We start from the raw sequence: 72,089 nt of genomic DNA, 5'->3' as shown, positions 1-72,089 counted from the left end.
TTTTGGTGTGTTTTGGGCCTTAGGCGCACAGAAACCAGCCTTGCACAATCGCTCGCCCTCAGGAACACGTCTACATCGTATGTAGAATTCAGCACGTCAGAAGATGAAAGCAACTAGGGTCAGGAAACATTATATATTTGCTGTTTAAATGGGTTGGAGGTGGGGGTGGGGTGAGGGTGGCATGCCTAGCCTTCCTCCTTTCCTATCGAAACACTGGTTTTAATAAAACTTTTGGCTACAAGCTGTATTATTTTCCTTGACCTCGTGACCTTGACATGCGGTATAAATATGACATCCTCGCTGAGAAATGTTCTGCAATATCTTGGACAAAAAGGTTGGTTATCACTATTAGTGTTTTTAGTTTTAATTGGTAATTAATATAGTTGTTAGAACCTGTTGTTGTTGCACTGAGAGCTTTTGAAAAGAATAAACAGACTGATCGATTATTTTTTTCACGACACATGAACGGAGTAGCAGTGTTCATGAGACTGAGCGTTCGCGAACAATTTGACTGGTACCATCGTCTTCTATCATATCACATTCATCTAACATTAGGCGCGAAAACCAGTCTAACGAGTGACAAGTTTGTTTTGTTTAACGACACCACTATAGCACATTGATTAATTAATCATCAGCTACTGGATGTCAAACGTGGTAATTATGACTAGTAGTCATCGGAGGAAACCCGCTACATTTTTCCTAATGCAGCAAGGGATCTTTTATATGCACTTTCCCACAGACAGGAAAGCACCCACGGCCTTTGTTCAGTTGTGGTGCACTGGTTGGAACGAGAAAACCCCCCAATCAGCTGAATTTATCCACAGAAGTGGATTGATCCTACGACGCAAGCACCTCAAGCGAGCGCTCTACCGCCTGAGCTAAATCTCCATTTTATTCCCCTTGACTGGTATATCATAGGCTTTGGTATGTGCTGTCATGTCTGTGGTAAAATAACCCTAGCTGCTAATGGCGAGTTTACTCTAATAATATTATACATGTCAGAATTATCAAATGTTTGACAACCAATAGCCCATGATCAAAATAATTCAGGGTGCTTTTGTTGTGTTATTAAACAAAACAAGTTATTAAACAAAACAAAACTTTAATTTAAACTTTAGGTTTAGCAATGAGTTTAAATAAAGTTATCATGTCTCCAACACTGTCCAATGTATTTTACTGAAGAAAAAAAAAGAGAAAGACAAAAAAATAAATAAAGAAAGAAATGTTTGCTTAATAATTTAATGACTCATCACCATATTATCAACTCCGAAAATCTGCAGGTGTACCATGATTATTTAATTAATATCTTGTATTCATTACAAATTATGAAACTAAGAGTGTATGCAGGTATGTGTGTGTGTGTGTGTTTGGGGATTAAAACCCCTCTGCTCAAGCAAATGTTATTTTTTTAAAGGGACATTCCCGAGTTTGCTCCATTATAAGATGTTTCCGACTAATAAAATATTCCTACATTTAAACTTACATATTAAATATGTTTTTCTTTTTAGAATATCAGTGTCTGCATATTCAATGTGTTTCTATTCGTCTTAATATTTGTAAGAAGCCCAAACTGGATTTTGTCTTCAAATAATTTCGTACGTATGACAAAAACAATATTTTAGGAAATAAAATGAAATTTAACCTAGTACGAATATTAGAATGATCAGAAACACGTTTAATATATAGCCACTAATATTTTGTGCAGAAATTGTTAAAAAGTCTCTGTTAGTCGATAACATCTTAAAAACGGCAACAAACTCAGGAATGTCCCTTTAATGTTTTCTGGGGCAGCATTTGTGTACTCCCCACCCCGAAACGTCGCTTGCCACAGTCAAGACCCCTCGGCATACATCGCTGCAAGGGTGTCTGTAATTGTAACTAGTCCGGAAAGTAACTGTTCTCAGTTTGCTGCCATTGTTAAAGGTTTATTGCGGCGGGACGTAGCCCAGTGGTAAAGTGATCGCCTGATGCACGGTCAGTCTGGGATTGATCTCCATTGGTGGGCCCATTCGGCTATTTCTTGTTCCACGACTGGTATATCAAAGGCTGTGGTATGTGCTATTCTGTCTATGGGATAGCGCATATAAATAATCCCTTGCTTCTAATGGAAAAATGAACCAGGTTTCTTCTCTAAGACTATGTCAAAATTACCATATGTTTGACATCCAATAGCCGATGATTAATAGGGGCGGGGTGTAGCCCAGTGGTAAAGTACTTGCTTGATGCACGGTTGGTTTGGGATCGATCCTCGTCAGTGAGCTCATTGTGCTATTTCTCGCTCCAGTCAGTGCACCACGACTGATACATCAAAGGCCGTGGTATGTGCTATACTGTCTATGGGATGGTGCATATAAAAGATCCTTTGCTGCTAATCGAAAAGAATAGCCCACAAAGTGGTGACAGTGGGTTTCCTCCCTCAATATCTGTGTGGTCCTTAACCATATGTCTGAGGTCATATATCTGTAAATAAAATATGGTTGAGTGCATTGTTAAATAAAACATTTCCTTCCTTCCGATGATTAATAAACCAATGTTCTCTATTGGTGTCGTTAAAACAAAACAAACTTTTATTTTTCATTATAATAAACTTGCTAACTACCATATATACTATATTATACTTTATATTCTCAATAATGGGGAAAAAATGTTCTTCCTTATTTTGCTTTGTACCGTAAGTAAAACATGCTAAATGTTCCAAACTTTGTTCTAAAACATGGATAACATCGTTATTCATATGTGACATCATTCATCATCATTTTCAGTATATATCACTACACAACTGCAGTCGGGGAAAAATCGCACCAATTACACCATTCTTTAAGGACGTTAAAAGTTTGTTTTGTTTAACAACACCACTAGAGCACATTGATTTATCAATCATCGGCTATTGGATGTCAAACGTGGTTATTTTGATTTTATTTCTAAGAGAGGAAACCTGCTACATTTTTCTATTAATAGCAAAGGATATCATATATATATGCACCATCCCACAAACTGGATAGTATATACCACAGCCTTTGATATACCAGTCGTGGTGCACTGGTTAGAATGAAAAATAGTTCTATGAGTCCACCAACGGGGATCGATCCTAGACCGACTGCATATCAAATGAGCGCTTTACCACTGGGCTACATCCCAACCTTTCAGTGAAGTAAGCTCAATAATACTTATCCTTTTAGCCAGATAGTAATTTAATACTGGATTTTCAATCATTATTGCTTTAATATAAATTGCTTTTTGTTAAGGGTTTTATTGTTTGCAGTTCTTTGCCACTAGATACTTTTTTTTTTGAAGAGATGATTTTTAGTTTTTAATTTTGTGTTTATATGTTGCAAAATTACTTGTTTATAACTGCTGTGGGCAAGCTCAAAATTATCAGATGAGGGACGGTAGTACATTTTGACCTTTGAACCCTGGAACATGGGGGGAAAAAATGCATAAAAAAAAAAAATCAATAAAAAAATCAATCGTGTGGTTATTAATAGCAATGATTTCATATGAACTCGCCTTGTGATGTTTATATTACCACAGTTGCATGAGTAATAACTAAATATGGACACAGCATTTTGAAAATACATACCATGGGCTCAGTCTTTCTAGAATATTTTGCCTAGGGTGAGCCACTGGGTCTAGTATATTTTGTGACCTTTTATTTTGTAACCTTTTCTGCTTGTTGGCACACTAAAATAAGTGTACACTTTCTAATTATCTAAGTTTCCTATGAAATACTGATAAAAATTAGGAAAATTAAGTCAACTGGGCCCCATATTTTCAAACTATCTTATCGCTACAATATTGTAAAACTGTTGTAAGCTATAAAAAAAGTAAAGTTTGTTTTATTTAATGATGCGACTAGAGCACATTGATTTTTTATCTTATCATTGGCTATTGGACGTCAAACATATGGTCATTCTGACACTGTTTTTTTTTAGAGGAAACCCGCTGTCGCCACATAGGCTACTCTTTTATGACAGGCAGCAAGGGATCTTTTATTTGTGCTTCCCACAGGCAGGATAGCACAAACCATGGCCTTTGTTGAACCAGTTATGGATCACTGGTCAGTGCAAGTGGTTTACACCTACCCATTGAGCCTTGCTGAGCACTCTCTCAGGGTTTGGAGTCGGTATCTGGATTAAAAATCCCAGGCCTCGACTGGGATCCGAACCCAGTATCTACCAGCCTGTAGACCAATGGCCTAACCACGACACCACCAAGGCTGGCTGTAAGCTATGATGTCACTATGGCAGTTTTACAATATCATAGCTCTAAGCCTGGAAGAAATTTGTCCCATCCGACTAGTTCTTAGTGTGAAAATATTAATTAATATTCATATCAATTAGCTTCTTATGATAAAATATGATATAATATACTGTACTTGATTTAAAATTTTATTTTGTGGCTAGTGGGAATGGCCGCTCCAAAACCAAATGATACATTGTGATATAGCTCTTAATAATTACTACTTTTTTTTCAGGTTTCAGACAAAGAATTAGTTGGACATCAAACCCACATGTACCTGGATCTGTTGGCCTATTCCGTCATTACTCGAAGGACACTAAGAAAGTAAAACGGAAGAAAGGAAGAACCCCATCAGGAAAACTGGATGCTCCCTGGGAGACGCCAGTGGAAGAAGTCAACCCAGCAGTGGAGAAAGAACCCCTGGAACGATTTCCAAATAACAAAAACCCCATCACGGGGGAGATAGGAGGGCCGCGGGGACCAGAACCCACTCGATACGGAGACTGGGAACGAAAGGGAAGAGTGACCGATTTCTGATGGTTGTGTTTAACCAGTGGATACGACAGACCATAAAATAAAGTTTTACAGTAAAGGAAGTAAATTTCATTAAGGAATCTCAGTACTTATAATAAATTATGGGATCTAAACTGAAAGAAAGGTTCATGGCAGTGAAAATATATTTTATCCCGCAACCACTGTTTCTACTGACAGATAAAGCAAAGTCATATACCTATAGTAGCAGGATACAAGTTTTGACATCACGCATGCGATGTCACACGCATAGCTAATTACAAAATCGCTTATTTGACCTCTAGGTTATCATACAATGTGGCTGAAATAACAGAAATAATAACTTTTTCCCTTAATGCTATGGTCTGCAGGATAAAGATAATAACTAGTTAATGATGTAGGATATCGGCGTTATCCTGTTCAGGCTGAATGAGAAATTCCGCTCGGCAAGCCTTGCGGAATATTCCATTCTTACCTTCACAGGATAAAGCCAATATCCTACATCATTAACTAGTTATTATCTTTATATACTGATGGAAAGAAATTAGGGAACACAACATTGATTTTAGATCATATTTAATTCATTACTAGCATAGTTATGTCTGTATAAAATACAAAGATATGATGTTGGATTAAAATATCACTGATACAGGTTTGAATGTCAGTAACATGGTTAACTTCCCAACTCTATGAATGAGACGGGGCAGGATGTAGCCCAGTGGTAAAGCACACACACGATGTGCGGTCGGTCTGGGATCGATCTCCGTTGGTGGGCCCATTGGGATATTTCTTGTTCCAGCCAGTGTACAATGACTAGCATATCAAAGGCTGTGGTATGTACTACCCTGTCTGTGGGAGGGTGCATGTAAAAGATCCCTTGCTGCTAATCGAAAAAAAAAGAAGACGAGTAGCCCATGAAGTGGTGACAGTAGGTTTCCTCTCAATATCTGACATCCAGTAGCCGATGATTAATAAATCAATGTGCTCTAGTGGTGTAGTTAAACAAAACAATGGTTGCTACTACTGCTTGTGTGTTGCCTTATTTTTTGCCATCAGTATAATTAATTTTTCAACAATTTCCATGCCCATCGGAATGAATGTTTTTGTAGCCACATCCACAATTTTGGCAACTTAAGTGGAAATATTATACCACTTTTAAATTAGTATGGTCTGTTAAATTGGTGCATCTTTGCCTCTGTCAAATGTTTGTGGTGTTGACAAAAAACGAATAAATAAAACACAAAAATGGTATGTCAGTGTAATACATGTATGAACATGTTTCTAGTTTTGTTTATAAAATGTTTCTTAAAACATGTTTTTATCTTTATTTTTTTAGCTTTAAGTGGGTGGGTGCACACAAGAAAATTAATTTTTTTTAAAGATACAGTGAAACCCCTCTTAACCGGACACCCTAGGGACCAAGTAAAATGTCCGTTTTTGAGAGGTATCCTGTTTAGAGAGGTTAAGTTCTTTAGCGATTTTTTAAAAAAGGACAGTGAAAAATGTCCGGTTTTAAGGGAATTCCGGTTAACAGAGGGTCTGGTTTTGAGAGGTTTCACTGTATAATTAAAAAAAAGAGAAAAAAAAGTAACTACATGAGCCTCAAAGTTGGGTGGAGAATGCAGCCCCCACACCCACATTCCTTAAAAATCCTGTGGTTTTAGTGTCCTAGGAGTAGGTTCTGGCCTGATGCTTATAACGCTCAGATTCGAGACTATAACGCCATACAAACCGTATGCATGTGGCGTCATCCGAGGTAGAGTCTGGACTAAGTTTTATAAAACTCAGACTCGAGACTATAACGCCATACAAACAGTATGCATGTGGCGTCATCCGAGGTAGAGTAGAGTCTGGACTAAGTTTTATAAAACTCACTCTCGAGACTATAACGCCATACAAATAGTATGCATGTGGCGTCATCCGAGGTAGAGTCTGGACTAAGTTTTATAAGCACGGGCCCATCTTGGTGACCTCCTTTAAGCAGTCACCTGCTTATAGAGACCACCTGGCTCATCTTCCAATTCAAGTACAAACATCTATTTCAAAAACATTGTTTGGTAATGACATGCAGTCTGCAGAGGAAACTGTAAAAATGTAAAAGGATCTTTTATACTAATTTTTCCAGACAGGACAGCACATACCACAGCCTTCGATATACCAGTTAAGACCCCCCTCCCACCCATTCATCTTAGTCAAGTTAATGGACAAAAATAAAAACAAAACGCCTTCGATATGTAACATTTAATAAAATGTTATTTAAGCTACAAATTGGAGCATGGACAATACAGGAGCACACATGCACATTTTAGTTTATGGCACAATATGCACACACAATGACTGAATGAAAGAAAAATAAAACAATTTCCTTGTACATGTATATTGGTAAAATAAAATTAAACGGTTACAGATTTCTATTGCCATTCCTGGTACCCAGTAGGGCCTCGATTACTCTAAGGTCAAACTCGACTCGGACCAGAATATCTGACACTTACACTAGATATTAATAAGACTAAGGAATAAAATAAACTAGCATTATGCATCGTAATTCCAACGCTGAATATGGATGCCAAATCATGCCATTGTATTGCACGGTTTCTTAAATTTGATGCCACAGACACTTAATTTTATTATTTCGGAGTTCACTCATAACATTAAACTTGTATTTTCCCCCCAACTAGTATAAATGCAACAAGAAGAAACCCGACACCCCTACCTGAAATACAGAGTGCAGGGCCGTAGCTAGCAGGGGCAAAGAAAAAAATCCGGAACAAATTATAGAAACTTAAAGAAAATTCTCTTCTTAACCGTTTAAGGAGTTTTAGACTATTAACTACTCAGTTGCCCCCCCCCCCCCCAAAAAGAAACAAACAAAACTCCCCTCCCCCTGGAATGAGCCAGTTTCTAGTAGCTTTTGTACTAATCACTGGTATGTTAGTTTAATGTTATGAGGAAACTTGAAAAAGATCAAACTAAAAGTTTCTAGTGTAAGTCTTAAGACGAGAATTCCACAGAATTATATCTCTCTCTTACCATAAACTTGCTAGGTGCGCTGTGATGAACATCTATAGGTGTAACTACAGGGATGTGAGAGGGGCTGGAACAAAAAAGCTGACTGCGGCCGGGGTTCAGGGGCTGCTCAAGGGCCCCTGAAGGAAACTTGATGATTGCAATCCTCTGGAACTGCCAAATATTGCATTCAATGCTAACAGATCTAAACTGGTTATATCTTATAATATAAGGCACACATCATAAACTTGAAACCGTTAAAACATGCAAATGAACTTCGTGTAGTTAACAGTACTAAACATCATGTTTTTTTTTTTTTTAGACAAAATGGAAAAGCGCATTTACGCGTAGCTCTCACATCTCTGCAACTATGAACCAAGTTTTATTGACCTAGGACTTGTATTCAACAAAATTAACAATTACTTGGCGAACTAAGGGAACTCTTCATGATCATTATAACTGCAAATTTGATATAACAGCAAGACCTAAGTAACACCAACATGGCCGTTATAAAGAGGGTTGACTGGACATGTAGTTTGTGAGAAACTAATCAAAATGTGAAACTTTAACTCAAAAGTTAACACCGTCGCTACCAGCAAAGTAATACCTACATTTTGTCATTTTACCTCATAAAGACAATATAAATTGAGTGTATTTAAAACACAGTACTTTGTTGTCTAAAAAAGATCAAACTAGTGTTTTTCCCTAGCTTGTTTTAGCTATGTGCGGCATCATTCCTCAATAGTGTAGCGCCATCTTGCCTTAATCAGCACCATGCTGCCCCGAGATTAAACAAGCCTTTTTCAATAATTAATTCCAAAATTACCTCTATAAAAAATTCAAAAAATTAATTAATTAATTAATAAAATATCCCTGTTATATATTTTGTCATTCATTCATTAAAGCATGCACATTAATTACATTTATTTTTATTTCTATTAACTGTTTGTTTTAATGAAAGAAAAAGTGCCCTGAAAATGGATAAAATGACCCAAAAGTGTTTTGTCTACCATGCCTTGCCAAATTAGTAGGGAAAAACACTACAAACTGTTACAATATACCCATCACTGCACTCAGCAGATATAGTCGCCTGTTTTTATCAAACCACCTCCTACTTTCAAAGATGGTGAACTTCCAGTCGAATTCTTCGATTAAAAGCTGAAACAAAATGCCACTTTATGTAAAATGGTGCTAAATATGGCAAAATCAAGTACCATGCAGGCTTAGCTGTGGGTGAGCAAAACATAGCGCCAAATTATCTATACCAATTATTACATTAAATTGTGGGTTTTTTGCCAAATTAAAAGAAAATTTGCAATGGGTGAATTTGGCAAGTGCCAGAGCTAGCCATGAGCTCCACAGTTGTGAAATAGTATTTCCCATGGAATTAAAGGGACAGTCCCAAGTTTACAACCATTGTAAAATATTTTCCACCAATAGAGCCTTGTTGGCGACTATTTTTGTACTAAATACATTTTCTTATTTAGAATATCAGTGTCTGTATTTACAAGGTGTTTGTTGTTGTCCTAATGCTTGAAGTAGCCCAAACTGGATTTGACCTTTCAATAATTTTGTACGTACGAACAAATATATATCACACATTAAAGCAAAAACTGAGTGCTACAAACATTAGACTGCAAACACATTTGATATACAGACACTGGTATTTTAAGCAAGAAAATGTATTTAGTATGACATAGTAGTTGCCAACAAGGCTCTGTTGTCGTAAACATCTTACAATGGCTGCAAAGTGAGGACAGCCCCTTTAATGAATGTTTAACAACACCCCAGCATCAAAAACACCATCTTCATAAATCAAGGCTAATATTCGTTCCTCGTATTCAGCCTTGATACATGTAGTCAAGATTACTGATATCCACTACTAGCGCCCTCTATTGGAAGAATATTTGTAACACCGATTATGTCCCTTACACAATGACATCGCTGACCAATCACAGCATTGGTAACATGTGACAATCTTAAAAGCAATATCAAAAATTAACCTCCGGACGCTGACGCTGCCATCTTTGTTTACAATAACCAGGGAATCTATAAGGAGCGTTGCGATTCGTTGCAATCAGATCTCATCGCATCCAATGAAATTTAAGCATTTTGTGGCACGATTTCTTGATGACATGTATCAAGGCTGAATACGAGGAACGAATATTAGCCTTGATTTATGAAGATGCAAAAACACATCAAACAAAGGAATTCATTTCCCTGGGTGAACCAATCTAATACAGATGTATTTTTTTTTACGACGCATTCAGAAAATTACATATAATTATTTTTGTTACTAAAAATAACAAAACACTAAAATGAGGTAATGCACACCTGGTCACAAAGAGGATCAAGTGTTTTATGACGTACAACCTTTTAAAACACCCACCTGTATACACAAACCTGTAGCAGTAGGTAAAAAAAAGAAAAGTGGTATGGATATGATACACTACAGAAAGTAGAGTCACCAAATGCACTGCTTTACTCCCTAGATGTACAGTGAAACCTGTGTAAACCAAACCCTGAATAAACCGGAATCATGTCAAAACCGGCCAAATTTCATGGTTCCAAATATTATAAATTCTAAAGCGCGACCCTCTAAATACCAGATCCTGTCTAAATAGAATAAATATTTGGTCCCTCACTGTATTAGTAACTGAGATTGGCTCCAGTAAGTACTATACTTGACTAGGGACCATTTTGTTTTCAAAATTTTGGTTAGCAACATTTGCTTTCTGTTTGAACTGTGCTCCTATAACCCGTTCCAGACACAGGAGCTATTTCCCTTCATATAAATCTTGTATAGCGAGCTTGATGATAAAAAGAAGTTTGTTTTGTTTAACGACACCACTAGAGCACATTGATTTATTAATCATAGGCTATTGGATGTTAAACATTTGGCAATTCTGACATATAGTCTTAGAGAGAAAACAGGTTACATTTTTCCATTAGTAGTAAGGAATCTTTTATATGCACCATCTCACAGACAGGATAGCACATACCATGGCAAGATTAATGAACATCTAGACAATACTTTACATGCTGTGCAACTTGATTTTTATGGTAACTGGAAGCCAGGGTCAAGGTTTTTGATGAAAGCTACTATCAAGGTCGGCTAATTAATGGTGCCTGAAACTGGTTGCACTTTAGTTTGCATAGGTGTGAGCCGTCACCAGTGCAACATGGTTTGACACAGAAGTTACAGTGTATCAAAAAAAGGGCTGCACGCATGGTTACAAGATCGTCTAAAGACGCAAATTCATCATCTCTGTTAAAGACTCTTCACTGGCTACCAATCCCAGCACCAGTGGACTATAAGATTTTGTCCATTGCATACCAGTGTGTCCATGGAACTGCTCCTATTTATCTGTGTGAGCTCCTACATGTCTATCTACCATCTAGGTGTCCTCGTTCTAGCCAGCATTGTAAACTGACTGGAGTGTGTTCTGTATTGTGATTGGTCAATTACATTCTTTTTCCGGGATCAAATAGACAATAACACCCGGAAAGCTTATGACGTCATTAGAAAGTGACGTCATTAGCAATTGGAACAGGCGAAGTTGACGATTCAAGGGTCTACAGTTAGATTGTAGCCAGGTATTTTTTTCAAGAAATACCAAATATACAGTTAGTTCCGTTGAAAAACGATCCAGTTTACAATGGACATAACCATATTGAGTTTTTAGGTTTGCGGGTGTTATTGTCTATTTGATGCCCGCAAATGTTTAATTTTTGACATTTGCGGGATCAAATAGACAATAACACCCGCAAATCTAAAAACTCCATATGGTTATCTCCTAAAAACCTACTGGCTGTCCCAGGATAGAAGCTCAAGTCTTTTGGCTCCCGTTCCTTTAGTGAGAGTGAGTGCTGTGAAGAAATGGAATGAACTGCCAGACATGCTTAAAAATGCCCCAAATCTTATATCGTTTAAAAAAACTTCTTAAAACACATTTGTTTATCCAGTGCTTTTAATTATCCAGTTTGACTTTTTATCTCTCCCCCCCCCCCCCCCCCCCCCCCCCCGTGTTAAGCATTTATAATAACTCATATTTATTTGTTATTTTAGTATTATTCAGCCAATTGTTTTACTATGTTTTAATCATGTCATTTTAATTATGTAATGCACTTTAAGCATACATTAGTGTGGAGTTTAGGAGGTGCTAAAAGCCACGCACCCACCTTCTTTTGTCAGACATCAAAAATAAATAAAAATAAAGTCTGTTCAAACACCTCTTGCCATGACCAGCACCCCACTTTCCAAAAAACCCTGGATCTATTATGATTACAATATGGCAACACCCCTTTTCTGAAACCCTGGGATCTGTGCCTCATTACAATATGGCAACACTACCCCTTACACAAACCCCTGGATCCGTACCTAATTACAATATGGCAACACTTCTCCTTACACAAACCCCATGATCCGTACCTAATTACAATATGGCAACCGCCCCCACCTTACACAAACCCCTGGATCTGTCTTGATTACAATATGGCAACACTCCCCCATACAAAAACCCCTGGATCCGTGTCTGATTACAATATGGCAACACTCCCCCTTACACAAACCCCTGGATCTGTCTGATTACAATATGGCACCCCCCCCCCCATCACAAATCCCTGGATCTGTGTCCGATTATATTTGGCAACACTCCCCATTACACAAATCCCTGGATCCGTGTCTGATTACATATGGCAACACTCGCCCTTACACAAATCCCTGGATCCGTGTTATTACATATGGCAACACTCCCCCATTGCACAAATCCCTGGATCTGTGTCTGATTACATATGGCAATACTCCCCCCGTACACAAATCCCTGGATCTGTGTCTGATTACACATGGCAACACTCCCCCCTTACACAAATCCCTGGATCTGTGTCTGATTACACATGGCAACACTCCCCCCTTACACAAATCCCTGGATCTGTGTCTGATTACACATGGCAACACTCCCCCCTTACACAAATCCCTGGATCTGTGTCTGATTGCAATATGGCAACACCCCTTCCCCTTACACAAACCCCTGGATCTGTGTCCGATTACACATGGCAACACTCCCCCCTTACACAAATCCCTGGATCTGTGTCTGATTACATATGGCAACACTCCCCCCTTATACAAACCCCTGGATCTGTGTCTGATTACACATGGCAACACTCCCCCTTACACAAATCCCTGGATCTGTGTCTGATTACATATGGCAACACTCCCCCCTTACACAAATCCCTGGATCTGTGTCTGATTACATATGGCAACACTCCCCCCTTACACAAATCCCTGGATCTGTGTCTGATTACAATATGGCAACACCCCTTCCCCCTACACAAACCCCTGGATCTGTGTCCGATTACATATGGTAACTCTCCCTCTTACACAAACCCCTGGATCTGTGTCTGATTACATATGGTAACTCTCCCTCTTACACAAACCCCTGGATCTGTGTCTGATTACATATGGTAACTCTCCCTCTTACACAAAGCCCTGGATCCATGTCTGCTTAAATATGGCAACACTCCCACAAAGCCCTGGATCTGTGTCTGATTACAATATGGCAACACTCCCACAAAGCCCTGGATCTGTGTCTGATTACAATATGGCAAACAGCTTTGTAGTTCCAGTTATTATATTAAAGATGACAGAGAAAAGCATGTAGTTTGCAAACATGTTTAACGTGTCAACATTGAAGACTTCTTTTATTTGTGGCAATTTCAGGCCATGCTAATGTATTACTTTTGTATAAAATGGGTGTACTCCGGCCAGGTTTTGTGGGTGTGTTTGTTTAAACCAATATCCTGCGTGAAAAAACTGAACAGGGGTTGTCCATTTTAGGATATGTTGCTCCCAGGTAGGCAAAGGTACATAAACAAATGCACAAGCTTACCGTTTCTTTCCAAATTTCTTGTTAAAAGGGCAAGTAAATCAAAAAGTAAAATCAAGCCTGTTTATTCAGCAGCTTAGTAATGAATTAAATGACAGTAAAAGAAAGGTCTGATAGTAATTCTGAACTCACTACAGATAAATTATACTAATTGTTCTGCAACACTGGTAAAATGACAAATGATTAGAGCTGGGCGGTATTGAAATTTGAGGCTCGATATTGGTATTTTTTGCATGATTTACTTCGGTATCGGTACAATATTCTGTATACTTGGCATGCCCGAGTTAAGGGTCATGTACATAAAATTAAATTCCATACACAAGGCTTCTGTCTGATTTATACCCAACCCATTTTGTGTTCATCAGATATATTGTTAGTGCTTTACTAAATGATGGGAAACATTCTGCAATACCAAAATTTCGGTATATTGAAATTTGCTCAGTATGATAAATCAGTACTGACATGATACCGATACCGAACGGTATATACGGTATACCGCCCAACTCTACAAATGATTGTCGCATGTACTGCTAAAACAGTTTAAAATCCCACGCCAAACATACATTAAGTCAGTCTGGAAAGGGTTAAAGGAGTCAACATCAGTTTGTTGTGGATTTACTCTCCAAGCCTGGCCACTGCTCTCCGTTACAGTACTGTCCTCAAATAAATCAATAAAGACACACTCGGTGACTACTCCCCAAATCCTTTTTCACCATATTTAATAAAACAATAAATGAAACATAAGAATTATGGTACTTTTCAAGACTCATTTTTGAAAAACCTAGATGAGTGAAAAACCACTCTCTTTTAAAATGTTGATGAAGGGGAAAATTGTACTTCTCAACAGACTAACTGGTGTTAGGAAAGGAAGTGTTGTAGTTCAAACAAGGGGCACGTGGTTATGTTGACAGGTGCAAGGGCAGACACAGGAACTCTTTTAGGGAGGGGACCAAGGGCAAAATGGGCACATGGACCAACTGGTGTTAGGAAGGAAGTGTTGTAGTTCAAACACGGGGCACGTGGTTATCTTGACAGGTGCAAGGGCAGACCCAGGAACTCTTTTAGGGAGGGGACCAAGGGCAAAATGGGCACATGGACCAACTGGTGTTAGGAAGGAAGTGTTGTAGTTCAAACAAGGGGCACGTGGTTATCTTGACAGGTGCAAGGGCAGACCCAGGAACTCTTTTAGGGAGGGGACCAAGGGCAAAATGGGCACATGGACCAACTCTCTGAAAAGAGCATTTTAAAGAATATTGTTAAAAAACAATGTTGAAGAAAAGAGTGCTTTAATTTTTTTAAGGGGGGAGACAGGTCCCCCTGGCCCCCTCCCTTGGACACATGACATGATTTGAACAAAACAATACTCTCACACAACTTCTGAATGTGTCTAGATCACCGTCCTTAAGATGTAACAGGCAGCTTAATTTCTACTGCACCGTGTTAAAATGTTAACAGAAACTGCAAAAATAATGTTAAAAAGACATCCGAGAGTTGTATCATGACCTCAGGGCACAGAACTGTTGGAATATTTCCAGAATATGAATGTCGATGTCGCTCGTGAAGAGTAACGTCTCCAGTGTCTGGATGTACCGGTAGACGAGAGAGTGGTGCTGTAAAGAAACAAACAGTTCATATAGCAGTGAGATATACAGATTTATTACATACCTATTCAATCTTACTATAGTGATAAAGACATTTTGAAACCGTGTGATAAAATTTATTTTGTATCGCACATATGTGCGATCTGGACTGGAACTTTTAAATGGGGAATTCCCTTTTTATTATTTTTACTGCAGTTAGCGCCTGTTATTTACTGACATCATATACGATTTACAAATTACGTCACATTGTATTTGAAACAAAACACAAAGCTGCCGCAGAGTATGATTCTTAATGTTAAGTAAACCCATGAAAGTAGCTTTGATCAAAGATTTAACAAAGTGTTGTTATGACGTTAAATTAAAAACCGTTTTTGTAAAACATACAAGAAGGTATGTAATCAATACAGAACTTCACATACTTTGTTTTAGCTTCTTATTTATTGCACTCCTTTATTTTGTGAAAGAAAATACCACTCGACCGCTACGTGGTCTCGTGGTATATATTCTTGCACAAAATAAACTCGTGCAATAAATAGGAAGCAAAACCAACGTATGTGAAATTTTGTATATGTCTTGAACATATGAGTGATACAAAATCTTGCATGCGTAGTACAACGTGTACATGTTCACCCGAATGACGTCATCTTCCTACCCAGGACGCTCACCGTTCCGTTAATTCCACAAAATTACACCAAGTTTCCAGACGAAGTAAGTTGTGTTATTTAATTAAACTTTTGTTAATCATAATATAGAAAGAAAGGTGGTATGTAATTAATACAAAACCACATACCAGTTGTTTTGCCATGTTATTTATTGCATGAGTTATAGTGCACAATAATATTATACCATAGCAGTCGAGTGGTATAAATCTTGCTCACCATAAAGTCATGCAATAAATAACAAGGCAAAACAAGTGATATGTATTTCTGTCTATTAATAAAAAATAAAATTTTGTTTAACGAAAGCACATTGATTAATTAATTAATCATCGGCTATTGGATGTCAAACATTTGGTAATTATAACTCGTAGTCATCAGAGGAAACCTGCTACATAATTCTTAGTGCAGCAAGGGATTGTCTATTTATAGCAGAAACACATGCACTGATGGAAAGAAAATAAGGGATCACTTAAATAACACAAGCAGATATATGCTGAAACCAAAACCCATGTGGCATTCAAGTAACAGGAGAGAAGAAGGAAATGTTTTATTTAATGACACACTCAACACATTTTATTTACGGTTATATGGCGTCAGACATATGGTTAAGGACCACACAGATATTGAGAGAGGAAACTCACTGTTGCCACTTCATGGGCTACTCTTTTCGATTAGCAGCAAGTGATCTTTTATATGCACCATCCCACAGACAGGGTAGTACATACCACAGCCTTTGATATGCCAGTCATGGTGCACTGGTTGGAACGAGAAATAGCCCAATGGGTCCACCGATGGGGATCGATCCCCGACCGACCGCGCATCGAGCGAGTGCTATACCACTGAGCTACGTCCCGCCCCCAACAGCCGATAGATGCTGCAACCAAAACCCTTATGGCGTTCAAGTAATAGGAGAGATGCAAAACTACATCATTTCACTGGTGTAGCCAATCACACCTCTGTCCCTACACCACACCACATTATATTATTTTCCTGTCGCCCAATAACATGACCTATAGACAATGTGCTTGTTCCCCCTATAAAATCCTCATTATTATTAAAACAAATTAATATTAAAGCTAGTTTTTTTTGGGTGAAAACTATAACTTTGAGCATCACTAATCAACTTGGACCAACTCTCTTCAGCAACATTGTTATCATCCTTGCAAGTCTTCTGCCATGCACTGCGAAATCGAAAATTAAAGACTGTTTTATTTTGTTTAATGACACCACTAGAGCACACTGATTTATTAACCATTGGCTATTGGATGTCAGACATTTGGTAATTTTGACATATAGTCTCAGAGAGGAAACCAGCTAAATTTTTTCCATTAACAGTAAGGGATCTTTTGTATGGACTTTCCTACAGACATGACATCACATATCACAACCTTGATATACCAGTCGTAGGGCACTAGTTGGGAAGGGGGAAAAAAAACTATCAGAGAACAGGATAGCCCATAAACCTGCCTTTAGTACACCAGTCGTGGTGCACTGGCTGAAACAAGAAATAGCCCAATAGGCCCACTAATGGGGATCAATCCTTGATCGACCACACACCAGGTGAACGCTTTACCACTGGGCTACATCCCGACCACCTCAAGATATGAAGTATTAAATATACCTGTAGAAAGATCTACTGAAGCCTCTCGATGACCCACTGGTAGGTGATGACGTCACTACCACACTCGCCATAGTGATGTAGCTTAGTTACGATGATTTTATGATGTCATAGTGCTATGATAGCTTTGACAATCTGGCCCCCGATACAGAGTATAAAATCTACCTGTAGGAAGACCTGTTGCAGTCTCTCGATGACGTCACTACAGCACTCGCCATAGTGACGTAGCTTAGTTACGATGATTTTATGATGTCATAGCCCTATGATAGCTTTACAATCTGGCCCCCGATACTGAGTATAAAATCTACCTGTAGGAAGACCTGTTGCAGTCTCTTGAGGATGTCACTACCGCACTCGCCATAGTGACGTAGCTTAGTTACGATGATTTTATGATGTCATAGTGCTATGATAGCTTTGACAATCTGGCCCCCGATACAGAGTATAAAATCTACCTGAAGGAAGACCTGTTGCAGTCTCTCGATGACGTCACTACCACACTCGCCATAGTGACGTAGCTTAGTTACGATGATTTTATGATGTCATAGTGCTATGATAGCTTTGACAATCTGGCCCCCGATACAGAGTATAAAATCTACCTGTAGGAAGACCTGTTGCAGTCTCTTGATGACGTCACTACAGCACTTGCCATAGTGACGTAGCTTAGTTACGATGATTTTATGATGTCATAGTGCTATGGTAGCTTTGACAATCTGGCCCCCGATACTGAGTATAAAATCTACCTGTAGGAAGACCTGTTGCAGTCTCTTGTTGATGTCACTACCACACTCGCCATAGTGACGTAGCTTAGTTACGATGATTTTATGATGTCATAGTGCTATGATAGCTTTGACAATCTGGCCCCCGATACAGAGTATAAAATCTACCTGTAGGAAGACCTGTTGCAGTCTCTCGATGACGTCAATACAGCACTCGCCATAGTGACGTAGCTTACTTACAATGATTTTATGATGTCATAGTGCTATGATAGCTTTGACAATCTGGCCCCCAATACCAAGTATAAACTCTACCTGTAGGAAAACCTGTTGCAGTCTCTCAATGACCCACTTGTACCAGGGCGTGTTGTAGTCGATTCCCTCCGCCTCGCACCGTGCCAGGTGTTCCGTCAGCAGGATGATGAACCGCTGTGGAAACAAGCAATAATCTCTGACGTCAGGTCTAAAGTTGACAAAACGCGATATCAGGGCCTCGTACGAGATAATCACAACTGTGACAACTAATGTCAGGTCGAAAGGAATCGTCACACGATATGAGTGCCTGTTACAAGATAATAGCTGGCTGTGATTAGGAATACCTGTCCAATGATGCCTCTACGCATTTTAAACAAAGGCTGTTTGGTTAATCAATCATTGGCTATTATGTAATTTTGATACATAGTCTTAGACCCATACCTGTTTTTATTACATAATTAAAGAAAAGTCCTACAATTACAAACATATCTGACGAAGTCAATTGATTCACGTAATATAAAAGAAATACGAAAATGAGAATTTGTGCACACAGGCTAAATATTAAGCTGGTAGGTACAAAAATATCGAGAGAACACAAAGAGTATGTACATTATGAGATAGAGGATGAGTTTCATTTTATTCTTCAGTGTCCACGATACGAAACTTTAAGAAATAGATTTATTAAGAAATACTGCTCCAAGAACCCCAGTGCTTTTAAACTAATACAGCTATTGTCAACTTTGTTTTTATCTGTATATGTGTATGTATTTATGAAAGTCATTCTCCACCATTGTTCCGCACTATTGTACATAATATTGTATTGCATTGTTATAATGCTGATAAGTTGCAAAACTTAATGCAATAAAGAACTTGAGAGGAAAAAAAAAAAAAGTTGTTTTGGTTAACGATACCATTTTGATTTATTAATCATCGGCTATTGGATGGCAAACATTAAATTTTTTCATTAGTAGCAAGGTATCTTTTATATGCACCATCAGGAAAGCACATACCATGCCCCTTGATATACCATTCGTGGTGCATTGGCTGGAATGAGAAATAGCCCAATGGGTCCACTGATGGGGATCAATCCTGAACTGACCATGCATCAAGCGAGCGCTTTACCACTAGGCTATGTCCCACCCTCAGTATTTGAAATACCAGTTATTGGGGTGAGGGGGGGGAAACCCAGTGGGTTCTTTGTGGGGGTTCAATCCTACTACCCAAGCACCTCAGACCAATGCTCTACCGACTGAGCTAGATCCCACCCCTGCTCTATAATATTCTATCAGTTGGAAACGTGTTCAACAACAACTGAGGACAGATATTTTAAATGCACGTCACCTAACTGAGCTAGATCCCACCCCTGCTCTATAATATTCTATCAGTTGGAAACGTGTTCAACAACAACTGAGGACAGATATTTTAAATGCACGTCACCTAACTGAGCTAGATCCCACCCCTGCTCTATAATATTCTATCAGTTGGAAACGTGTTCAACAACAACTGAGGACAGATATTTTAAATGCACGTCACCTAACTGAGCTAGATCCCACCCCTGCTCTATAATATTCTATCAGTTGGAAACGTGTTCAACAACAACTGAGGACAGATATTTTAAATGCACGTCACCTGACTGAGCTAGATCCCACCCCTGCTCTATAATATTCTATCAGTTGGAAACATGTTCGAACAACAACTGAGGACAGATATTTTAAATGCACGTCACCTGACTGAGCTAGATCCCAACCCTGCTCTATAATATTCTATCATTTGGAAACATGTTTGAACAACAACTGAGGACAGATATTTTAAATGCACGTCACCTGACTGAGCTAGATGCAAACCCTGCTCTATAATATTTTATCAGTTGGAAACATGTTTGAACAACAACTGAGGACAGATATTTTAAATGCACGTCACCTGACTGAACTAGATCCCAACCCTGCTCTATAATATTCTATCAGTTGGAAACGTGTTAGAACAACAACTGAGGACAGATATTTTAAATGCACGTCACCTGACTGAGCTAGATCCCACCCCTGCTCTATAATATTCTATCAGTTGGAAACGTGTTTGAACAACAACTGAGGACAGATATTTTAAATGCACGTCACCTGACTGAGCTACATCCTACCCCTGCTCTATAATATTCTATCGGTTGGAAACATGTTCAAACGAGAGCAGACTGTGGACAGTCTGTGTCAACGTGCGTCACCTGGAAAATGATGAGGAAGAGACTCTTCTGCTGACTCTGCGTCGTCTCCAGCTTCTCCTCCATGTCGACAATCTGCTCCTCCGTCGGGATGTCGTCATCATCCATTGGGTCAAGGTCAAGGCCATCGGCAACCTGCACAAAAAACATCAATTAATGGATGAATGTTTAACAACACCCCAACACAAGGAATACTTCGGTTTTTGGGTGATACACAAGTAATACATTGGCTATTGGGTGATAGACAAGTAATACATCGACTATTGGGTGACACACAAGTAAGACACCGGCTACAGGGTGACACACAAGTAAGACACCGGCTACATGGTGACACACATGTAAGACACCGGCTACTGGGTGACACACAAGTAAGACACCGGCTACTGGGTGACACACAAGTAAGACACCGCCTACTGGGTGACACACAAGTAAGACATCGGCTACTGGGTGACACACAAGTAAGACATCGGCTACTGGGTGACACACAAGTAAGACATCGGCTATAGGGTAATACGCGAGGAATACATCAGCTACTGGGTGATACACAAGTAAGACATCGGCTACAGGGTGATACACAAGTAAGACATCGGCTACTGGGTGATATACAAGTAAGACATCGGCTACTGGGTGACACACAAGTAAGACATCGGCTACTGGGTGATACACAAGTAAGACATCGGCTACTGGGTGATACACAAGTAAGACATCGGCTACTGGGTGATACACAAGTAAGACATCGACTACTGGGTGATACACAAGTAAGACATCGGCTACTGGGTGATACACAAGTAAGACATCGGCTACTGGGTGATACACAAGTAAGACATCGGCTACTGGGTGATACACAAGTAAGACATCGGCTACTGGGTGATACACAAGTAAGACATCGGCTACTGGGTGATACACAAGTAAGACATCGGCTACTGGGTGATACACAAGTAAGACATCGGCTACTGGGTGATACACAAGTAAGACATCGGCTACTGGGTGATACACAAGTAAGACATCGGCTACTGGGTGATACACAAGTAAGACATCGGCTACTGGGTGATACACAAGTAAGACATCGGCTACTGGGTGATACACAAGTAAGACATCGGCTACTGGGTGATACACAAGTAAGACATCGGCTACTGGGTGATACACAAGTAAGACATCGGCTACTGGGTGATACACAAGTAAGACATCGGCTACTGGGTGATACACAAGTAAGACATCGGCTACTGGGTGATACACAAGTAAGACATCGGCTACTGGGTGATACACAAGTAAGACATCGGCTACTGGGTGATACACAAGTAAGACATCGGCTACTGGGTGATACACAAGTAAGACATCGGCTACTGGGTGATACACAAGTAAGACATCGGCTACTGGGTGATACACAAGTAAGACATCGGCTACTGGGTGATACACAAGTAAGACATCGGCTACTGGGTGATACACAAGTAAGACATCGGCTATACACAAGGTGATGACACAAGTAAGACATCGGCTACTGGGTGATACACAAGTAAGACATCAGCTACTGGGTGATACACAAGTAAGACATCGGCTACTGGGTGATACACAAGTAAGACATCGGCTACTGGGTGATACACAAGTAAGACATCGGCTACTGGGTGATACACAAGTAAGACATCGGCTACTGGGTGATACACAAGTAAGACATCGGCTACTGGGTGATACACAAGTAAGACATCGGCTACTGGGTGATACACAAGTAAGACATCGGCTACTGGGTGATACACAAGTAAGACATCGGCTACTGGGTGATACACAAGTAAGACATCGGCTACTGGGTGATACACAAGTAAGACATCGGCTACTGGGTGATACACAAGTAAGACATCGGCTACTGGGTGATACACAAGTAAGACATCGGCTACTGGGTGATACACAAGTAAGACATCGGCTACTGGGTGATACACAAGTAAGACATCGGCTACTGGGTGATACACAAGTAAGACATCGGCTACTGGGTGATACACAAGTAAGACATCAGCTACTGGGTGATACACAAGTAAGACATCGGCTACTGGGTGATACACAAGTAAGACATCGGCTACTGGGTGATACACAAGTAAGACATCGGCTACTGGGTGATACACAAGTAAGACATCGGCTACTGGGTGATACACAAGTAAGACATCGGCTACTGGGTGATACACAAGTAAGACATCGGCTACTGGGTGATACACAAGTAAGACATCGGCTACTGGGTGATACACAAGTAAGACATCGGCTACTGGGTGATACACAAGTAAGACATCGGCTACTGGGTGATACACAAGTAAGACATCGGCTACTGGGTGATACACAAGTAAGACATCGGCTACTGGGTGATACACAAGTAAGACATCGGCTACTGGGTGATACACAAGTAAGACATCGGCTACTGGGTGATACACAAGTAAGACATCGGCTACTGGGTGATACACAAGTAAGACATCGGCTACTGGGTGATACACAAGTAAGACATCGGCTACTGGGTGATACACAAGTAAGACATCAGCTACTGGGTGATACACAAGTAAGACATCGGCTACTGGGTGATACACAAGTAAGACATCGGCTACTGGGTGATACACAAGTAAGACATCGGCTACTGGGTGATACACAAGTAAGACATCGGCTACTGGGTGATACACAAGTAAGACATCAGCTACTGGGTGATACACAAGTAAGACATCAGCTACTGGGTGATACACAAGTAAGACATCACACAAGTAAGACATCAGCTACTGGGTGATACACAAGTAAGACATCAGCTACTGGGTGATACACAAGTAAGACATCGGCTACTGGGTGATACACAAGTAAGACATCGGCTACTGGGTGATACACAAGTAAGACATCAGCTACTGGGTGATACACAAGTAAGACATCGGCTACTGGGTGATACACAAGTAAGACATCGGCTACTGGGTGATACACAAGTAAGACATCGGCTACTGGGTGATACACAAGTAAGACATCGGCTACTGGGTGATACACAAGTAAGACATCGGCTACTGGGTGATACACAAGTAAGACATCGGCTACTGGGTGATACACAAGTAAGACATCGGCTACTGGGTGATACACAAGTAAGACATCGGCTACTGGGTGATACACAAGTAAGACATCGGCTATTGGTAAGACATCGGCTACTGGGTGATACACAAGTAAGACATCAGCTACTGGGTGATACACAAGTAAGACATCGGCTACTGGGTGATACACAAGTAAGACATCGGCTACTGGGTGATACACAAGTAAGACATCGGCTACTGGGTGATACACAAGTAAGACATCGGCTACAGGGTGATACACAAGTAAGACATCAGCTACTGGGTGATACACAAGTAAGACATCAGCTACTGGGTGATACACAAGTAAGACATCGGCTATAGGGTGATACACAAGTAAGACATCAGCTACTGGGTGATACACAAGTAAGACATCAGCTACTGGGTGATACACAAGTAAGACATCAGCTACTGGGTGATACACAAGTAAGACATCGGCTACTGGGTGATACACAAGTAAGACATCGGCTACTGGGTGATACACAAGTAAGACATCGGCTACTGGGTGATACACAAGTAAGACATCGGCTACTGGGTGATACACAAGTAAGACATCGGCTATAGGGTGATACACAAGTAAGACATCGGCTATAGGGTGATACACAAGTAAGACATCGGCTACTGGGTGATACACAAGTAAGACATCGGCTACTGGGTGATACACAAGTAAGACATCGGCTACTGGGTGATACACAAGTAAGACATCAGCTACTGGGTGATACACAAGTAAGACATCGGCTATAGGGTGATACACAAGTAAGACATCGGCTACTGGGTGATACACAAGTAAGACATCGGCTACTGGGTGATACACAAGTAAGACATCGGCTACTGGGTGATACACAAGTAAGACATCAGCTACTGGGTGATACACAAGTAAGACATCGGCTACTGGCTACTGGGTGATACACAAGTAAGACATCGGCTACTGGGTGATACACAAGTAAGACATCAGCTACTGGGTGATACACAAGTAAGACATCGGCTACTGGGTGATACACAAGTAAGACATCGGCTACTGGGTGATACACAAGTAAGACATCGGCTACTGGGTGATACACAAGTAAGACATCGGCTACTGGGTGATACACAAGTAAGACATCGGCTACTGGGTGATACACAAGTAAGACATCGGCTACTGGGTGATACACAAGTAAGACATCGGCTACTGGGTGATACACAAGTAAGACATCGGCTACTGGGTGATACACAAGTAAGACATCGGCTACTGGGTGATACACAAGTAAGACATCGGCTACTGGGTGATACACAAGTAAGACATCGGCTACTGGGTGATACACAAGTAAGACATCGGCTACTGGGTGATACACAAGTAAGACATCGGCTACTGGGTGATACACAAGTAAGACATCGGCTACTGGGTGATACACAAGTAAGACATCAGCTACTGGGTGATACACAAGTAAGACATCGGCTACTGGGTGATACACAAGTAAGACATCGGCTACTGGGTGATACACAAGTAAGACATCACTGCTACTGGGTGATACACAAGTAAGACATCGGCTACTGGGTGATACACAAGTAAGACATCGGCTACTGGGTGATACACAAGTAAGACATCGGCTACTGGGTGATACACAAGTAAGACATCGGCTACTGGGTGATACACAAGTAAGACATCGGCTACTGGGTGATACACAAGTAAGACATCGGCTACTGGGTGATACACAAGTAAGACATCGGCTACTGGGTGATACACAAGTAAGACATCGGCTACTGGGTGATACACAAGTAAGACATCGGCTACTGGGTGATACACAAGTAAGACATCGGCTACTGGGTGATACACAAGTAAGACATCGGCTACTGGGTGATACACAAGTAAGACATCGGCGGCTACTGGGTGATACACAAGTAAGACATCGGCTACTGGGTGATACACAAGTAAGACATCGGCTACTGGGTGATACACAAGTAAGACATCGGCTACTGGGTGATACACAAGTAAGACATCACTACTGGGTGATACACAAGTAAGACATCAGCTACTGGGTGATACACAAGTAAGACATCGGCTACTGGGTGATACACAAGTAAGACATCGGCTACTGGGTGATACACAAGTAAGACATCAGCTACTGGGTGATACACAAGTAAGACATCAGCTACTGGGTGATACACAAGTAAGACATCAGCTACTGGGTGATACACAAGTAAGACATCGGCTACTGGGTGATACACAAGTAAGACATCGGCTACTGGGTGATACACAAGTAAGACATCAGCTACTGGGTGATACACAAGTAAGACATCGGCTACTGGGTGATACACAAGTAAGACATCGGCTACTGGGTGATACACAAGTAAGACATCAGCTACTGGGTGATACACAAGTAAGACATCGGCTACTGGGTGATACACAAGTAAGACATCGGCTACTGGGTGATACACAAGTAAGACATCGGCTACTGGGTGATACACAAGTAAGACATCGGCTACTGGGTGATACACAAGTAAGACATCGGCTATGGGTGATACACAAGGCTACTGGGTGATACACAAGTAAGACATCATCGGCTACTGGGTGATACACAAGTAAGACATCGGCTATTGCTACTGGGTGATACACACAGTAAGACATCGGCTACTGGGTGATACACAAGTAAGACATCGGCTACTGGGTGATACACAAGTAAGACATCGGCTACTGGGTGATACACAAGTAAGACATCAGCTACTGGGTGATACACAAGTAAGACATCGGCTACTGGGTGATACACAAGTAAGACATCGGCTACTGGGTGATACACAAGTAAGACATCAGCTACTGGGTGATACACAAGTAAGACATCGGCTACTGGGTGATATACAAGTAAGACATCGGCTACTGGGTGATACACAAGTAAGACATCAGCTACTGGGGGTGATACACAAGTAAGACATCGGCTACTGGGTGATACACAAGTAAGACATCGGCTACTGGGTGATACACAAGTAAGACATCGGGGTGATACTACTGGGTGATACACAAGTAAGACATCGGCTACTGGGTGATACACAAGTAAGACATCGGCTACTGGGTGATACACAAGTAAGACATCGGCTATACACAAGTAAGACATCGGCTACTGGGTGATACACAAGTAAGACATCGGCTACTGGGTGATACACAAGTAAGACATCGGCTACTGGGTGATACACAAGTAAGACATCGGCTACTGGGTGATACACAAGTAAGACATCGGCTACTGGGTGATACACAAGTAAGACATCGGCTACTGGGTGATACACAAGTAAGACATCGGCTACTGGGTGATACACAAGTAAGACATCGGCTACTGGGTGATACACAAGTAAGACATCGGCTACTGGGTGATACACAAGTAAGACATCGGCTACTGGGGATGATACACAAGTAAGACATCGGCTACTGGGTGATACACAAGTAAGACATCGGCTACTGGGTGATACACAAGTAAGACATCGGCTACTACTGGGTGATACACAAGTAAGACATCGGCTACTGGGTGATACACAAGTAAGACATCGGCTACTGGGTGATACACAAGTAAGACATCGGCTACTGGGTGATACACAAGTAAGACATCGGCTACTGGGTGATACACAAGTAAGACATCGGCTACTGGGTGATACACAAGTAAGACATCGGCTACTGGGTGATACACAAGTAAGACATCGGCTACTGGGTGACACACAAGTAAGACATCGGCTACTGGGTGATACACAAGTAAGACAAGTAAGACATCGGCTACTGGGTGATACACAAGTAAGACATCGGCTACTGGGTGATACACAAGTAAGACATCGGCTACTGGGTGATACACAAGTAAGACATCGGCTACTGGGTGATACACAAGTAAGACATCGGCTACTGGGTGATACACAAGTAAGACATCGGCTACTGGGTGATACACAAGTAAGACATCAGCTACTGGGTGATACACAAGTAAGACATCGGCTACTGGGTGATACACAAGTAAGACATCGGCTACTGGGTGATACACAAGTAAGACATCGGCTACTGGGTGATACACAAGTAAGACATCGGCTACTGGGTGATACACAAGTAAGACATCGGCTACTGGGTGATACACAAGTAAGACATCGGCTACTGGGTGATACACAAGTAAGACATCACTGGGTAACACAAGTAAGACATCGGCTACTGGGTGATACACAAGTAAGACATCGGCTACTGGGTGATACACAAGTAAGACATCGGCTACTGGGTGATACACAAGTAAGACATCGGCTACTGGGTGATACACAAGTAAGACATCGGCTACTGGGTGATACACAAGTAAGACATCGGCTACTGGGTGATACACAAGTAAGACATCGGCTACTGGGTGATACACAAGTAAGACATCGGCTACTGGGTGATACACAAGTAAGACATCGGCTACTGGGTGATACACAAGTAAGACATCGGCTACTGGGTGATACACAAGTAAGACATCGGCTACTGGGTGATACACAAGTAAGACATCGGCTACTGGGTGATACACAAGTAAGACATCGGCTACTGGGTGATACACAAGTAAGACATCGGCTACTGGGTGATACACAAGTAAGACATCGGCTACTGGGTGATACACAAGTAAGACATCGGCTACTGGGTGATACACAAGTAAGACATCGGCTACTGGGTGATACACAAGTAAGACATCGGCTACTGGGTGATACACAAGTAAGACATCGGCTACTGGGTGATACACAAGTAAGACATCGGCTACTGGGTGATACACAAGTAAGACATCACAAGTAAGACATCGGCTACTGGGTGATACACAAGTAAGACATCGGCTACTGGGTGATACACAAGTAAGACATCGGCTACTGGGTGATACACAAGTAAGACATCGGCTACTGGGTGATACACAAGTAAGACATCGGCTACTGGGTGATACACAAGTGATACACAAGTAAGACATCGGCTACTGGGTGATACACAAGTAAGACATCGGCTACTGGGTGATACACAAGTAAGACATCGGCTACTGGGTGATACACAAGTAAGACATCGGCTACTGGGTGATACACAAGTAAGACATCGGCTACTGGGTGATACACAAGTAAGACATCGGCTACTGGGTGATACACAAGTAAGACATCGGCTACTGGGTGATACACAAGTAAGACATCGGCTACTGGGTGATACACAAGTAAGACATCGGCTACTGGGTGATACACAAGTAAGACATCGGCTACTGGGTGATACACAAGTAAGACATCGGCTACTGGGTGATACACAAGTAAGACATCGCTACTGGGTGATACACAAGTAAGACATCAGCTACTGGGTGATACACAAGTAAGACATCGGCTACTGGGTGATACACAAGTAAGACATCGGCTACTGGGTGATACACAAGTAAGACATCGGCTACTGGGTGATACACAAGTAAGACATCGGCTACTGGGTGATACACAAGTAAGACATCGGCTACTGGGTGATACACAAGTAAGACATCGGCTACTGGGTGATACACAAGTAAGACATCGGCTACTGGGTGATACACAAGTAAGACATCGGCTACTGGGTGATACACAAGTAAGACATCGGCTACTGGGTGATACACAAGTAAGACATCGGCTACTGGGTGATACACAAGTAAGACATCGGCTACTGGGTGATACACAAGTAAGACATCAGCTACTGGGTGATACACAAGTAAGACATCGCTATAGGGTGATACTAAGACATCGGCTACTGGGTGATACACAAGTAAGACATCGGCTACTGGGTGATACACAAGTAAGACATCAGCTACTGGGTGATACACAAGTAAGACATCGGCTACTGGGTGATACACAAGTAAGACATCGGCTACTGGGTGATACACAAGTAAGACATCAGCTACTGGGTGATACACAAGTAAGACATCGGCTATAGGGTGATACACAAGTAAGACATCAGCTACTGGGTGATACACAAGTAAGACATCGGCTATAGGGTAATACGCGAGGAATACATCGGCTACAGGGTGATACACAAGTAAGACATCAGCTACTGGGTGATACACAAGTAAGACATCGGCTACTGGGTGATACACAAGTAAGACATCGGCTACTGGGTGATACACAAGTAAGACATCGGCTACTGGGTGATACACAAGTAAGACATCGGCTACTGGGTGATACACAAGTAAGACATCGGCTACTGGGTGATACACAAGTAAGACATCGGCTATAGGGTAATACGCGAGGAATACATCGGCTACTGGGTGATACACAAGTAAGACATCGGCTATTGGTAAGACACCGGCTACTGGATGACACACAAGTAAGACATCAGCTACTGGGTGATACACAAGTAAGACATCGGCTACTGGGTGATACACAAGTAAGACATCGGCTACTGGGTGATACACAAGTAAGACATCAGCTACTGGGTGATACACAAGTAAGACATCGGCTACAGGGTGATACACAAGTAAGACATCAGCTACTGTGTGATACACAAGTAAGACATCAGCTACTGGGTGATACACAAGTAAGACATCGGCTATAGGGTGATACACAAGTAAGACATCAGCTACTGGGTGATACACAAGTAAGACATCGGCTACTGGGTGATACACAAGTAAGACATCAGCTACTGGGTGATACACAAGTAAGACATCGGCTACTGGGTGATACACAAGTAAGACATCAGCTACTGGGTGATACACAAGTAAGACATCGGCTACAGGGTGATACACAAGTAAGACATCAGCTACTGGGTGATACACAAGTAAGACATCAGCTACTGGGTGATACACAAGTAAGACATCGGCTATAGGGTGATACACAAGTAAGACATCAGCTACTGGGTGATACACAAGTAAGACATCGGCTATAGGGTAATACGCGAGGAATACATCGGCTACAGGGTGATACACAAGTAAGACATCAGCTACTGGGTGATACACAAGTAAGACATCGGCTACTGGGTGATACACAAGTAAGACATCGGCTACTGGGTGATACACAAGTAAGACATCGGCTACTGGGTGATACACAAGTAAGACATCGGCTACTGGGTGATACACAAGTAAGACATCGGCTACTGGGTGATACACAAGTAAGACATCGGCTATAGGGTAATACGCGAGGAATACATCGGCTACTGGGTGATACACAAGTAAGACATCGGCTATTGGTAAGACACCGGCTACTGGATGACACACAAGTAAGACATCAGCTACTGGGTGATACACAAGTAAGACATCGGCTACTGGGTGATACACAAGTAAGACATCGGCTACTGGGTGATACACAAGTAAGACATCAGCTACTGGGTGATACACAAGTAAGACATCGGCTACAGGGTGATACACAAGTAAGACATCAGCTACTGGGTGATACACAAGTAAGACATCAGCTACTGGGTGACACACAAGTAAGACATCGGCTATAGGGTGATACACAAGTAAGACATCAGCTACTGGGTGATACACAAGTAAGACATCGGCTACTGGGTGATACACAAGTAAGACATCAGCTACTGGGTGATACACAAGTAAGACATCGGCTACTGGGTGATACACAAGTAAGACATCGGCTATAGGGTAATACGCGAGGAATACATCGGCTACTGGGTGATACACAAGTAAGACATCGGCTACTGGGTGATATGCAAGTAAGACATCGGCTACTGGGTGATACACAAGTAAGACATCGGCTACTGGGTGATATACAAGTAAGACATCGGCTACTGGGTGATAGACAAGTAAGACATCGGCTACTGGGTGATACACAAGTAAGACATCGGCTACATCGGCTACTGGGTGATACACAAGTAAGACATCGGCTACTGGGTGATACACAAGTAAGACATCGGCTACTGGGTGATACACAAGTAAGACATCGGCTACTGGGTGATACACAAGTAAGACATCGGCTACTGGGTGATACACAAGTAAGACATCGGCTACTGGGTGATACACAAGTAAGACATCGGCTACTGGGTGATACACAAGTAAGACATCGGCTACTGGGTGGGTGACACACAAGTAAGACATCGGCTACTGGGTGATACACAAGTAAGACATCGGCTACTGGGTGATACACAAGTAAGTCATCGGCTACTGGGTGATACACAAGTAAGACATCGGCTACTGGGTGATACACAAGTAAGACATCGGCTACTGGGTGATACACAAGTAAGACATCGGCTACTGGGTGATACACAAGTAAGACATCGGCTACTGGGTGATACACAAGTAAGACATCGGCTACTGGGTGATACACAAGTAAGACATCGGCTACTGGGTGATACACAAGTAAGACATCGGCTACTGGGTGATACACAAGTAAGACATTGGCTACTGGGTGATACACAAGTAAGACATCGGCTACTGGGTGATACACAAGTAAGACATCGGCTATAGGGCAATACGCAAGGAATACATCGGCTATTGGTATATACACAAGTAATACATCGGCTATTTGTTTTATTTAATGACACCACTAGAGCACATTGTTTTATTAATCATTGGCTATTGGATGTAAAACATTTGGTAATTTTTGACGTATAGTCTTAGAAAGGAAACTATTAATCACTGGCTATTGGATGTAAAACATTTGGTAATTTTTGACGTATAGTCTTAGAGAGGAAACCCGCTACATTTTGACATTAGTAGCAAGGGACCATCCTAATGACATGCCTCTGATATACAATTATTAAAAGTAAAGAAAAGGATATATGATTTATAACCTTTAATAAATACATTAATAAATAGTTGCTTTCACAATTAATAAAGTGAGCTGCTGTTATTAAAGACCTTGTGGGTGATTCCATGTCAATTCTTATCAACCAAAACATTGGCAATCTTATTAAAATGTGAAATCAAGGGCAGACAACCAAAAGTGGACGTCAATCAAGGGCAGGCAACCAGAAGTGGACGTCAACCAAAATACAAAAAATAACAAGTACAGACCTCTGACTACCCATCTTGTTTTTGCATAACCCGTCATGTTAACGTAAATGCAGAAATGGAAAGATGTTAAGCAAAATTAAATCTGCATGAATGACATGTGAATGAAATGATTGTTCCTGCATTTTTCAGGAGCTTTAATCACACTATTTAACTTTGTTTTTTAAATGCTTGTTTTGGGGGATGGGTGGGGGTGTAGTAAGTAATATGAGTGATACAAAGTTATTTTATTTCAAAAAAGAAAAGAAGAAAATGTTTAAATCTTTTCTGATTTTTCTTAAAAACTGCCAATCTAGCATGAGCCGTTTATGAGAAAACCACAGTCCAGGTTGTGAGCCGTCGAACTGTACCTTTCGTCTGGCCGCTTCCAGCTTGTCGTGAGCTTCTTCCACTTTCTTCTGTAGACGAATCACCTGGTTGCCCATCTTCTTTATCGTTCCGTGCATTATCTCCCAAACGTAAAAACTGTAAGTAAACTCAGTATTTCAGAAAATAATGATTATAATTTTTTTAATGCACACTTGATTCTGGTCTCCAGTGTAGACAAATTCAACATTTTTCTCCCTTATACAAAAAAAAGAAGACTAGAATAAAAATAAAAAGTTTGTTTTCTTTAAAGACTCCACTAGAGCACACTGATTTATTAATCATCGGCTATTGGATGTCAAACATTTGGTAATTTTGACATAGTCTTAGAAAGAAAACCTGCTACCTTTTCACATTAGTAGCAAGGGATCTTTTATATGCACCATCCCACTGACAGGATAGCACATACCATGGGCTTTGATATAACCATCGTGGTGCACTGGATGGATCGCAAAATAGCCCAAGGATGGGGATCAATTGTAGACCGACCGATAACCAGGCAAGTACTTAGCTATGTCACACCAGCCTCACCTGTATATGGACACTGAAGTTCTTAGCTATGTCACACCAGCCTCACCTATATATGCACACTGAAGTACTTAGCTATGTCACACCAGCCTCACCTGTATATGCACACTGAAGTTCTTAGCTATGTCACACACCAGCATCACTTGTATATGCACACTGAAGTTCTTAGCTATGTCACACCAGCATCACTTATATATGCACACTGAAGTACTTAGCTATGTCACACCAGCATCACTTATATATGCACACTGAAGTACTTAGCTATGTCACACCAGCATCACTTATATATGCACACTGAAGTACTTAGCTATGTCACACCAGCATCACTTATATATGCACACTGAAGTTCTTAGCTATGTCACACCAGCCTCACCTGTATATGCACACTGAAGTACTTAGCTATGTCACACCAGCCTCACCTGTATATGCACACTGAAGTACTTAGCTATGTCACACCAGCCTCACCTGTATATGCACACTGAAGTACTTAGCTATGTCACACCAGCCTCACCTGTATATGCACACTGAAGTACTTAGCTATGTCACACCAGCCTCACCTGTATATGCACACTGAAGTACTTAGCTATGTCACACCAGCCTCACCTGTATATGCACACTGAAGTACTTAGCTATGTCACACCAGCATCACCTGTATATGGACACTGAAGTTCTTAGCTATGTCACACCAGCCTCACCTGTATATGCACACTGAAGTTCTTAGCTATGTCACACCAGCCTCACCTGTATATGCACACTGAAGTACTTAGCTATGTCACACCAGCATCACTTATATATGCACACTGAAGTTCTTAGCTATGTCACACCAGCCTCACCTGTATATGCACACTGAAGTACTTAGCTATGTCACACCAGCCTCACCTGTATATGCACACTGAAGTACTTAGCTATGTCACACCAGCCTCACCTGTATATGCACACTGAAGTACTTAGCTATGTCACACCAGCCTCACCTGTATATGGACACTGAAGTTCTTAGCTATGTCACACCAGCCTCACCTGTATATGCACACTGAAGTTCTTAGCTATGTCACACCAGCCTCACCTGTATATGCACACTGAAGTACTTAGCTATGTCACACCAGCATCACTTATATATGCACACTGAAGTACTCAGCTATGTCACACCAGCCTCACCTGTATATGCACACTGAAGTACTTAGCTATGTCACACCAGCATCACTTAAATATGCACACTGAAGTACTTAGCTATGTCACACCAGCATCACTTATATATGCACACTGAAGTACTTAGCTATGTCACACCAGCATCACTTATATATGCACACTGAAGTTCTTAGCTATGTCACACCAGCCTCACCTGTATATGCACACTGAAGTACTTAGCTATGTCACACCAGCCTCACCTGTATATGCACACTGAAGTACTTAGCTATGTCACACCAGCCTCACCTGTATATGCACACTGAAGTACTTAGCTATGTCACACCAGCCTCACCTGTATATGCACACTGAAGTTCTTAGCTATGTCACACCAGCCTCACCTGTATATGCACACTGAAGTACTTAGCTATGTCACACCAGCCTCACCTGTATATGCACACTGAAGTACTTAGCTATGTCACACCAGCCTCACCTGTATATGCACACTGAAGTACTTAGCTATGTCACACCAGCCTCACCTGTATATGCACACTGAAGTTCTTAGCTATGTCACACCAGCCTCACCTGTATATGCACACTGAAGTACTTAGCTATGTCACACCAGCCTCACCTGTATATGCACACTGAAGTACTTAGCTATGTCACACCAGCCTCACTTATATATGCACACTGAAGTACTTAGCTATGTCACACCAGCCTCACCTGTATATGCACACTGAAGTACTTAGCTATGTCACACCAGCCTCACCTGTATATGCACACTGAAGTACTTAGCTATGTCACACCAGCCTCACCTGTATATGCACACTGAAGTACTTAGCTATGTCACACCAGCCTCACCTGTATATGCACACTGAAGTTCTTAGCTATGTCACACCAGCCTCACCTGTATATGCACACTGAAGTTCTTAGCTATGTCACACCAGCCTCACCTGTATATGCACACTGAAGTACTTAGCTATGTCACACCAGCCTCACTTATATATGCACACTGAAGTTCTTAGCTATGTCACACCAGCCTCACCTGTATATGCACACTGAAGTACTTAGCTATGTCACACCAGCCTCACCTGTATATGCACACTGAAGTTCTTAGCTATGTCACACCAGCCTCACCTGTATATGCACACTGAAGTACTTAGCTATGTCACACCAGCCTCACCTGTATATGCACACTGAAGTACTTAGCTATGTCACACCAGCCTCACTTATATATGCACACTGAAGTACTTAGCTATGTCACACCAGCCTCACCTGTATATGCACACTGAAGTACTTAGCTATGTCACACCAGCCTCACCTGTATATGCACACTGAAGTACTTAGCTATGTCACACCAGCCTCACCTGTATATGCACACTGAAGTACTTAGCTATGTCACACCAGCCTCACCTGTATATGCACACTGAAGTTCTTAGCTATGTCACACCAGCCTCACCTGTATATGCACACTGAAGTTCTTAGCTATGTCACACCAGCCTCACCTGTATATGCACACTGAAGTACTTAGCTATGTCACACCAGCCTCACTTATATATGCACACTGAAGTTCTTAGCTATGTCACACCAGCCTCACCTGTATATGCACACTGAAGTACTTAGCTATGTCACACCAGCCTCACCTGTATATGCACACTGAAGTTCTTAGCTATGTCACACCAGCCTCACCTGTATATGCACACTGAAGTACTTAGCTATGTCACACCAGCCTCACCTGTATATGCACACTGAAGTACTTAGCTATGTCACACCAGCCTCACCTGTATATGGACACTGAAGTTCTTAGCTATGTCACACCAGCCTCACCTGTATATGCACACTGAAGTTCTTAGCTATGTCACACCAGCCTCACCTGTATATGCACACTGAAGTACTTAGCTATGTCACACCAGCCTCACTTATATATGCACACTGAAGTACTTAGCTATGTCACACCAGCCTCACCTGTATATGCACACTGAAGTACTTAGCTATGTCACACCAGCCTCACCTGTATATGCACACTGAAGTACTTAGCTATGTCACACCAGCCTCACTTATATATGCACACTGAAGTACTTAGCTATGTCACACCAGCCTCACCTGTATATGCACACTGAAGTACTTAGCTATGTCACACCAGCCTCACCTGTATATGCACACTGAAGTACTTAGCTATGTCACACCAGCCTCACCTGTATATGCACACTGAAGTACTTAGCTATGTCACACCAGCATCACTTATATATGCACACTGAAGTGAGTAAAGTTTGTTTTAGAGCACAAATGATTACTTAACCATTGGCTTAAAGGTGTTAAAATGGAAAGTCACAACATTTTCCCACTAAGGATCTGTTACAGGCACTGTCCCACTGAAAGGACAGCACATACCATGACCTTTGATATACCATTTTTGGGGCACTGGTTGGGGATGGGGAAAAAATCAAATCCTACCAACACAGATAAATTCCACCTCACTTGTACACATCACTAGTGTGATGTTAACAAAGGGAGATAACTCTAACTTTCGTAAAGTGATCAAGTCAAAAGCTAAATAAATAGTTTTGAAAATGTAACAAAATGTTAAAGTCAATGACGGCAGCCCTACTTTTTTAATACAGTCTTCACCACGAGCAAAATCTACATTTCTAGCAGCAACTCACCTGAATAGACCATGAAAAAAGAAAGAAAGAAATGATTAACAACGTAACAAAGGCTAAAGTAACTGAGCCTACTTTCTGTGGTTTCCGACCTACCACGTGAATTCTGGTAACATCTCGTTGGAGAAGAGCCAGTTGGCGACAGCGGAACACTCGACGACCTGGGTTCGAAGCAGCTTGTCAACCAAGACGACCATCATCTGCTGGTGAGTCTTCCACACCTCAAACACAGTCTTTAGGAGACATATCTGTCCCTCCTCTGTCTCTGCTAGTGCTCTCAACACAGGATGGAATCTACCAACAACAACAATATATTAATAATATGTCTTCCACACCTCAAACACAGTCTTTAGGAGACATATCTGTCCCTTCTCTGTCTCTAGTAGTGTTCTCAACACAGGGTAAAATCTACCAACGACAACAATATTGTATTTCGTTTGTGTGATACCTCAAACAGCTGTCAAACGATAAATAGCCTCTGCCAGTGCTTTTAGCACAGGGTGGAAATTAACATCATTATTTGTTCACAACTAAAATGTTGTTTGACAATCTTCCATAAAATCAGAACCAAGGACAATAGGTAACAAGCATTCATAGAGTACTGCTAAAGCAGTAACTTGCTACCCAGAAATACTGTTCATCTTACACTGGTAAACTGATGCTGTCCTACACTCGCTAAAGCTTTGAAAAGGACACCTCCAATTCACTTTCCGATGCCATATTACCATAAATAAAATGTGTTGAGTGTGTCGTTAAATAAAACATTTCCTCCAATTCACTTGTGCATTATAAACTTTTAAGATAGTTGAGAATTTTCTATATATTGAAATATGTATATATTTTTAAAATGTAAAACTCACTTGGCAAGAGCCGCAAACGAATGACTGAATGACTTGTTGCCGAGGAAAAGAAGTGTTGAAACAAAAACGTCAATCTTCAATGGGTGGTACGGTGGCTCGACGTCACCTGAAACAAGTAATATAAACATTAACATAAATATTACACAGGTCAACTATAACGAAGGCTATGTCAGCTTTTGGTTTCAATTCTATTTGAATGTAAAATTCTTTATTATTTAAAAAATAATGTCTTACGTCTACATCTTATGCGGGATTTAGCTCAGTTAGTTAGGCGCTCGCCAGAGGTGCTTGTGTCGTTGGATCCATTTAACCGAATACAGGTTTTCTAGTTCCAACCAGTGCATCACAACTGGTCAAAGGTTGTGGTATGTGCTTTCCTGTCTGTGGGAAAGTGTATATATAAAAGATCCCTTGCTGCATTAGGAAAAATGTAGTGATTTTCCTCTGATGACTATGTGTCAGAATTACCAAATATTTGACATTCAATAGTCGATGATTAATTGATGTGCTCTAGTCGTGTTGTTAAACAAAATACTTTTTTTTTTACATCTACACCTTAGTTCTTGAGATATGTACCGTTTCAGTTTATTAAAAAATACAAACACCAAGATGACCAAAAATACATTGGATATGCCAAACTTAACAACTGAATCAAGAATTATGGTTTAAAAATTCTGAAATAACCAAAAGTATTTTACACTGCCTAGTAGCTGATGATGGAACCTTTAAAACAAATCTACACCTACTGACTGAACCTGCATGTTTCTAGTTAATTGAATGTGTAAATATTTTACATTCACACAGTGAGAGAGATGAGCAGGCCTTTTAGAATCAGTGGGTTTCTCAGTAACTCAATGGATAAATATCTTTCTAACATCATCATCTGTGGGGGTGGGACGCAGCCCAGTGGTAAAGGGCCCGCTCGATCTGGGATCGATCCCCGTTGGTGGGCCATTGGGCTATTTCTCGTTCCAGCCAATGCACCACAACTGGCATATCAAAGGCCATGGTATGTATTACCCTGTCTGTGGGATGGTGCATACAAAAGATCCCTTGCTGCTAATCGAAAAGAGTAGCCATGAAGTGGCGACAGCAGGTTTCTCTCTCAATATCTGTGTGGTTCTTAACCATATAACAGTAAAGAATGTGTGTTGAGTGCATTGTTAAATAAAATATTTCCTTCCTTCATCATCTTTGAGAAAATTTGGCAGATCATTTAGAATGTGTTTTTCTAAATACAATGTAACTGAATTTACAAATATCTTACTGTCATCAACTTTGACAGCATTCGACATATCAAAGAGAATTCGCTTCTTAAGAACTCTCACTATATAAATATCTTGATACAATCATCTTTGACAGTGTTCATCAGATCTTATAGAATTCACTTCTGAAGAACTCTCACTTTGTAAATATCTTAATACCATCATACTGTACGCTGTATACAGTGCATTCCCCAATTCATATTTCCCGCTGTTTTGCACACGACACTCACCAGAAGCGACTTATTAACAGGAAATGGAAGACAAGTCAGTTTCCTGTTTCTTTAGATTTAGTTTTTTCAATGGATTATACCTTGGAATGTTGAGTTGAAAAAGTGGTTTTTGGCAAGTATTTTCGCTTAACAATAATGGCGGCATGTCGCGGTAATTTTCAGAGATCAATAGCTGATTGTGACAGCTAATTTGATAATAAATTTGATCATTTTACCAACAACAAAAATCACCAAATATTGGGCTATGAATTGTAAGTTCATTTAAAAAAAAAAAAATTCTGGTAAAAAAAAAAACCCCAGTTATTGGAAATAATTCACATAAATACTGGACAGCTGGCCACAAATGCCTGTAAGTAAAAGTGACTTTTTTGATTTTTTTGCCTAATTTTAATCAACATCAACCGATCTAAAATATGACAAAAATTAGAAAACCCCCCAAACTTACCGATTCAAATATGAACTTTATTTTATGTATTTATAAAACATTAAAGTGAATCTGTGAGTAAAAATTATAAAATTGTACCCGCTCTACAGATTAACTGAATATGTAAATGTCTTACTGTCATCATCTTTCAGAGGGTTTGGCAGATCTTTTAGAATCTGGGCTGCTTCTTCCGGCAAACACTTTGACTTGATGGCGGCCATCAGAGAATGAGCTTGCATCGTGCCCGGCAAGGAACCTACAGTTTGTAAATTAGAATTACTGTCACTGTTAGAGGTCAAAGATGGGACATTCATCACTCTCAATCATCACTCTCAATGGTAAAGTGAAACTTTTATCTGCTTTCTTCAGCTAAGCTATATCAGGTCAGGTCAGGTCATAGGGTTTTATGTGTACATTCAGAACAAGTTGTTATAGCACACGCCTGTCATGGGTGCAGGTGTCGTCCTCGGCTGGCTCCTCCGTCCACTCAGCTGTATTCAAAACAAAGCATTTTACAGTAGGGAGTGAAATTTAGCTCAGTCTGTTGAGTGCTTGCTTGAGGTGCATGAGTCGCAGGATCAAACTACATTGGTAGATTCATTTAACTGATTGGGGGTTTTCTCATTCCAGCCAGTGCACCACAACTGCTCAAATGACGTGGAATGTGCTTTCCTGTCTATGGATATAAAAGATCCCTTGCTGCATTAGGAAAAATGTAGTGGGTTTTCTCTGATAACTACATGTGAGAATTACCAAATGTTTGACATCCAATAGCCAATGATTAATTAATTAATGTGCTCTAGTGGGGTCATTAAACAAAACAAACTTTAAACTTTATGGTGGTAACACATAAACATTACAATGAAACCTCTCAAAGTCAGACCTTTTGTAAACTGGAAGTCCCTCAAAACCGGAAATGTTTCACAGTCCATTTTTAAATATCAGTACAGCACCAAACTTTTTAAGCTGGGTACCCATTAAAGCCAGACTTTTACTTGGTCCAGTTGAGAGGGGTTTTGCAGTATATGACTTTGCCAATTTTAGCCAAAATAGAAAACACAAAGGACAATGTATAAAAGAGAATATAAATCTAAAAACTACAGGACTTGGAAGATATCTGGGAGCCATGTATCAGTGATGTGTTTGGTCTTACAAGTTAGGATATGAAACCCATAGCAACCACATAAACTACATCCTTGACATTGGCATAGAGAGAACACAATATATCAATAGCCTTTGATACAGAAGTTGTAAAGTAAGTAAGACCAAAACATATCATCAACTTTGATATAGCAGTTGTAGAGCAAGTAAGATTATAACATAACAACAACCTTTCATATAGTAGTTGTAAAGCAAATAAGAACAAAACATATCAACAACTTTTGTTTGATATAACAGTTGTAGGGCAAGTAAAAATAGTAGCGAGATTCCACTAGGAGGCATTCATAGTACAACCACAACACAACATCAACAGTAAGAAATAAAAAAATAAAAAAGTATTCAACTTACCTGCTCCTTCTTTTTCATACTTGAAATTCGACTGCGGTTTGGCAGGCATGAGTGTAGAAAAGATATCCGGAACTGTGTCTACAATTCTCTGGTGATACGAGAACCTGGAAAATAAAACAAATAATCACATTCTCTAGTGGTATTGTTAAACATTTGGTCATTGTGACAGGTAACCAGAGGAACCCTGCTGACTTGTTCCATTAGTAGCAAGTAATATTTTATATGCACTTTCCCAGACAGGACAGGCCACGTCACGGGGCACTAGTCGAGACAGGATAAGACCCAATCAGAGAATGGGGACTACCGAGGGGGTTTGATCCTATGAACAAAACACCACAGGTGAGCACTCTACTGACTGGGCTAACAATGCACTCAACACATTTTATTTACGGTTATATGGCGTCAGACATATGGTTAAGGACCACACAGATTTTGAGAGGAAACCCGCTGTCGCCACTTCATGGCCTACTCTTTTCAATTAGCAGCAAGGGATCTTTTATAAGAATGAATGAATGTTTAACGACACCCCAGCTCTTTTATTAGCACATACCACGGCCTTTGATATACCAGTCGTGGCGCACTGGCTGGAGCGAGAAATAGCCCAATGGGCCCACCGACGGGGATCGATCCCAAACTGACCGCGCATCAAGCAAGTGCGTTACCACTGGGCTACGCCCCGCCCCTTCTGGAACAGGATGTACCAGTGATAGGGTATTAGTTGGGGCCACTGAGGCCAATCGTCCTGCAATCCATTTCACATCAGGTAAGCGCTCTACAACCAACCCCTGCAGTTGGCCATGGCAATCTGCAATGCTGTGGAGGCTTTAGTTCTCCACAGCACTTTTTTGCCTTGGGACTATTCAGTTTTTTTTTTTTCAATGGCATGTTTTTTTTTCCGTGAAAATTTTCTTAATTGCAGAGGTTGTAAATTGATCTACATCCCATCCCTACAGCTAAAAAGGACCCGAGATGGATTTTTTTTTTATTGAGACTATGCAGTACACTGTTTTTGATTCGTCACAAAAAAAACTGTCAAGTTTAATTCTAACATCTGCATAATTATGATAATACAGTGGAGGACGATTGACCATGTGATCCATCACATTTCAGGCTAGCACCCTATCGCTGAACTGCATAAAGCCAATCCATCCCCACATAACTGAAATTAAGTTCCAGTCGTGGAGCACTGGTTGGAGTAAGTAAAAACCTGAATCCACAGAGTGTGATCGATCCTGCGGACCACTTCATCTCAGACAAGCCCACTACCAGTACCACAATGCTACAATCCCAACCTCCCATGCACACACCCTCTCCAAACTAAACTGAAGATAAGTCAAAAGTATCAGTCGTGGAGAACTGGCTGGAGCAGGGGAAAAACTTGAATCCACAGAGCGATCGATCCTGTGTCACATCGCACCTCAGGCAAGTGCTCTACCAATGAGCTACATCTCCCTAAAAGAAATGCCTCCTCCCCAAACCACTTAAAATGAAGATAAGGATGAATGCCAGTAGTAAGGCAGAGTTCACAAACTTTAATCCATTGTGCATCACACCATATCTCTGATGAGCGCTTTACCACTGAATTACCCCCCCCCCCCCCCCCCCCCCCCCCCAATAACTGAATCAATGTAAGGATTACCTGACACATCGGTGGAGGACTTCCTTGATGAACTTGGCCTTAGAGAACCGACAGGGACTGATGGACTCCCCCACCCCTACCCCCTGAATTGAATGGAAGTGATGGTTACCTGACACATCGGTGGAGGACTTCCTTGATGAACTTGGCCTTAGAGAACCGACAGGGATTGATGGACTCCCCCACCCCTACCCCCCGAATTGAATGGAAGTGATGGTTACCTGACACATCGGTGGAGGACTTCCTTGATGAATTTGGCCTTAGAGAACCGACAGGGATTGATGGACTCCCCCACCCCTACCCCCTATATTCAATGGAAGTGATGGTTACCTGACACATCGGTGGAGGACTTCCTTGATGAACTTGGCCTTAGAGAACCGACAGGGACTGATGGACTCCCCCACCCCTACCCCCCGAATTGAATGGAAGTGATAGTTACCTGACACATCGGTGGAGGACTTCCTTGATGAACTTGGCCTTAGAGAACCAACATGGACTGATGGACTCCCCCACCCCTACCCCCCGAATTGAATGGAAGTGATGGTTACCCGACACATCGGTGGAGGACTTCCTTGATGAACTTGGCCTTAGAGAACCGACAGGGACTGATGGACTCCCCCACCCCTACCCCCCGAATTGAATGGAAGTGATGGTTACCTGACACATCGGTGGAGGACTTCCTTGATGAACTTGGCCTTAGAGAACCGACAGGGATTGATGGACTCCCCCACCCCTACCCCCCGAATTGAATGGAAGTGATGGTTACCTGACACATCGGTGGAGGACTTCCTTGATGAACTTGGCCTTAGAGAACCGACAGGGATTGATGGACTCCCCCACCCCTACCCCCGGAATTGAATGGAAGTGATGGTTACCTGAGACATCGGTGGAGAACTTCCTTGATGAACTTGGCCTTAGAGAACCGACAGGGACTGATGGACTCCCCCACCCCAATTGAATGGAAGTGATGGTTACCTGACACATCGGTGGAGGACTTCCTTGATGAACTTGGCCTTAGAGAAACGACAGGGACTGATGGACTCCCCCACCCCTACCCCTCGAATTGAATGGAAGTGATGGTTACCTGACACATCGGTGGAGGACTTCCTTGATGAACTTGGCCTTGGGGTACTCAGAGTCCATCTTGGCACACTCGGCCCAGTCGTCCCAGCTCCAGCGGTACTGGAAGTTACTCAGGTGGTAAGAGAACCAGCTGGCAAACCTACACAACACACAGCAGAGCAGGTCAGTATCAGCTTATAGAATAAACTAGAATAGGTGTTTAATGACACTCCAGCATGAAAAATACATCGACTATTGGGTGTCAAACTGTGGTAAATCCAAACTTGTGGTTTAAGATGTCTGTGTACAATAAATCTTATTTATATAGAGAAATGTACATATTTTAATATATATTTTGTGTTCATGAATATAATCAATTTGGTATGTGGAATGTGAAAATGGGCCCAAAATGTTCTCACAACATTGTCAAGTTTAAAAGACACAGAAATAATGAGATTTAATAATGAGACAGAATAATTTTTAAAAAACCCAACAGAATAATATGTGCATTTCTTTTGTTGTTGGGTATATTTACAACGTGCTATGTTCATGAAACAGATTGTCAAGCTCTCTTACCTGTCTATACATATTGTATGCATGTTGTCGATTCTCTCATATAACATTTCAGTGGCCTGTGCAAGCTGTTCATCAGAGTTAAGTAAAATTAATTCAAATATGCTGGAATATTGTAAATGAATTAAAGTAGGCTGGAATATTGTACATAAGATGTTAGCTAATTATGTCCTTTAATAGTAGCACGTAAAAAGACTGGTCATATGGCATTCTGGGACAACAAGGAATGACAGGACGATTCAGTTACATCCACGTACAAAATTACTACGATCCAGGGCCCAATTTCACAAAACATTGTAAGTCTAGTTTTGCACGTAACATAAATCTACGACTAAACCACAATTCTTATTACTATTATAGTTCAACAAATATAGTTAGAACAACACATATTTTATTGTCTTCTGTCTTTAAAATACTCCAACTGATGTAATTTTCTGCGTAAAATTGATGCCAAACACGTGCAGACGCACGACCGGTATAACTGCTAGTAGCAGACGTAAACTTACGATGTTTAGTGAAATGGGGCGCAGACCTTTGAAAATTGTCCAAATGATAATTTCGTCAGTGTATCATGTTCCAGAAGCCATTTAATTAACAATACCTATCACATATGAAATCATGGTTATTTGGTGCTTCACATAATTAGTTATTTTGACATTTACTTGACACACAGAAATAAAGAAAACTTTTGCCACCACAAAGGATATTTCTACTACAGAATTAGCAAAGGATCTGTTATATGCACTTTCCATAAACAGGGCACTACATACCAGTTAATTTGATATTGAAATCATGGAGCAATGGATGGGGTGAGTAAAATCCTAATTCTATTAAGGACGATTGATTCAGCTGCCCACCTTCCCACCCACCCTATAAATTAAGTTAAAAGTTAACGTTTGTGTTGTTTAATGACACCACTAGATCACAATGATTTATTAATCATTTGGTAATTATGACATAGTCATAGAGAAGAAGAAAAGAAAATCATTAGTAGTAAGGGATCTTTTATATCCACCATCCCACAGACAGGAAAGCACATACCATAGCCTTTGATATACCAGTTGTTAGAATTACTAACTGTTATATCAAAGGCAATGGTATGTGCTATCCTGTCTGTGGAATGGTGCATATAAAAGATCCCTTGCAACTAATGGAAGAAATGTAACATGTTTCCTAAGACTATGTCAGAATTACCAAATAGTGCACTGGCTGCAATGAGAAATAACTCAATGGGTCCTTTGACAGGGATCGATCCCAGACGAGACCACACCAACAGTAAGGATACGACTTGCGGCATGGATCCGGGCTGCAGTTTGCACAATTCTATGAGCGTCGACCCATAGAAGATCTCGAGAAACGGTGGACACGGCAGCTGAAACAGCTGGGAAAACATCACCTGAAGGAAAATAAAAATCAATGCATTATGAATCATTAAAACTGTGGAACATGTAATGCAAAGTACCCAAAACATGATCCAAATGGTAATAGTAATAGTAAAAACTTGATTAAACTGAATATTTAATGACACTCAAGCATGAAAAAAATATTGGGTTTCAAAGATAAATGATGATCAACAGAAAAACTATAACATTATTAACAAAACACCTGTCAAAAAGTCGCAGTCACGCAAGACAGAATAACACATATTAACAAAACATACCTAGAACAAAATCATTTAAAAAACAAAAAAATAAACACCATGATCAAAATATTCAATAATTGTGTCACATAATCTTTTGAAAAAACAACACTATATTTTTCAATTAGCAGCACTTACTCACAGACAGGACAGCACAAACCATGGTTTTTGCAAAAAAATTGTTTTTAAATTTCTACAATAAAAAGGGGTGACACAGAAATATAAGTACTGCAAGAATTGTTGAAAATTTAGTACACACTAAATATATTAATTTCACAATAACATTTTGACAAAAAAACCCAAGATGCAAACATTCGGCATCATTAACAATGTTCACAGAGGCATTCTGGCATAGTGCTTACCTCGACAATCATGTAGTTGAGTGGTATTTTATTCTTGTTTGGAAAACTAAGCAACATCGCCGCACTGAAAATAAAACACAACATGGAATAGTTTGTGACAAGAAGCTGAACATTTTTCATTTCAACGTATTTTCGAGCTTATATATATCCAATTACAGCCTTATGGGATTCTCAGCCCGAAATAGTTTAACTGGTTTAAGTAAGTAAGTAATATATCCAATTAAGGTTCAAGCATGCTGTCCTGGGCACACACCTCAGCTATCTGGGCTGTCTGTCGAGGACAGTGGGTTAGTTGTTAGTTGGTTAGTGGTTAGTGAGAGAGAAGAGGGTGTAGTGGTCTTACACCTACCAACTGAGTCATTAAAACTCACTCTGGGTGGGAGCCGGTACCGGGCTGCGAACCCTGTACCTACCAACCTTATGTCTGATGGTTTAACCACGACACCACCGAGGTTGGTAAAGCTGAATAAAATTAGACCTCATCATTTAAGGGGAGCCGTCCCTCTCGTTCCCCATCACTCACCTGAGACTAGTTCAAGGAGAGTGATTTTTAGCTCACCTTAGCATGTGAATTTATATGGTATCAACAAAGTAGTATCTTAATCTATTATCAACATGGTTCAACATAACAGAGTTACTAAAAACCATACGAATAACATGTGTAATAACAAGTGTAATGATGTTATTTGGGAAGCGATGCCATTCCTAGCTCAGAATGTGTGTGTGAAATATGATGTCATTTTGTCGCCTACTTCTATTTGTGATTGAAACAAGTTTTGAGATGCCCTCGTTATTCATAAAAAATAAAAATAATAATAAAGAAATTATTACTCACATGTGACTTCTACTGATTTGACAAAACTTGTGTCAGGATTGATGTATTACCCTCATTCGCGCAATACAAAATCCCTACACTTGTTTTGTAAAATCAGTATAACACACAAGCTTTAATAAAAATCTCTATGTAAGTTTGGGGAACAATTAATTACTCCCGTCAATTTGTTTTCATGTCGAGGTCTGTAAAATGATAATGTAATCATTATGAAGCACATTTCACATCATCAACTGAGAACTTCAATCGATCCCCTTCAAACTAAACTGAGTTCATCAACCGAGGGCTTCAATCAATCCCCTTCAAACTAAACTGAGTTCATCAACTGAGAACTTCAATCGATCCCCTTCAAACTAAACTGAGTTCATCAACTGAGGGCTTCAATCGATCCCCTTCAAACTAAACTGAGTTCATCAACTGAGGGCTTCAATCAATCCTCTTCAAACTAAACTGAGTTGATCAACCGAGGGCTTCAATCGATCCCTTCAAACTAAACTGAGTTGATCAACTGAGGGCTTCAATCAATCCCCTTCATACTAAACTGAGTTCATCAACAGAGAGCTTCAATCGACCCCTTCAAACTAAACTGAGTTCATCAACTGAGGGCTTCAATCGATCCCCTTCAAACTAAATTGAGTTCATCAACTGAGAGCTTCAATCGATCCCCTTCAAACTAAATTGAGTTGATCAACCGAGGGCTTCAATCGATCCCCTTCAAACTAAATTGAGTTGATCAACCGAGGGCTTCAATCGATCCCCTTCCAACTAAACTGAGTTCATCAACAGAGAGCTTCAATCGATCCCCTTCAAACTAAACCGAGTTCATCAACTGAGGGCTTCAATCGATCCCTTCAAACTAAACCGAGTTCATCAATTGAGGGCTTCAATCAATCCCCTTCAAACTAAACTGAGTTCATCAACTGAGGGCTTCAATCGATCCCCTTCAACCTAAACTGAGTTCATCAATTGAGGGCTTCAATCGATCCCCTTCAACCTAAACTGAGTTCATCAACTGAGTGCTTCAATTGATCCCCTTCAAATTAAACTAAGTTCATCAACCGAGGGCTTCAATCGATCTCATCCAAGCTAAACTGAGTTCATCAACTGAGGGCTTCAATCGATCCCCTTCAAACTAAATTGAGTTCATCAACTGAGGGCTTCAATCGATCTCATCCAAACTAAACTGAGTTCATCAACTGAGGCCTTCAATCGATCCCATCCAAACTAAACTGAGTTCATCAACTGAGGGGTTCAATCGATCCCCTTCAAATTAAACTGAGTTCATCAACTGAGGGCTTTAATCGATCCCCTTCAAACTAAACTGAGTTCATCAACTGAGGCCTTCAATCAATCCCATCCAAACTAAACTGAGTTCATTAACTGAAGCCTTCAATCGATCCCATCTAAACTAAACTGAGTTCATCAACTGAGGCCTTCAATCGATCCCTTCAAACTAAACTGAGTTCATCAACTGAGGCCTTCAATCGATCCCATCCAAACTAAACCGAGTTCATCAACTGAGGCCTTCAATTGATCCCATCCAAACTAAACTGAGTTCATAAACTGAGGCCTTCAATCGATCCCATCCAAACTATACTGAGTTCATAAACTGAGGGCTTCAATCGATCCGTCAAACTAAATTGGGTTCATCACTGGAAATTTCTAAAATGGTGCAACTAAACTTTTTGTAGAATTAATTCTCCCTCTGGTCAGAATGCTACATGCTAACAAGAGGGAGAATTACAGAAAAATTGAATCAACTTTTCCTTTTATAAATAATGAACCAGACCTCTGAACTATAGTGTGGTTTGTATATGGTGTGGTGTGGTGTGCGGTGGGGTATTCAAATATTAACCTAGCTGACCCATTTGTCTACATTTTCATTGGACACTTATATTAATAGCCTAATATTGCACTGTCAAAAAGTTGTGTTAGATGGGGGGGGGGGGGGGGGGGGGGAGAGAGAGGGGGAAGTCTTCCACCACACTTAGTATGTGTCTCTAACGCTACAATACTCTACCACTGAGCAACGTGCTATCAACAATATATATCTACCAATCTGTATATTCATGAATGTGACAGAACTATATCTCTTAACCGTACCAGTGCACTTGTTGTTCAGAATCAATACACAATTCTAAGACATTAAGTAGTAGCTGCTCCTAAATGTTCAACTGATCACCAACTGTGGCTACTCCCTGATTACAAGACAATTACCCACCCTGGATCATCTGCCCACCATGAAGCAGAGTTAAACAAACAAACTAAATGTTCAACTGATCACCAACTGTGGCTACTCCCTGATTACAAGACAATTACCCACCCTGGATCATCTGCCCACCATGAAGCAGAGTTAAACAAACAAACTAAATGTTCAACTGATCACCAACTGTGGCTACTCCCTGATTACAAGACAATTACCCACCCTGGATCATCTGCCCACCATGAAGCAGAGTTAAACAAACAAACTAAATGTTCAACTGATCGCCAACTGTGGCTACTCCCTGATTACAAGACAATTACCCACCCTGGATCATCTGCCCACCATGAAGCAGAGTTAAACAAACAAACTAAATGTTCAACTGATCGCCAACTGTGGCTACTCCCTGATTACAAGACAATTACCCACCCTGGATCATCTGCCAACCATGAAGCAGTGTTAAACAAACAAACACATTTTTTATTTTGTTTGACGACACCACTAGAGCACATTGATTTAATTAGTCATCAGCTATTGGATGTCAACAATTTGGTAATTATGACTCATAGTCATCAGAGGAAACCTGATACATTTTTTCTAATGCAGCAAGGGATTTCTTTTATATGCACTTTCCCACAGACAGGAAAGCACATACCACGGCCGTTGTCCAGTTGTGGTGCACTGGTTGGAACGAGAAAAACCCCAAATCAGCTGAATGGTTCCACTGAGGTGATTCGATCCTACGACGCAAGCACCTCAAGCGAGCACTCAACCAACTGAGCTAAATCCCAGCCCCAGTGTTAAACAAGCGACCAATCTTACCAGTCCTTTCTTTCAATGTAATTTGTGCAGATTATTCTGTGGAGCTGCTCCTCTATCAGGTATCTTTCGATCGAATGACTTCCAGGTAAAACTGTGCCCTGCAAATGAGACAACTCATGTATTATAAAAAACACCTGCATTTTATCATTCTACATGAATACAGTTCACTTCCCGGTAAAATGATGCCCTGCAGTCGAAGTTTATCAGTGTGTAAGATTACCTCTGGGACGTCGGTGTAGGGCTGTATGCGTAGCAGCGTGTAAGATTACCTCTGGGACGTTGGTGTAGGGCTGTATGCGTAGCAGCGTATAAGATTACCTCTGGGACGTCGGTGTAGGGCTGTATGCGTAGCAGCGTGTAAGATTACCTCTGGGACGTCGGTGTAGGGCTGTATGCGTAGCAGCGTGTAAGATTACCTCTGGGACGTCGGTGTAGGGCTGTATGCGTAGCAGCGTGTAAGATTACCTCTGGGACGTCGGTGTAGGGCTGTATGCGTAGCAGCGTGTAAGATTACCTCTGGGACGTCGGTGTAGGGCTGCATGTGTAGCAGTGTATAAGATTACCTCTGGGACGTCGGTGTAGGGCTGTATGCGTAGCAGCGTGTAAGATTACCTCTGGGACGTCGGTGTAGGGCTGTATGCGTAGCAGCGTATAAGATTACCTCTGGGACGTCGGTGTAGGGCTGCATGCGTAGCAGTGTATAAGATTACCTCTGGGACGTCGGTGTAGGGCTGCATGCGTAGCAGCGTGTAAGATTACCTCTGGGACGTCGGTGTAGGGCTGTATGCGTAGCAGCGTATAAGATTTACTCTGGGACGTCGGTGTAGGGCTGTATGCGTAGCAGCGTGTAAGATTACCTCTGGGACGTCGGTGTAGGGCTGTATGCGTAGCAGCGTATAAGATTACCTCTGGGACGTCGGTGTAGGGCTGTATGCGTAGCAGCGTGTAAGATTACCTCTGGGACATCGGTGTAGGGCTGTAAGGCTGTAAGTGTAGCAGCGTATAAGATTACCTCTGGGACGTTGGTGTAGGGCTGTATGCGTAGCAGTGTGTAAGATTACCTCTGGGACGTTGGTGTAGGGCTGTATGCGTAGCAGCGTGTAAGATTACCTCTGGGACGTCGGTGTAGGGCTGTATGCGTAGCAGCGTGTAAGATTACCTCTGGGACGTCGGTGTAGGGCTGTATGCGTAGCAGCGTGTAAGATTACCTCTGGGACGTCGGTGTAGGGCTGCATGCGTAGCAGCGTGTAAGATTACCTCTGGGACGTCGGTGTAGGGCTGCATGCGTAGCAGCGTGTAAGATTACCTCTGGGACGTCGGTGTAGGGCTGCATGCGTAGCAGCGTGTAAGATTACCTCTGGGACGTCGGTGTAGGGCTGCATGCGTAGCAGCGTGTAAGATTACCTCTGGGACGTCGGTGTAGGGCTGTATGCGTAGCAGCGTGTAAGATTACCTCTGGGACGTCGGTGTAGGGCTGTATGCGTAGCAGCGTGTAAGATTACCTCTGGGACGTCGGTGTAGGGCTGTATGCGTAGCAGCGTGTAAGATTACCTCTGGGACGTCGGTGTAGGGCTGTATGCGTAGCAGCGTGTAAGATTACCTCTGGGACGTCGGTGTAGGGCTGTATGCGTAGCAGCGTGTAAGATTACCTCTGGGACATCGGTGTAGGGCTGTAAGTGTTGCAGCGTGTAAGATTACCTCTGGGACGTCGGTGTAGGGCTGTATGCGTAGCAGCGTGTAAGATTACCTCTGGGACGTTGGTGTAGGGCTGTATGCGTAGCAGCGTGTAAGATTACCTCTGGGACATCGGTGTAGGGCTGTAAGTGTTGCAGTGTGTAAGATTACCTCTGGGACGTTGGTGTAGGGCTGTATGCGTAGCAGCGTATAAGATTACCTCTGGGACATCGGTGTAGGGCTGTAAGTGTTGCAGTGTGTAAGATTACCTCTGGGACGTTGGTGTAGGGCTGTAAGTGTTGCAGTGTGTAAGATTACCTCTGGGACGTTGGTGTAGGGCTGCATGTGTAGCAGTGTATAAGATTACCTCTGGGACATCGGTGTAGGGCTGTATGCGTAGCAGTGTATAAGATTACCTCTGGGACGTCGGTGTAGGGCTGTAAGTGTAGCAGCGTATAAGATTACCTCTGGGACGTCGGTGTAGGGCTGTATGCGTAGCAGCGTATAAGATTACCTCTGGGACGTCGGTGTAGGGCTGTAAGTGTTGCAGTGTGTAAGATTACCTCTGGGACATCGGTGTAGGGCTGTAAGTGTTGCAGTGTGTAAGATTACCTCTGGGACGTCAGTGTAGTCGAAAGTTAGCAGTGTGTAAGATTACCTCTGGGACGTCGGTGTAGTCGAAGAGTCTGAAGACGACGGCGGGCAGTGGGTAGGTCATCTCCTCATTGTGTGACGGGGGGATCACCTGGGGGAGGGTGTGCTGCAGCGCGTCACACAGGATGCTGTCGAACGCCAGACACGGACGCAGGATCTGCTTCTCCATCCACTTGTTGTTACGCAGGTTTCTGATCTGAGCCCACAGGCAATCCAGGTACTGAAAACAGTTTTGACTATTACTCATATGGTTAAAAATATCTTGGTTTCATATCGAAGTATCACATCCCACTAGAACATAACGTCTCAATGTCATATGAATGGCAGACGATGACCTTACTGGAATGTAAATCAAACGGGTTCAGTCATATAAATTAAAATCGATTACTGGTAATAAATAGAATATTAAACTCGCAACCATTTCTTATCATATTTATCGTACCTTCGTGAAAAAAATTTCATTGTCACTTGCTGAAGCTTGTCACAACTGAAAATTATTTCACAAAAAACATAAACATCAGGGATCAAAACTCGCCATGAAATATGGTGGCCCCAAAAATAATAATGGATGTTGGCAAATTAAGGTAAGCGAACTATCAACCACAAGCATGATTTTAATGTGGAATAAATATATGCAATACAAATATTAATAGTGGCTCATATGTTATAGCTCTAAAGAAGATTGCCAAATAATATTATTTGCGTGACTAACACCATTATTTTTTAATATTTAAGTCGACCAAACGGGACAATGGTCGCATTTGGTGACCTGGCCACAGGTCGTTTCGAACCCTGAAACATGATACAAAATGGAAGCTTGTTTAATATCCTATAATTATTACCATAATTATTTTTTCTTGTCTGACGGATCCCCTGTAATGTTTTCTCTAAGCATACTTGGTTTAAATACAATTTTGGTTTGTGGTTTATGGGTGTACAGAAACAAAATTGCCTCCCTCCTCCTCATGCAATCAGGACATGTATCATTTGAAAATATAGTAATAGGGAAAGTCACACTAACGTATAAAAAGAAATAACGGAAATACTGTTTCCCCCTATCGGTGTTTCCCACATTGGAAATACTTAACTTGACCCAAGACAATAATTGCACCCCACCTCCCGCTCCCCTCCCTACTAAAATCAGACTTCATCTGAACCTTCCAACAGCCAAAGTTAGAATCCCCGACTGAGTCAATAACAAATATTGTAAATCAGGAAAAAAAAATGTCGCACAATATTATTGCATTGGGAAAGGTACACACTGTTTGCAATAAATTGACTTCAGTTCTATCTCATTAATTAAACAAAAAAGTAGGACTTTTGTTGTTAGTTGGCAGTAAATTCCTCCGCCTCATGTCGAGAACTACAGAAATGACAAGGTGTAGATCTACTTGTGTGAACAACCTATTGTGTTTTCATTCAGTTCGTTTGAATTTTTGGGGGCATATTTTAAAGTTTAATTTTATTCCTATTCATTACATGATTACTTTAACTGATATAAGATAGTATTCATTTTAACAGATGCATATATTAATTGCGTTGACGTTTGTTTTGTTGCTTGTCAATTTGTTTCTTTTCTTTTGATTTAAAATATAATGCATCAAATAATTATTGCATTGAAACATGAACAACATTTTTCGCATTAACAACTTGCTCACACAATTTCATGATGATGTTAATATTTATTTTTCTGTTTATATCCAATTAAGGTTCAAGCATGCTATCTTGGGCACACACCTGAGCTATCTGGACTGCCTGTTCAGGACAGTGGGTTAGTGAGAGACAAATCAGTGTAATTATTTTACACCGACCCAATAAATTATTAAACTCGCTCTGGGTGGGAGCCAGTACTGGGAATTGAACCCAGTACCTACCGAGGTCAGTTAAATCCTGATCTATCCTTAACTTACCCATAATATCCATATCATAAAACAGGGCTAGCTCTGGGTGAGCAAAGAATTTCGCCTAATTGTCTATTAAACTTTAAAAATGGCAGAAATCGACAGTTATTTTCTAAAAAATGTCAATTATTACCTACAATTATTTCGCCAAATTAAAATAAAATTTGCCAACTGCTTTCTAAATTCACAATTGGCGAATTTGGCGAGTGGCAGAGCTAGCCCTGTAAAACCATTTGATATTTACCTTAAATTTAACTTGGTTATGAATGTTTTGCTGTCAGTGGGTTACTTGTGTTCAGACAACAAGACTTGTATACCTCAGCGTTATGACACGAGATAAAGTGTGTGATGTCAAACTACATCAATTTTGTGCTAATCGCGATAACGTCATATTACTGGTGAGGAGACTTCAGAACTTTGATTTACTAAATATGTTATTTCCGAAGTGTTATAGGATAAATGGAATTCACTACTCATGTTTTTTAATACGTAAAATATCAACTGTGTCTAGTCAATGGGTATTACTCTCGGCAGAACCTCGACAAATACCGATTAACATAGACTCGGTTGATATTTTTCATATTAAACAAACTCTTGTGACGAATACTCTATTAACATTATATGCATGCATTAACAACTATTCCAGCTGTGTGTAAGTTCTACCTCCTCCTGTGGGTGGGGTTCATCCGTGTGCCACACTCTCAAGGCCGGCTGGTGGATACGCTGACGTTTGCTAAAAAAATATAAATTACAAATTATGTTTATCTAGAGCAATATAACTTTCCAACTTAGACAAAATCTTAGCCACTTTCCAATTTTATTAGCCAGTTTCAGTGAAAGGTTAATGTTTGTTTTGTTTAATGTGACCACTAAAGCACATTGATTTATTAACCATCAGCTATTGGATGTTAAACATTTGGTAATTCTGACATATAGTCTTAAAAAGGAAGGAAATGTTTTATTTAATGACACACTCAACACTTTTTATTTACAGTTATATGATGTCAGAAATATGGTTAAGGACCACAGAGAAATTGAGATTGGAAACACGCTGTCGCCATTTCATGGGCTACTCTTTTTGATTAGCAGCAAGGAATCATTTATATGCACCATCCCACAGACAGGATAGCACCTACCACGGCCATTGATATACCAGTCATGGTGCACTAGCTGGAACGAGAAATAGCCCAAAGGGCCCACCGACGGGGATTGATCCTAGAACAACCGCGCATTATGCGAACACTTTACCACTGGGCTACGTACCGCCCCTCTTAAAAAGGAAACCCGCAAAATGTTTTCCATTTGATATACTAGTCATGGTGCAGTGGCTGGAACGAGAAATAACCCGATGGGCCCACTGACAGGGATCAAGCGAGCGCTTTACCACTGGGCTATGTCTCGCCATTAGTAAAAACCTTTGGCTACTGACAGCGTTAAGCCCTGCGGGGCATGGAACTATCGGTGTTTCGTACCCAATATAGTTATCAATGGACACGAGCATTGCGTTGAGCTCCGCTTCCTTCTTCTCATACAGTTCACGGCCGACCCAGGGCAGGGCCGAGAGAACCGCGTACACGTACCAGTCTGATCGCACCTGTTAAACGGAAACATACAACATGGTCAGAGATAAATACAGAAATTCACAAATAAATTAATAAAATATATGTGTTCACAGAAAAATAAATTATCTCCACATATTCACAGATAAATACATGGTATACCCGTTCAAAGAAAATAAAAATGATTATACATGTTCAAAGAAAAATACATAACAACACATATTCACAGATAACTACAAAGTAAAGTTTGTTTTATTTAACGACGCCACTAGAGCACATTGATTTTTTTATCTTATCATCGGCTATTGGACATCAAACATATGGTCATTTTGACATTGTTTTTAAGAGGAAACCTGCTGTCGCCACACAGGCTACTATTTTTTCGACAGGCAGCAAGGGATCTTTTATTTGCGTTTCCCACAGGCAGGATAGCACAAACCATGGCCTTTGTTGAACCATTTATGGATCACTGGTCGGTGTAAGTGGTTTACACCTACCCATTAAGCCTTGCAGAGCACTCACTCAGTGTTTGGAGTCTGTATTTGGATTAAAAATCCCATGCCTCGATTGGGATCCGAACCCAGTACCTACCAGCCTGTAGTCCATGGCTTAACCACTGTGCCATCGAGGCCAGTTAGATAACTACATGTATGCAAATATATCTTTTTATAAATAAATGGATGAAATGAAAAAACAAATTACTTACACATGTTCACAGATAAAACAAATATATATAATTATGTAGTCACAAAAAATGGAAATGATTATACATGTGCAAAGATAAATGAATTAACTACAAGTTCACAGATAAATCAATTAAATATATCTTTTATAAATAAATGAATAAAATAAAAAATGTTTACAGAAAAATTAATTACCTACACGTTCACAGATAAAACAAATAAATATATACATGTGACTATACAGATAAATCAATTAAATATATCTTTTATAAATAAATGAATAAAATAAAAAATGTTTACAGAAAAATTAATTACCTACACATGTTCACAGATAAAACAAATAAATATATACATGTGACTATACATGTGCACAGATAAATTAATTATTCATGTTTGCAGATAAACAATAAAATTCCTGTTATATTCACAACAGTTAAAAGGCATTGGTCCAGCCATAGCAACGCAAGTTTGTTAATTTCTAGATTGTCACATAAAACTGAAGTCGTCAGGGACTGTCACATAAAACTGAAGTCGTCAGGGACTGTCACATAAAACTGAAGTTGTCAGGGATTGTCACATAAAACTGAAGTCGTCAGGGATTGTCACATAAAACTGAAGTCGTCAGGGATTGTCACATAAAATTAAGTCATTGTATTATTGAGCATTATGGTTCGAACGAATCGAAGGACCAAAAGGAATAAACTATGATCCTGTTTGCATTGTTATTTGTCTGGATTGTCTGTTATTTCTTTTAGGTTCATCTGGATACAAAAAGGAAAAGCATGGCAAACTTCTCTGTAAACAGATTCACTGATGCACAGTTTACACGTTTTTTCTTGCCCACAGAAAACATTTTCCAATCTGTTAATACTATTTTTTTTTTTTAATTTTGTAGGTGCTTAAAAATCACTTCTTCATAACGCACCAAACCTCAGTATTCAACTACTTTCTCTTTTGGTTAAAACGAATAAAATAACTGCTTACTATCGCAAGATTTCAGTTAAGATCTAATTAGAATATGACCATCATCACAAGTAATTTAGTCAGTCAGCTATAACATGTTACCTGTGGAATGCTATCTATCACAAGATATTTAGGCAGCTATAACATGTTACCTGTGGAATGTTGTCTTCCAGCGTCACCTCAATGAAGTTGTCAAACATCTGCAACAGAGACGCGGCTACTAGGACATGACAGTTCACGAGATCCGACAAAAACCTGACCTGAAATAACAGTAAAAAAAAACCTGACCTGAAATAACAGTAAAACAAAACCTGACCTGAAATAACAGGAAAAAAAACCTGACCTGAAATAACAGTAAAACAGAACCTGACCTGAAATAAAAGTAAAACAAAACCTGACCTAAAATAACAGTAAAACAAAACCTGACCTTAAAAAACAGTGAAACAAAACCTAACCTAAAATAACAAGAAAACAAAACCTGACCTTAAAAAACAGTGAACAAAACCTGACCTGAAATAATAGTGAAGAATGACATAACCTGAAATGACACAGTGAAACAAAACAAAACCCAATTATCAAATTATCTTACCAATATGACACAAAGTGAAATTAACAAATTAAACTTACGATCATTCTAGCATTCTCAAACTGTCCCGTTTTCAGAGCTTCCTTCAGGTTTCGTACCAACATCTCAGTGAACTAAAAAAAACAAAAAATAAACAAATCAATGAACTGAAAGCCAAATATAAAAATATCTCAAATGGATTGAAAAATCTCAAATACAGTAGAATCTCATTGGCTCGGACGCCCAACGGTCGAACCTACCAGTGTCGAACCAAGAACAAAGTCACGATTTTTCTCTCTATTAAACCCTTTTATTTTGGTGCTGATTGGTGAACTGTAAAATTAAACATATTTAGCTCGAACGGCAACGTCTATCCGAAGAAATATAAAAAATAATTTACGTATAATTTTTTCGTCGACCCTTTCATGTTTATCATGTTGTTTATTTGTCGCTATTGTAATGCGGTAATCGTTAGATGAATGAACCTTGCAAGTAAAATCCAATCAACTCATGAGAATTAGAAAACCCCCACACATGATTTGCATCTCAGTAACATAAAAATGAATAAAAAGGTAATAAATATCAGTGAAGTGAAAACAAAGGTGTGAAGAACATTTTATTAATGAAAACTCCCAATATGAATCTCTTCCAATTTGTACTGTAAAATTAAAACTACAAAATAAGCCCTCATAAGCAGGTGTGACTGTACCACATAGTAGTTTCCCTAGAAGTTTGACAAGCAGGATTTCTGCCAGAGGGTAAAATGGGTATGGCGCCATATCCAAATAGTGTTGCAGATTTTTTTTTGAAGTTAAACTTTTGACAAAATTAATTACTCTTATCATTACTGTACAATTTTCTTAACCCTAACACTAAATTTAACCCATTTTCTTTTGGGGGGAAGTTGCCTATACCCCGTTGACTGTTGTTGCATTCAATTCTATAGCGCCATATCCAAAATGTTCTATCTGACAGAAACACTGACAAGGCATGGTAGACTAAACACTTTTGGAAAATTTCTACCATTTTCAGAGAACGTTTTTTTCCCTCATCAAAAAAAAAAAAAAAATGTAATTAATGTCAAAATGGAGAAAATTTGGAGCATTTTCTCTTTTAAGTATACTTAACCTGACCTCAAACAATGGCATATTCCTCTAGAGATAGTAGTCTGGCTCAAACATCCCATATTTTTTTAGTGTTTTATAAAAAAGAAACAAATGTTTTATTTAATGATGCACTGAACACATTTTATTGACGGTTATATTGCGTCAGACATATGGTTAAGGACAACACAGATATCGAGAGAGGAAACCTGCTGTTGCCACTTCATGGACTACTCTTTTCAATTAGCAGCAGGGGATCTTTTATATGCATCATCCCACAGGCAGGGTAGTACATACCACGGCCTTTGATATACCAGTCGTGGTGCACTGGTTGGAAAGAGAAATAGCCCAATGGGTCACTGACGAGGATCGATCCCAGACCAATCGCAGATCATTAGTGTTTTATGAAGGCAGTTTTAGAATTAATTATTGAAAAAGGTTTGTTTATCTCAGGGCAGCATGGTGTTGCTGACAGTAATAAAAGTTAAAGTTTGGTTTGTTTAACGACACCACTAGAGCACATTGATTTATTTATCATCGGCTATTGGATGTCAAACATTGGGTAATTTTGACATATAGTCTTAGAGGAAACCTGCTACAATTTTCCATTAGTTGCAAGGGATCTTTTATATGCACCATAATAATAATAATAATAATAATAATAAAATTCTTTATTTTCAGAGGGTAAACACATTCAGTACAAGGTGACTGGTCTCCCATGAGGCCCTCTCTAATCTATACATGATATTATACATACATACATTCAAAGAAACAACATCAACATACATGTAATATGTATAGCATGAGGAACAATAGCACATATTATGAATATATAAATAATATTTAAATCAATTTGTTAAGAAACTTGAGTCAGTGATAACTCAATACATCATAATTATTTTAACAAACACAAAATCAACAACAAAGGTATATCTTAAAATTGATTATTATTTGAATAGTGCTTAAAATAACTGGATTTGAATGAGGCGAGGGATTGAGAATATTTTATCTTTGAAGGTAGTGTGTTCCACAGTTTAGCTCCCCTGCATGAAAAACTATGGCGATAAAATTCTGTTCTTGGTTTTAATTCATAAAGGTGATTATGTTGAGTTGACCTCAGATTTAAGGAGTGAATTTCTGAAGTTGTTTGAAACATTGTTTCTAGATATGATGGAGATAGTTTGTTGAGGACTTTGTAGACAAACTGGCAGGTTCTAAAGTCAATTCTCTCTTTGATTTTAAGCCATTTGAGAGAGCTAATTATTTCTGCAGTGGACATTTCTTTGCTTTTTTCAGTAATAAGTCTTGCAGCTTGATTTTGGATTTTTTGAAGTTTTCCTATAGAATGTTTTGAACAGGTTCCCCAAATTGTGGAGCAATAGTCTAAGTGAGGTAATATGTAAGAGCTGTAGAATATTAATCTGGTCTTTTGGTCAAGATATTTTCTGTTTTGTCGAAAAATGTATAATAAATAAGAAGATTTTTTAATAATGGCATTTATGTGGTTAGCCCATGTCAGTGTTGGGTCAATGTGTACACCAAGAAGTTTTTCAGAAGTGGAACATTGCACTGGTATGTGATCTACATATACAGTCATTGCTGTTGAGGTTTCTGCAATCGAGGTCAGTTTTTTAGAAGAACCAATAAGCATGATTTTAGTTTTATTTAAGTTAAGAGACATCTTATTATGGTTGCACCAAAGACTCACCTCATTCAAATCTAACTGGACATGTTTTTCTAACAGAGATATGTCATCAGCTACAGATGTGGAGCTTACATCATCAGCAAACAGATCCATGACACAATGCTTTGCATAGAGTGGCAGATCATTGATATATAATGCAAACAAAGTGGGGCCAAGTACTGATCCCTGTGGGATGCCATATGAGAGATTAAGAGGATCAGATCGGGCTTTGCCAAGAACAACAGTTTGTTTTCTACCCGAGAGATATGATTCAAACCCACACAGGATAGCACATACCACAGCCTTTGATTGGTGCACTGGCTGGAACGAGACTGAAGATAAGATTGTGTCAGACTACAGAGGCATGGCGCCGCACCATGCTAAAACAAGCCATGGAAAACACTACCGAATGTGGACAACAGCCGCATATTAAATAATGACCTGTAATATCATTGAACAAACCTTCCTTTCCTTTTAAATGTCTGACTTACCTCCCCTCCAAAGTTGTAGTTCTTGGCATTGAGCAGACCAATCAGAGTGGAGTACACAGACAGCTTCTCTGGCATGGCAACAACACTGAAAAATAGTTTATAAAAATGTTTGTTTTGTTTAATGATACTACTTGACCACATTGATTTAGTAATCATTGGCTACGGATGTCAAACATTTGATAATTCTAAGTCTCTACATTTATCCATTAGCAGCATGGAGTCTCTTATATATGGACTCCCTGGAGACAGGACAGCACATATCATGGCTGGGGACTACCTTTAACTATTAGCAGCAAGGAGTCTCTTATATGCACTTTCTATGTACAGGACAGCACATACCGTGGTTGTTAGTCCCCTACCAGTCCAACTGGAGGGGACTATAGGGATTCGGTTTCATCCTCCTGTCTGTCCCACATATAGTTTTCAGGATTATTAAGCTGAAATTCTGTATAGAGCTGTATCATGTACTGTTACAGATCAAGTTTGACTTCCATGGCAATTCACTCATTTATCACAATGTTATGGCCCTTGAACTTAGGAGCCATGAAAATTTTGAATTGCTTCAGCAGTACTCTCAGAATGCTTGTTGAAGGGACATTCCTGAGTTTGCTGCAAGTTTTAAGATGTTATTGGTTAACAGAGACTGTTTAACGATTGTAATTACATATCAAATATATTTTTCTGCATATAATATTAGTGGCTGTATATTAAACATGTTTCTGATTGTTCTAATATTTGTACTAGGTTAAATTTCATTTTATTTCTTAAAATATATATTTTTCGTACGTACAAAATTATTTTGAAGATAAAATCCAGTTTGGGCTTCTTACAAATATTAAAACGACCAGAAACACATTGAATACACAGACACTGATATTATAAACTAGGAAATACATTTAATATGTAAGTTTAATCGCAGATATATTTTATTAGTCGGAAACATCTTACAATGCAGCAAACTCAGGAATGTCCCTTTGATATACCAGTCATGGGACACTGAAAAACCGCAATGGGTTCACCAATGAGGTTCCATCCTGAGACACAAGCATCTCAAGCCAGCACTTTATTGACTGAGCTAATTCCTACCCCAACAGGCGTGATTTCGGTTACAGTGAAGTAGGCTAAAGTTCACAAACTATTTGATTAGTTCCCAATGGAGTGGCTCAGTAAACGATGCAAAACTATATCTTTTTGAAAAAGGATTCTTACCATTCACAAAGGATCTTACCATTCCCAAAGGATCTTACCATTCCCAAAGTATCTTACCATTCCCAAAGTATTTTACCATTCCCAAAGCATCTTACCATTCACACATTCCCAAAGTATCTTACCATTCACACATTCCCAAAGTATCTTACCATTCACACATTCCCAAAGTATCTTACCATTCACAAAGTATCTTACAGAAAGGATTCTTAGTATTCACAAAGGATCTTACCATTCACAAATTATCTTACCATTCACAAAGGATCTTACCATTCACAAGGATTCTTACCATTCACAAAGTATCTTACCATTCACAAAGGATTCTTACCATTCACAAACTATCTTACCATTCAGAAAGGTTCTTACCATTCACAAAGTATCTTGAGAATCTTGTGTTTGTAATTTGGTAAATCTGCTTCCAACACGCTGGAAAGACCTTCCAAGTTGCTCTCTAATGAAGACGTACTCTAAATATAAAAAACATAAACTAAAGCGAGCCATTCATGATAATCCAAACAGAGAAACCCCCCAAAACCAGACCCTCAGTAAGCCACAATTCACTACATGAACATTTTGTTCAGTATCGAGTCGCGATTTGCTACGCAAGTTTCAGAGATCGCAACACAATTTTAAAACTTTATACAGTAGGTGATAATCTAGAAATATCACTAATCAATGTTTTGAAAACCAAATGTTCACGGGCACATGCTAGTACTGAAAAATATAGTTCTGAAGTTGCCTTCTGCATGTTATTGTCAATCTTCTTTGAAAAATATGATCCTCTGTTCAACAATATCCATGGACCTGTTTTTCGAAGCGATCTTAGTGCCAAGACCACTGTAAATGCTTCTTGTTGCAAAGTTTACTTGAAAGAGATCATATGATGGTGAAGAGAGATTGCATTTTTAAAACTAGAATGTGTGCCTTTAAATACAGGGCTAGTTTTGAAAGCAGTTGGCATTAAAAATATATTAAAGGCATATTGTCACAGACCACTGACCTATTTAATGGTCTAACAAAGTATTACCTGAACAAAAATAATTTGATTTGTCTCGAAGTGTACTTTATTCAACCATCTTCATAACCACCATACTCCATTTATTAATGATATTTTGTAAAAATAATTGAATTATGGCAATGGTCCATAATTCAAAAACTAAAATTGCTGTTAGGGATGACATGGATTTCATTCCATCATAGTTCAATTAAGGAGATTTGGTTTCCAACAATTAATGTAATTTTTATTTATTATCCATTTTTAGAGAAATAAGGTCCTTAATTCCGTGACAGTATGCCTTTAACTTGCGAAATAATTTCATGTAATAACTGATATTTTGTTATAAATTAACTGGGGTTTTTGGCAATTTTTAAATTTTCATAGACAATTTTGAGAAATGTTCTGCTCATCCAGAGGTATCCCTGATATATCTGCTGCACACACTGATTACCTTTTCCCCCACTCGTGTAATGAGAGAATCAAGACGATCTTCGATATCAAGATTATCCGACTGACGCCGTCTTTTCCTTGGTGCATCTGAACAAAACAAATAAAACAATTTCAACAACAGGTGCATGTACTATATCGCAATATCGAAAAGAAAACAAAAAAACAGTCTAAATTTGTGTAGTAAACGTTACTGATGACGTAACGTGCATATGGGTTTAATTTCTTGCTATTTGTAAAATATTTCTTTTAAAACATGTTGGACTTTATTATTTAATGAAAATTGAAGATTTGTAAAGGATATATTCACCGAAAATAACTGAAAATATAAACTTTGAATATGGTTTTTACCGGCCTCGGTTATGTCATGGTTAGGCCATCGGTCTACAGGCTGGTAGGTACTGGGTTCGGATCCCAGTCAAGGCATGGTATTTTTAATCCAGATACCGACTCCAAACCACTAGTGAGTACTCCGCAAGGCTCAATGGGTAGGTAAAAACCACTTGCACCGACCAGTGATCCATAACTGGTTCAACAAAGGCCAATGTTTGTGCTATCCTACCCATGGGAAGCTTAAATAAAAGATCCCTTGCTGCCTGTCGTAAAAGAGTAGCCTATGTGGCGACAGCGGGTAGCCTCTAAAAAACAATGTCAGAATGACCATATGTTTGACATCCAATAGCCGATGATAAGATAAAAAATCAATGTGCTCTAGTGGTGTCGTTAAATAAAAACAAACTTTACTTTGAACATGGTTCATACAGCCATTCACCTATGAAATTTAAGGTCTTTTCAAGGCTGCCAAAATAATTTTCAAGGCTATCTACAGCCAAGGTTGCCGCCATCTGTATTCAGGCTCTTAGCATTTTACGATACGGATATTACTGTCGAAGGGAAGTAACTCTTTATTTTATACTGTGCAACGCAAATTCAATCATCATTTTTAAAGTAAACTTTTCGTGGCTAGTAGCCGTTCAATCATGGATTTTGTGAGGGAAAAAACTTCACGATTACAGGAAGTTTATTCACCCAGACATACTACTAGTATTCTGACAAATGTTTTAGGCTGAATTTTAGATACTTGATGCACAGCAAACCAGTAGACGTTGTTATACTGCAACAGTTGGAACTTGTGACCAGTCTAAACTTTTTAAAAAGTTTTAAAGAAATGTGCTCAGACCTCTAGGGACGGCTAAATTATCTGCTGCTATTTTCTCTTTAAAGGAATATATGTAGACATAATATTGGATTACCTATAATTTTATATATGTTAAAAACAGTTTTAACATAAACAGGAATCCAAAAATGTCACAAAAATTGAAAAATACTAACATCGCATAATGAGCTTTAAAACACAAACATTTGGAACGTCACTGTAGTATAGAAGTACCATCGATAATGTGAAAGTAACGTATCCAGCGCAAAACGAAAAAAGGAATCCCTTCAAATAATTATGTATCTATTTCAAAGGCGTAGCACCCATTAAGCATGTGTAATGCAAAAACATAATCCGGGAATAGGTTGAGGCTGTATGTAATTGTTCTATAAAATATCCTCTTAAAATTCACTTGAAAAAAGATAGAAAAAAATGCATCCAAAAAGGTTCAGAATGCATCTGCAGCAGTTCTGAGTTTCAAAATTTTCACAGGGGGGGGGGGCGCCTCTGGAAACCCCCGGATCGGGCGCGTGTAATGCTAAAAACAAATCTGGTTACGCCCCTGTATTTTGTTTCAGTACTGGGGCTGATATTCAGTTCTTTTATAAAGACATATTTTTTTGGGTAAAATGTTTTCTTTTGTATTTGTTTTAACTTTATGTTTGAGCTAAAAACTATGTATTTAAAATATAATTTCAATGCAATTTTGAGGTAACCAATCAGGTAACCCACGGGTTACGCAAATATAATTCATGTAACCGAACAATTGGTTACCTAGGTAAAAACCATGTGAACCGACTTCCGGTTACCTCAGATTTTGAAATATTGTCCCCTGAAATTACCGGTAAGTTCTTCTGTACATTTTATTTGTTTAATTAGACTCACTAAGATGTCCCCTAAAATATTACATACATCAAGTGTTACAACATTATTGCATATTTCAAGTTGGAAACTGGAATCAATGATTACGTTTTCTGGTTGTAAAGTTGGATAGATAAGAGTTAACAGATTTGTACTGTATAATACTTTATTTTCGCGTTTTTCGAGTGTGAATGAAATTCATGAAAATATATTCCACGCGAAAATAAACTTTATATAAAGGCCGACAAAAAAAATAAAAATAATATGTAGTCTCATTCAACTATACCACATTAGTTTCCGATGTACGAGGCTAGTAGTAACAAAACTTGATTGGTTAAAGCAGGAAAACTATTGTTTTATGTGTATAGCACTCGTGTGTACATGTAGGATTAGTTCTACAGATTAGCGTAACAACCGGCAAAACTAAGTTCCGTTTTTTAAAACAAAATTATTGACATCTGTACTTCGTTTTTTTTATTGAAGGGGGTTGGGGGATTCGCGAAAATAAATGTTCGCGAATTGACCCATTTTCATTAAATCGCAAAAATTCGATCCCGCGAAAATAAAGTATTCTACAGTATTTATAAGATGTACAGTGTTGTCTGTGAACTTTATTGTGAATGGAAATATTTCCGAACTGTGAAGAAAAACGTGACAAATGAGAAAACGGTAACAAGACGTTTTGCCCTTACTACAAGTTTGCACAAGTCGATTCGTACCTCTAACCGAGTCGTTTAGCCATAATTTTTATTTTGTTAATAAAAAACATTTATTCATTGATGTGTCCTATATGCAATGATTTTTAGATTTCCCACATTGCGGTCAATACAAGGCTTTATTGTTCTAAGTGTGTTTATATTTACAGACAATATATTCACAACATACACATAAAATAGTTGAAAACATGTAAATAAGTTAATTAAAGAAATGTATTAATAATTTAATTAATTTATGAACAGTTACACTGCATACTACTGATGTGCTGTGGTTTCTTATTAAATACACTATGTATGGCAATTTTGCCTAGCTTTAACCAGCTAAAGTCCAAACGCTGAGTATTTTATTATTGACTTCGCACAGCTTCAGGTGACAGAAAGTAAACAGCTGGTAAGGCATTAATATCCACAGACAGAAAAGTACCTTCAAAACTATAATAAATATATTTATTTTGTGGGGCGAAACGACTTGATACAAAAGCAAAACAAAACAGGATCCGAAATGGTTTTAGGGCGAAGCAGCCTGTAATTGGAGAAAACAAACCGAATGGAATTTGAAGCATAACACAGTTAGGGACATTGAGGGATCACAAATGCCATTTATTTAATCCAATAAATTGTGTCCAAGGTTTAAGTATTCAAAATATTTAGCGAACCTCGCCCAAATAAAATTGCATCGTTTCTCAACTCAAATTGAGCAACAAATGTGCAGACAAACAAAACAAAAAAGCCTACAGATCTATTTGATTTCTAGTTGTGAGTGATGCCCACACTATCAACAAAATAAACTTTCCAACAAACAATTTCGAAGACTTAGCCTCCATGACACCAGAGCCTCCATGACACCAGCGTTTAACCCGGTTGTACCAAACGTCGAAATGAGCCGCAAAGTCCCTTCCCTGCTGGTCAATTTGTACCATGGTCATTTCGTACCTTATTTAGTTATTTGTACCATGGTCATTTCGTACCTTATTTAGTAATTTCGTACCATAGTACTTCCGTATCTTATTTAGTCGTTTTGTACAACATTACTTTCGTACCTTATTTAGTCGTTTTGTACTAGGGTCATTTTGTCCCACCACTGAAAGTCATTTCGTACCATAACATAAAAATAGTGATTGCAGGATAAATTGTTATATGAAGAAATGCATTTATTTATTGCACAAATATACTTTTTTGTTCTGGTATATTGTTCTTCTCCTTCTTCTTTTTATTTGATTGTTTTGTGTTTTGTGGTGGTGCTTTTTGGTGATTAATTGATGAATAACAATATAAAATTGCTCAAATTGTGATTGTTAACACTCAAACACAAAATGGTCTCAGGGTTTCTAAATTATGGAAGCCCTACTCCCATGGCTAGAGATATTCAGTGTTGGGCTAGTAAATAACTACTACTGCCATGCCCGACGGCGTGTGAAATGTTGCAATTAAGGGTTTGAACTTAGTGACATATAATTATAAACTGCCGTCGGTTGGGGCATCACCGATGGCACTTTTGTGCTACCGGATAAAAATTACTGCCATCGGTAAAGCTCCTCACTGATGGCAAAATGCATAAACGTGTATGAACATTATCTGCCAGTATTTAACACAGGCGTTTGGGTCCTGGTTGGAGTTCATAAGTGTTTAGTTAGTACCACGCGATGGAACTAGTCATGTGCCTACCCAGTGAAATTGTATAATATACATTCTCACTGCATTTTGCCTCTTCACTTTTGTGTTATGCAGCCCATTTCTTTTTCTGCACTCCTCTTTAATTTTCAGCATCCTGTTATAATTTACAGCACCCAGCTCCGCTATTTCAAAATGCACACTTTTTTTTCACACTGAAAAACATCAGCCGTGCAACAACCCACCCTTCAAAAAACAGAGGCTGTTTGCTTTGATGTCCACTGTGCAGACTGACTGATTTATTGTTTTTGTGTGTAGAAAAAAGTGTGCGTTTGGAAACAGCGGAGATTGGTGCTGTAAAATATAGTGTAGGGTGCGGGAAAATAAAGATGGGTGCAGAAAAATAGTGGAGAGCGGCAGAATGTGAAAGGAGGGCAGCAAAATGGGTAGGAGTTTCCTTTGGCACTGTCACGTATAAAGAACATTATAAATATTTATCATAGAGAGTTAGGGTTAGGGTTAGGGTTAGTGCCAAAGGAAAGTCCTTCCATTTGTTTTAATAAATAAAACAAATAAACATGGTTAGAGTTGCGGCCCTTTGCTTGCTCGTCGCTGGAAGTGTCTACAAGCCGGTTCAACAAACACGAAAACTAATATCACGGCAAGATAGCACTAAGATTTAATTGTAGAACTCTATACACACCATCATCTTCGTCATCACTATATGAATCTCGTCTTCTTCGGGACATATTTTGGATGGTATTTAAATGCTCAAAAACAAACACGCTTAAAGACAAAACAATCTTCCCGCAAAAGCCCGGAAACGGAACTAAAGATCTACGTCATGTTTTCCTCCAATAACTGTTTTGGAGACCAACATTTATAGCCTAACGAGCCAAAATTGGGGCAAATGCTAATGATGTTTTATTAGAAGATACATGTCAGTGGTGTTCAGCTCTGGTCAGTGAATACAATGCCGCCATTTGGACGGTTATGATAGAACCTAGCTCTTGAACGGCAGAGTACTCGGGCTGCTACTAGACATGATTTGCATCTAGAGTCACGTAAACAAATTTATTCATCATTCACAAACATAAACATGAGGGCGAAACGAACCGGTATGGGGGCGATCGAGAATAAGGGCGAAACGACCTGATACCAGTAGACATGATTCTATGTTCACCCCGGGCACTTACACCATGTACAACATGCTTTCTAATTTTGATAAATGATTTCTAGATGCTGGCCTCATATATTTGTGTATTGAATCATATAAGCTTTTATTAAAGTTTTGTTTTTGTTTAACGACACCACTAGAGCACATTGATTAATTAATCATCGGCTATTGGATGTCAAACGTGGTAATTATGACTCGTAGTCATCACAGACAACTTTGTACAGTGTATCTAATGCAGAAAGGGATCTTTTATATGCACTTTACCACAGACAGGAAAGCACATACCACGGCCTTTGTCCAGCTATAGTGCACTGATTGGAACGAGGAAAATGAATCCACTGAGGTGGTTCGATTCCTGACGCAAGCGCCTCAAGTGAAGTGAGCACTCAGCCGACTGAGCTATCTTTCATTAAGTACAGTAGTACAGCAGAGCAGCCAAAATACACAAAGACAAATACGTATCACTGATGATAATGGTATGAAGAATGGATGGATGAATGAATTAATGTCTGTCTGTCAGTCTGTCCATCCGTCTGTCCGACTTATAATTTACCGGATATATTTTGCACAATGCCTCAAGATACTGAGCTGAAATGTTGTACATAGCTTTATCGAGTACTGTTACAGATCGAATTTGACTTTCATGGCGATTGACCCATTTTTAATAGTTACGGCTTTCGAACCTGACATATACCAAATTAGTTCTCCGGACTTTTTCTTTACGCCATGCCTAAAGGTACTGAGCTACAATTTTGTGTCTAGCTTTATCACACGCACTGTTACAGATCAAGATTGACATTCACGGCGATTAATTCATTTTCAGTTATGGTTCTTGAACTTAGGAGATACGAAAATGTGTTGGACTAGGTAGGGGACATATGTATTGCTTTAGCAGTACTCCCAGAATGCTTGTTTATAAATGAAAAGTTAACTACCTTGACGGTGAGTGACAACTGTTAAAAAAATTTCGAGGGCAGAGGGTTGTAATGCAAGCGAGCACCTTTAAACTAGAAAAAGTCAACAACTACTACGGGGTCCGTATTAAAAGGGGAGCTTTTAAACTGAATTTGCCCCCCCCCCCCCACACACACACTTTGGAATTATCTTAATTAAGAGATGTGTTGCAAAATGTTTTTGGCACATTGTACATGTTTTCATGCTTATATCCAATTAAGGCACGAGCACACTGTCCTAGGCACACATCTCAGCTATTTGGGCTGTATGTCCAGGGCAGAGGGTTAATGGTTAGTGGTTAGTGAGAGAGATGTCGGTGCTGTGGCCTTACATCTTCCAACCGAATCGTTAAAACTCGCCCATTATTTGGAGCCAGTGCCAGGCTGCGAACCCAGTACCTACTAGTCTTGTATCCGATAAATTAACCACTGAGGTCGGGGGCTGTCTCGTCAATCACCATCTTGTTACCAGTAATCGGTCGAGCTGTTGTTTTACACAGGAGGGTGGACGCTACGAAATTAACTTTCATACGTGGTGATGGTAACATGTGGCTAAAACAACAACCTGACTGAAATCCTTGGGAAAGATCACTCACCCCAGCTACCGCTGAGCGATTCCCGTAGTGTGAGCCGATTTCAATAAGATCGGCTAAAGCAATTAATATATATACACCACAGCATTTCATTTCATTGCAACTTATTTTCGTGTTTATGTCCAATTAATATTCAAGCACGCTGTCCTGGGCACACGCCTCGGCTATCTGGGCTGTCTGTCCAGGACAGTCGGTTAGTTGTAAGTGGGTAGTGAGAGAGAAGAGAAGAGGTGGTCTTACACCTACTCACTGAGTCGTTAAAACTGTCTCTGGGTGGGAGCCGGTACCGGGCTGCGAACCCTGTACCTACCAGCCTTATGTCCGATGGCT

At 40.0% G+C, this 72,089-nt stretch overlaps 2 protein-coding genes across 2 annotated transcripts; one reads left to right on the top strand and one right to left on the bottom strand.

Moving 5' to 3' along the window:
* Positions 1 to 191: 191 nt before the first annotated feature.
* Positions 192 to 5,576, top strand: LOC121376497 (succinate dehydrogenase assembly factor 4, mitochondrial-like). Its single transcript, XM_041504384.1, has 2 exons — positions 192 to 334; positions 4,475 to 5,576. Exons 1-2 carry the CDS (start codon positions 289 to 291, stop codon positions 4,774 to 4,776), a joined length of 348 nt encoding a protein of 115 aa, XP_041360318.1. The 5' UTR covers positions 192 to 288; the 3' UTR covers positions 4,777 to 5,576.
* Positions 5,577 to 13,689: 8,113 nt separating this feature from the next.
* LOC121379777 (nuclear cap-binding protein subunit 1-like) lies at positions 13,690 to 69,894 on the bottom strand. Its single transcript, XM_041508431.1, has 22 exons — positions 69,740 to 69,894; positions 64,697 to 64,782; positions 63,615 to 63,715; positions 62,043 to 62,127; positions 58,827 to 58,898; positions 58,352 to 58,459; positions 56,467 to 56,588; positions 55,658 to 55,727; positions 53,098 to 53,313; positions 50,766 to 50,863; positions 46,912 to 46,975; positions 46,196 to 46,306; positions 44,914 to 44,978; positions 44,360 to 44,497; positions 41,640 to 41,743; positions 40,267 to 40,386; positions 38,212 to 38,317; positions 37,448 to 37,645; positions 33,026 to 33,140; positions 20,702 to 20,833; positions 18,547 to 18,660; positions 13,690 to 15,250 (listed from the first exon to the last, which is right to left on the bottom strand). The coding sequence occupies exons 1-22, from the start codon at positions 69,783 to 69,785 to the stop codon at positions 15,137 to 15,139; spliced, it is 2,385 nt and encodes a 794-aa protein (XP_041364365.1). The 5' UTR covers positions 69,786 to 69,894; the 3' UTR covers positions 13,690 to 15,136.
* Positions 69,895 to 72,089: the final 2,195 nt, after the last annotated feature.

Source organism: Gigantopelta aegis, chromosome 2 (genome assembly GCF_016097555.1).
Source record: "Gigantopelta aegis isolate Gae_Host chromosome 2, Gae_host_genome, whole genome shotgun sequence".
NCBI lineage: Eukaryota > Metazoa > Mollusca > Gastropoda > Neomphalida > Peltospiridae > Gigantopelta > Gigantopelta aegis.
Note: the sequence above shows the minus strand (reverse complement) of the source record. Positions and strands in the feature narration are given on the sequence as shown.

Excerpts from the sequence above, each read along its gene's own strand:
- LOC121379777 (XM_041508431.1), bottom strand. The coding sequence starts at position 69,785 with ATGTCCCGAAGAAGACGAGATTCATATAGTGATGACGAAGATGATG. Across the intron at positions 58,460-58,826 it reads TTGAGAATGCTAGAATGATC|GTCAGGTTTTTGTCGGATCT; the intron begins GTAAGTTTAATT and ends CTGTTATTTCAG. Across the intron at positions 56,589-58,351 it reads TGGAAGACAACATTCCACAG|GTGCGATCAGACTGGTACGT; the intron begins GTAACATGTTAT and ends TCCGTTTAACAG.
- LOC121376497 (XM_041504384.1), top strand. The coding sequence starts at position 289 with ATGACATCCTCGCTGAGAAATGTTCTGCAATATCTTGGACAAAAAG. Across the intron at positions 335-4,474 it reads GCAATATCTTGGACAAAAAG|GTTTCAGACAAAGAATTAGT; the intron begins GTTGGTTATCAC and ends CTTTTTTTTCAG.